This window comes from Musa acuminata, chromosome BXJ2-2 (assembly GCF_036884655.1).
Source record: "Musa acuminata AAA Group cultivar baxijiao chromosome BXJ2-2, Cavendish_Baxijiao_AAA, whole genome shotgun sequence".
Taxonomy (NCBI): domain Eukaryota; kingdom Viridiplantae; phylum Streptophyta; class Magnoliopsida; order Zingiberales; family Musaceae; genus Musa; species Musa acuminata.
The window spans coordinates 17,588,454-17,660,542 of NC_088339.1; the positions used below are offsets into that span (position 1 = coordinate 17,588,454).

The 72,089-nt window shown below is 40.7% G+C and overlaps 3 protein-coding genes across 3 annotated transcripts; all 3 read right to left on the reverse strand.

The window, feature by feature from the left end:
• Positions 1-6,412: 6,412 nt before the first annotated feature.
• On the reverse strand, positions 6,413-7,354 carry LOC135605176 (cysteine proteinase inhibitor 1-like). Its single transcript, XM_065094955.1, has 2 exons — positions 6,967-7,354; positions 6,413-6,849 (listed from the first exon to the last, which is right to left on the reverse strand). Exons 1-2 carry the CDS (start codon positions 7,300-7,302, stop codon positions 6,577-6,579), a joined length of 609 nt encoding a protein of 202 aa, XP_064951027.1. The 5' UTR covers positions 7,303-7,354; the 3' UTR covers positions 6,413-6,576.
• Positions 7,355-35,116: 27,762 nt separating this feature from the next.
• Positions 35,117-36,047, reverse strand: LOC135604909 (cysteine proteinase inhibitor 1-like). Its single transcript, XM_065094557.1, has 2 exons — positions 35,671-36,047; positions 35,117-35,553 (listed from the first exon to the last, which is right to left on the reverse strand). The coding sequence occupies exons 1-2, from the start codon at positions 36,004-36,006 to the stop codon at positions 35,281-35,283; spliced, it is 609 nt and encodes a 202-aa protein (XP_064950629.1). The 5' UTR covers positions 36,007-36,047; the 3' UTR covers positions 35,117-35,280.
• A 26,376-nt stretch (positions 36,048-62,423) lies between these two features.
• Positions 62,424-62,975, reverse strand: LOC103973966 (uncharacterized). Its single transcript, XM_009388671.2, has one exon. It carries the CDS (start codon positions 62,973-62,975, stop codon positions 62,424-62,426), a length of 552 nt encoding a protein of 183 aa, XP_009386946.2.
• Between the last annotated feature and the right edge of the window lie 9,114 nt (positions 62,976-72,089).

The following is a 72,089-nucleotide window of genomic DNA, read 5'->3' on the forward strand; positions in this document are numbered from 1 at the left end:
ATAACACGTAATGGTTTTCTTGAGACCATTGATAATATTTTTTTAGAAAAGTACCATAAATTCTACTCGAAGTTTCAACACCTACTTACTATATAATATATATATATACGACATGAAAGATCACACACTATGCCAACCCACACCGATTTGGAGCAGTCGACGTACCCACCGTTTAATTCGGGATGGGCTATACCACTCTGTCAGGCTAATTGATTTGGTGCATGTCATACTGGCGGGTATGAATTGTAATGATTATCCGTGGGAAAGGGTTTAGCTTATTTGCAACTTACGCTTACAACACATGCAAGCCAAATTAGGAAAGGAAAAACATGATCCTCATAACTATTCTTTTGATTGGCAGAATGATAAGTATTTTTATGGAAGAACTATTCTTCCATGCCTCATAACTATTATCTAAACCAACTTCTCTAGCAGCACTGGTTGCAATTTTTTTATCCGAACCCTGATTTGTTTCTTCTTTTTTTTTTCAAAAATTTGTCATATTTCTCTTTTATATAATATGGCACGTAAATCAAATAATTAAAATGGAAGTTAAGTACGCAACGTTTCTTACATCATCGCCTCTCTCGTGTTAAATTTGGGAAACGTGAACACTACCGAGTTACCGTTGCAGCTCATCCATTGGACCGCCAGCATTATAAATAGCTCATCCCCCTCCTCCCCTTTCTTTGCCACTCACTCAACAACTCCAAGCGACCCCATCAACCTACCTCACCATGAGTCGCCTTCTCGCTATGCTTCTCCTCCTCCTCCGTCTCGACCTCTCATGCTCAATCGGTGTTGGGTCCAGCCCATATGTGGGTTTGGACAAATTGGGTCTATTGAGCCCAAATCATGGGTCCAGCCCATATGTGGGTTTGGACAAATTGGGTCTATTGAGCCCAAATCACTAATTAAGGTGAAGTAAGGCAAATTAGGGTATGCACAGTGAACAGCGACGGCGTACAGAGAGAAATAGAGAAATAGAGAGAGAAAGTAAGGTTTTTGAGTTTTTCTGCTTGACGATCGGTGGCCAAACGTTGTCAGTTTCGGCCCAAATTTTATGTGGAGAATCCTTGCAGCAAACTCTACAATCCTAACGGTGTTGATCTGCAGTTTACCCTCTCTAAGGTACTTTCCTGCGATATCCACTCTGTGAGACCTAGAATTCTCTTTGGAGGAGATCCACCTATGTGATGAAGATATGGTATTCTTGAGCCAAGATCTATGTTCTTGATGTTATTCTAATCCTCTAGTTATTCTAGAGAAGACCTATTGTAAACCTGTTATCATCATTATTGATAGTGGAAGTTTGAGGTGGACTACGGTCCCGTGGTTTTTCCCACATTGGGTTTTCCACGTTAAAAAGATTTGGTCTCACTGTGTGATTGATTTATTGCTCTATTGTTTATGCTGTACTGATTGATATTAGCATTTCAATATCAAGTTGATATTTTGATGAGGAACCTATTTTGATACATAAAGAGGGAAAGAATTATTCCGCATTAACAGGTTTCTTCCCAACCATCGGTGGGCGGCTGGCAACCAATCCGGGACCTCGACGACCCCCATGTGCGTGAGATCGCCGTGTTCGCAGTCTCCCAGTATAACGTTCATGAGAACAAGGATCTCGAACTCTCTCCGGTGCTGGCCGGTCAACAGCAGGTAGTGAGCGGGATGAACTATAACCTCACGCTGCAGGTGAAGGATGGATTATCCACGGCTAAGTACGTGGCAGTTGTGTACGAGTCCCATGAAGGGAGAGAAGTTGCTCGAGTCCTTCGTGCTGATTCAGGTGAGTGACCAAGAATATAAACTTTTTCTTATTTTGCAATACGAAGAATATAAATGGGAAGAAATTGCCCAAAAAAAAATGAATAGGCTACCACTAGAGAGGAAAACAACTCAGGAAAGAGCACTTGATGAACTTGAATATAATTGAGTGACGATGTATTCGATGCAGATGGGGGGTGAGCCAAGGCATTTGAATGCATCGGCCAACCATGGAATAAGTACAATGGCAAGGAAGAAGAGGTCAATAACGTACATCCTCCCTTGTTCTTGTGGGCAGACGACGAAATTTTAGTGTTGGTGGGCACATAGAGCCAACAGAGGTACGTGACATCGTCCATGTCTTATATACAGTAGCTGTTGAAACGTCAAATTTTCCCTCCCTTCTTTGGTGACACATTCAGTTCCACGTTAAATATCAGTCTCTTCATTTAACTTACTCCTCTAACATCACCAAGTGCTTGGAAAGGAGAGTTGGTTGGTTCAATATTGATCTCCACTCTCATGTGGTGGTTTTGATCGACTACTTCGACAGTAGGATGATCATAACTCTCATAGAGATATTACTTTTCTTACATAAAGTAAACAGCGAAGACGAAATTTGATTCCAAAATCTTGTTTCTCTTTAACTAGTTGATATCTTCGGTAATCCGAAAGTTTATCTCTCTATATCGAATGATACACCTAATCCTAATAGAATCCAAGAAAGGAAAAACGTGTAGGAATAGATAACCCATGACACTCTCTATCATTATTTGGTAGGCCTAATTCCTTTACGAGCTACGTAAAAAAATGTGCACGAATCGCCTACACGGAGCAGTGATCAGTGATAGGACTACCTACATTATCTCATTAGCTTAACCCTACTTGTAGGTTTTTTTGTCCTTATGGCCTGAGCGATTTAGAGATGTGAGATAACAAAAAAATATCTTAAGCCATTATATATTATGAATATGATTGAATTTTAATTATGATTATTAATAAATAAAAAAATTAATTATAACAAAATTTTTTAGGAGATATCTTGATAGGAGGAACTCTTCTAATTACTTATCCTAGACCTTTTGCTCTCGTCTATAAATATACGTGACCTCTTAGAGATTAAATACCATATATTATATGAATATACGGATACGCGGATACACAAATAAAAGAAGATAAGGATACGTGATATTATTAAGAGATTATAAATCTTCTCTTATCTCTCCTTAGTCACGTGAATCATTCAATAAGAGATTATAGATCTTCTCTCATCTCTCCTTTGTCCCTAATCTATTGATCAGAGTAATCATGTGAAGGATAGGAAGAGAGGAGAAGGCAAGTCTAATTCTTCTTATATATCAACATCGCTAAAGTTTTCAAATCCAATGATGGTATATCTGTAGATCAGTTAAAAGCTCTCTGAGTAGCATCGAAAGGCACATATCATAAATTTAGATATATTGTTATTTAATTTCAAATTTTGATATTAAAGTTTTTGTATAATAATAATATAAGGATGATTTTTATGCTTACAATTGGTATTAAACGCAATGATTGTGAAATTAAATACTTTCACCACCTTGTCCCACGTCAGATGCTCATACATCTCTTGGTTGTGCTCGAAGATAGCGAACACAACAATATCATGGATGTGGGGTTCGTCGAGGTCCCAAATGGGCTTCCACCCTCCCAACATTTGAGCATGATGTTAGAGTAATAATAATTAACAAGATCGATAATAAAAAGTTTAACGAGTAAACCCGTAAGCGTCTTGTAGCCATTGTGCTGGTTGTAATAAGAGATCCACCTCACCGACGTGCATGAACATACGGATGATTCGACCACCAACCATTATAAAATTTTAATATTAAAGGAAAAAAATACAAATGTCAAATTCTGTTTGACTTTTTAAAAAATTCTATATGATTTTAGTATATGCATGAAAGGCTAGAGGGAGAAAGTTGTCCTTTAGCTATGCGAGATTAAGAGTCCTTTCATCTTCATGTTATTAGTTCAGATTTTGATTATTCGAGTTAGATATTGAGTAAGAGCTAATTAAAGTTTTTTTCCAAGTTAGTCTCATTCAATTTGAGTGAAGACATGGTTTGTCCGGCTCTTGAGGTGCCAAATCTATAAAACTATGTCGAGGGCATTCTCGTCGAGTTCCCCTTTGATGCTTAAGTTAGTTTGAGATTGGATGGAATTTTTAAAGTATGTATTAATGTTTATGGGGAACGCACCTAAGGATCCACTCTTTTTTATAGTGGATTCTAAGGGTCGTTACTCTCGTGAATGATGATGGTTATGGGGTAAATTATATGTTGCTCTTGAGCTTAATTATGATTGTAGTGATGTGGCATGTGGAATCCAACATATGATAATGATTGGTCTAAGTTGGTCACACGATATAGAGATGTCATCCACATGAAATGTTGACCTCTTGTTGACTACAAGGCATTGAGGAGTGTGGCTCATAGCGCTTACATGTCAATCTCATGTTGTTCATGTGTTATTGAGGTGTCAATCAGGTCATCACTTCCACATCACATGTTAATAATCATGCATCAATATGTTAATTACTAATGAGAGATTTTAAGGATTGACCTGATTCTTCTTATTAGAAGAACCTAAATGGTTAAAGACCACCGATATAGGCATTGATGAGAATGGATGGGCTCAGGTCTACTACCATCTTTCATCATTAAATCTCTTTATATGGCTTGCCATTAACTCATTATCCTATTGGCTTTTTGCTAGAAGAGAAATCATAAGCTTCTTTGGTAGTTTGTAACTGATGAAGTTTAGCTCAAATTTCTTAACTAGCTGCCCAAGTGTGAAAATTGAGTCAGGACACAACTTAGAGAACCAGTCCCTCATCAACCCTCATAGAGTGATCAAGAAAGACTAACACATGTGGGAATCGATTGTCTCATATATTGTCATATGTTAGGTGAATGCCATTAGATGCTATGAAGGATCGAAGTTTTTGTCATAGAGATCCAACGTAGTAGTTGGAAACCTTATGGTGTGATCCTTCTATGATGCTTTTGATGAAAGTGGATTGTAGATAGATGTTGGTCTCTCTTTGCTTCCCTTGTCTAATTTCTTTCTTGATGTCCTCCCATTGTTGGTCCATCTCAAAAAGCTAGACTCGAAAATATGGGAGTTTAGATTAATTACCCTTTATGCCTTAGGCTCTTGTAGTAGATTTTGATGTGGTTCATAAGGGACTCTAGGGATAATTAACTTCTCATGATATGTCTATCGGGCGAGGTCAAGACTCTACCACTAGGCTTAGAGCTAGAGCAGGTGGAGGGACAAGAGTAGAGAATAATGGAGTGAATGAAGCATGTGGCCCTTGTTGTGTCATTTGGAAAAGTAAGATATAATAACGATTGGTCCAACGCAATCACACGATACTGAGATACCATCCACGTAACGTGTTAGCCATAAGACATTGGGGTGTAGAATGCGTAGCGCTTATGTGTCCACTATTACAGAGGTGGTAATTAGGTCATCACTTCTATATCACATATTAATAGTTCATGTATTAGTATATTGTTTATTAATGAGAGATTCTAAAGATTATCTAGATCCTTGATTGTCTATAGATTCTCTCTATAAGAGTACTTATACTAGTGTATTGAGTCACATATTATAAAAAGTATTATGCTGGGGTCTTTGTGAGCTATGCCCTTCTTGTACATCCATAAAATGTACTAATTATTATAGAGATGGATTTAAAGTCATAGTTCTTCCATATAATGAAATCATTTATTATGTGATATCATTGTGCTCATTGGACAATCAATGTTATCACATTGAACATTGTTCAAGGGGTCTTCAAGATTGGGTTCCTATAGTTAAAAAGATTTGTTATGATCTAAATTTATTCCTCTCGATGACATTAAGATAATAGTCATATTTACAAACTTTATTGAAAGAAAATGAAGTATGATTGTTGCTAGTGATAATATTATCTCATATAATATGTTAGTATTTTGTTCATAGTCATGCAAGGAATCATTCAAATATTTCAAAATATTAAAAAAATTATTATATGGATGTATCGCTTATGTTGGTTGTATTTATGGACATAGACAACCCAACATTGAGTGTTGTCATGTATCTGATTCAATATAACAAACAAAGGGTTAATTGTTATCTTAAAATATTCTATTTTGTTAAGATCTACTAATAATCAAAGTCTTTATCAGCTAGGTTAATTGACCTATTATTAAAAATCTCATACTATTTTATTTAATTTTGTAAATCAGTTAATTTTTATAATAATGTCTTGTAGAACAATTTAATTTATTTATGCAACACAAATTCTACAATTTTACCAGTTCACTCTGATCAGAGTAAAATATTCTTAATCCATGTATGACATATAATCAGTTTAAGATTTGCATCGGAAAAGTGATAATACAATCTCAATGAGATTGAATAATAATACAATCTAAAAGCTTCAACTATTTTTGTTGAGCAGAAACCGAACGAATATATAATATTATTCATTTACATCTACAACTATTATTCATGTATAAGTTAATTATCAGTTACCAAAATAAATCTTAAATATATATTAGATTTATTAAATCATGATCATGACGAGAATAGAATGACACGACGTGCATTGTGATAACACAGGATTTATTCGTCACCACATAAGCAAAGGAACAACGCATCGCCTCTCAGCGTTGTAGGCCGATGACTTATTCGACACACGTACGAATACTGCTGACACAACATCAAGCTTTCAGCTTCCTTTATTCGACACGGATACCGCTAAGGCATTAATTAGTTCCGCTTGAAGGAGGTGAGCTTCCGGAAGTTCTCCCATTCCTTCTCCCACACCACCGCCTCGTACCCGGCGGACGCGCCCTTCTCGTTTTTGGCCACCAGCAGCAGTTTGTAGTTGACCCCGGCCACCACCTGGCTCTGAGCTTGCACCACGTTCACCAAGGTCAGAGGCTCCTTCGCCTCTTTGTTGTGCTCGGAGACAGCGAATACAGCGATATCATGGACGTGGGGGTTGTTAACGTCTACCGGAGTCCAACTACCGAGTTTTTCCTATCCAAAGCGAGATGGAGCATGAGCAGCAAAAAAAGAGAAGAGTATAGATCAGGAGGAAGAAGATGATGATGATGAAATGGTGAAAGGCGGCTCGATGTAATATTGGCCACTCACCTGAATCAGCACGAAGGACTCGAGCTTCTTCTCGCCCTTCAAGGACTCGTACACAACTGCCACGTACTTAGCCGTGGATAATCCATCCTTCACCTTCAGCGTGAGGTTATAGTTCATCCCGCTCACTAACTGCTTCTGACCGGCCAGCACCTGAGAGAGTTCGAGACCCTTGTTCTCCTGAACGTTATACTGGGAGACTGCGAACACGGCGATCTCACGCACATGGGGGTCGTTGAGGTCCCGGATGGGCTGCAAGCCGCCCGGAAACTGAGCATGAGAGGTCGAGACGGAGGAGGAGACGAGGAGGAGGAGAAGCATAGCGAGAAGGCGACTCATGGTGAGGTAGGTTGATGGGTTCGCTTGGAGTAGGTGAGTGAATGGCAAAGAAAGGGGAGAGGGGATGAGCTTCTTATAGCGCTGGCGGTGCAATGGATGAGCTGTGAACAGTAATTCAGTTGTGTTCACCTTCGCCCGGACCCCGTTTGCATCTTCGCCCTGTTGGGCTGATGGCCCATATTCAGCCCATGTGGGCTTTATCAGCCCACAGCTCACACCCCCTCTTAACCTAACCCTAATTAAGATTAGGGGGGTGTGGTGGCTGCGTTTTAGAGGCAGATTAAAGCTATAAAAAGGCAGCAACGAGGCAGATCTTTGCAGCGACGAGATTCCAAAGAGAAGAAAGAGAACAAGGCAGAAGAGGAAGAGAAAGAAAGGGAAGAAGACAAGGACAACGCAGAGAGACTGTTCACAATCATCTAGCAGTGTTCTCATCTCAGGTTAGATCAAATCTACAGTAGGCTCTTGCTGTGATTACTTGGGAGGTTTTAGATATTGTGGGCAGTAACGTGATCCTTGTATTCCAGTTATTCTCTTGTGGTTGTTGCTTGGGTTTTGGGCAAGAGATTGAGATTTGTATATTCATTATTCTCATAGTGGATTATCTCTAGTTTGCCCCGTGGTTTTTACCCTTCACATTGAAGGGGTTTTCCACGTATATCTTGGTGTTCTGTTTGATTGTGTTTCCATTTTATTCCGCTGCGTATTTTGGTCTTCTAGTATTTGTTCCTATACAAAGGTTATTCCTGTTTATATCCCCATCAACTGGTATCAGAGCGGGGTTTTGGTGATTTAATTTTTGTATTTGAACATGGAGGCCAGTAATATTTCTCGCATGATTAGTTTGAATGGAAATAATTGGATGATATGGAAACCAAGAATGGAAGATCTCTTGTATTGCAAAGATTTGTATGGACTTTTGCAAGGGGATAGTGCAAAACCTACAACTATGATAGATGATGAGTGGAAGAGGTTAGATCGAAAAACAATTGGATTTATTAGACAGTGGCTTGATGATAGTGTATTTCACCATGTTTCTACTGAAATTTCTGCATATTCTCTTTGGAAAAAATTGGAAAGTCTCTATGAAAGAAAAACAGCTGGCAACAAAGCTTTTTTGATCAGAAAACTTGTGAACCTAAAATATAGAGAGGGTGCTTCTATTGCTGAGCATTTGAATGAAATGCAGAGTATTACTAACCAGTTATCCTCTATGAGAATGTCTCTTGATGATGAGTTGCAGGCATTGTTACTTCTCAGTTCATTACCAGAAAGTTTGGAGACACTGGTGGTTTCCCTAAGTAATTCTGCGCCAGATGGTATTGTCACTATGAGTCAAGTAACAAGCAGTTTGTTGAATGAGGAGTTGAGAAGAAAGAGTTCGGCAACATCTCAGAATGATTCACAGGCACTTATCTCAGAGAACAGAGGAAGGTCAAAGTCTAGAAGCAGTTCACGTATGGGTAGGAGCAAGTCAAGATCAAGAAAAGATATTGTTTGCTATAACTGTGGTGAGAAAGGACATTACAAGAACCAATGTAAGCAACCTAAGAAGAACAAGAAAAAGGGAAAAGAAGTGGAGTCTACAGAGTCAAAGGATAATACTACAGCTACAGTGCAGGGTGGTGATTATTTGATTTTGTCTCCTTCTGATGATATTTTTTCTTGTGTGTGTCAGGATCTTGAGTGGGTGATTGACACAGGTGCTTCTTATCATGCTACACCACGGAGGGAGTTTTTTGCTACATACAGGTCTGGAAACTTTGGTGTTGTCAAGATGGGCAACTATGGCACAGCAGACATCATTGGCATGGGTGATATCCATTTAAAGACCAACCTTGGCTGTAAGTTGGTACTTAAGGACGTGAGGCATGTGGTTGACTTGAGGCTAAATTTAATTTCAGTTGGAAGACTAGATGATGAAGAGTATGAAAGCAGATTTCACAGAGGGCAATGGAAGCTCAGTAAGGGTTCTCTTGTTATAGCTAATGGAAAGAAATGTCATACTTTGTACAGGTTGCAGGCTAAAGCTTATGGTGAGCAGTTAAATGCTACAGAGAAAGACTTCAGTATGGAGTTGTGGCATAGGCGATTGGGACACATGAGCGAGAAGGGGCTGCAAGCTCTTTCCAAGAGAGAGGTATTACCAGATCTCAGAGGTATACATCTGAACCCTTGTATTGATTGTTTGGCTGGTAAACAATATAGAGTTTCATTTGCTAGTGCTGCTTTGTCTAGAAAAATGCATGCCTTAGACCGTGTTTATACAGATGTATGTGGTCCTTTGAGGACAAAAACTCCTGGTGGATCTGTTGATGTTCTTGGTATAAGTGGTGCACTTTATTTTGTCACTTTTATAGATGATTTTTCCAGGAAAGTTTGGGCTTATGCTTTGAAGACCAAAGATCAGGTTATTAATGTCTTCAAAGAGTTTCATGCCAGGGTTGAAAGGGAGACAGAAAGGAAATTGAAATGCATAAGATCAGATAATGGTGGTGAGTATATGGGATTGTTTAATGACTATTGCAGGTCGCATGGGATCCAACATGAGATGACAGTTCCTGGTACACCTCAGCATAATGCAATTGCAAAGAGGATGAACCGCACCATCATGGAAAAGATCAGATGTATGCTTTCGCAGGCCAAGCTACCCAAAAGGTTTTGGGATGAGGCTTTGAGGACTGCAGTTGATGTGATCAACTTATCACCATGTACAGCCCTAGATGGTGATGTTGCAGAGCATGTATGGTCAGGGAAAGATGTTTCCTACAGGCATTTGAGAGTGTTTGGTTGTCGTGCATTTGCACATGTTCCAGATAATGAGAGGTCCAAGCTAGATGGTAAGTCTAAAGAATGTATTTTTCTTGGTTACTCACATGATCAGTTTGGTTACAGGCTTTGGGATCCAGAAAAGCAGAAGGTGTTCAGGAGTAGAGATGTGGTCTTCTTTGAGGATCAAACCTTTGAGGATTTGAAGAAGAAGGCACCAGCCAAGACTTCTGTAGAAGGATTAGCAGATTGTGACCCAGTTATTCCTCCAGTATATCAGGGTGATGGGAGAGATGTGCAGGAAAATAGTGTAGAGCCTGATATTGATTTACCTGCAGGACATGTTGAGCAAGAAGAAGTAGGAGAGCAAGTTCCCGCAGAACCTCAATTGAGAAGATCTTCTAGACAACGTCAACCTTCCAGAAGATACTCTACAGATGAGTATGTGATGCTTACTAATGCAGGTGAACCAAAGAGTTACCAGGAACCAGTTGAGAGTGAGCAGAAAGAGAAGTGGTTAGTTGCTATGCAGGAAGAGATGGATGCTCTTCAGAAGAACCACACTTATGATTTGGTGCTGCTACCAAATGGAATGAAGGCCTTGAAGAACAAGTGGGTTTTTAGGTTGAAGACTCAAGAATATTGTTCTCAACCAAAGTACAAAGCTAGATTGGTTGTGAAAGGCTTTGGTCAAAAGAAAGGTATTGACTTTGAAGAGATATTTTCTCCTGTTGTTAAAATGTCTTCTATTCGTGTTGCTCTTGGTATTGCTGCTAGCCAGGACTTGGAGGTTGAGCAGTTAGATGTGAAGACAGCTTTCCTTCATGGTGATTTGGAGGAGGAAATTTATATGGAGCAACCAGAAGGCTTCAAAGTCAAAGGTAAAGATAATTTTGTCTGCAAGTTGAAGAAGAGCTTGTATGGGCTAAAGCAAGCTCCAAGACAGTGGTACAGAAAGTTTGATTCATTTATGACAGAAAATGGATACAAAAGAACGGCTTCAGATCATTTTGTGTACATCAAATGGTTTGGTGAGAATTTTATTATTCTCTTACTTTATGTTGATGACATACTTATTCTTGGAAAAGATATGTCTAAAATTGACAGGTTGAAGAAGGAACTGAGTGAGTCTTTTGCAATGAAGGATATGGGGCCAGCAAAGCAAATACTAGGCATGCAGATTTCTCATGACAGGAAAAACAAGAAGATTTGGTTGTCACAGGAGAAATACATCGAGAAGGTATTGGAAAGATTTAGTATGAGCAATGCTAAGCCAGTTGGTTCTCCTCTTGCAGGTCACTTCAAGTTGTGCTCAGAACAGAGTCCGTCAAGTGATGAGGAGAAGGAGAAAATGCAAAAGGTTCCTTATGCTTCAGCAGTTGGAAGTTTAATGTATGCAATGGTATGTACGAGGCCGGACATCGCATATGCAGTGGGTGTTACTAGCAGATTTCTTGCAAATCCAAGCAAAGAGCACTGGGCAGTAGTGAAGTGGATTTTTAGATATCTCAGAGGGAGCTCTAAGGTTTGTTTAAGCTTTGGAGGTGGACCACCTGCGTTAACAGGTTACACAGATGCAGATATGGCAAGAGATATAGATACGAGGAAGTCTACTTCAGGTTATGTACTTACTTTTGCAGGGGGAGCTGTGTCATGGCAATCCAGGTTACAAAGGTGTATTGCTCTCTCCACCATAGAAGCAGAATATATTGCTGCTACAGAGGTATGCAAAGAAATGTTATGGATGAAAGAATTCTTACAAGAATTGGGGCTGAAATAGAAAAATTATGTGATGCATTGTGACAGCCAGAGTGCCATCCATTTGTGTAAGAACCCAATGTTTCATTCCAAGTCAAAGCATATAGATGTCAGATACCACTGGATTCGAAATGTATTTGAAGAGAAGCAGTTGCAGCTTCAGAAAATTCATACAGATGACAACGGAGCAGACATGTTGACGAAGACCTTAACAAAAGAAAGACAGGAGATATGCCGACAGTTGGTCGGTATGGCTTCACATTGAGGAGTCATGGGACAGCCTCCCTTATGGGCTGAAGGGGGAGGTTGTTGGGCTGATGGCCCATATTCAGCCCATGTGGGCTTTATCAGCCCACAGCTCACACCCCCTCTTAACCTAACCCTAATTAAGATTAGGAGGGTGTGGTGGCTGCGTTTTAGAGGCAGATTAAAGCTATAAAAAGGCAGCAACGAGGCAGATCTTTGCAGCGACGAGATTCCAAAGAGAAGAAGGAGAACAAGGCAGAAGAGGAAGAGAAAGAAAGGGAAGAAGACAAGGACAACGCAGAGAGACTGTTCACAATCATCTAGCAGTGTTCTCATCTCAGGTTAGATCAAATCTACAGTAGGCTCTTGCTGTGATTACTTGGGAGGTTTTAGATATTGTGGGCAGTAACGTGATCCTTGTATTCCAGTTATTCTCTTGTGGTTGTTGCTTGGGTTTTGGGCAAGAGATTGAGATTTGTATATTCATTATTCTCATAGTGGATTATCTCTAGTTTGCCCCGTGGTTTTTACCCTTCACATTGAAGGGGTTTTCCACGTATATCTTGGTGTTCTGTTTGATTGTGTTTCCATTTTATTCCGCTGCGTATTTTGGTCTTCTAGTATTTGTTCCTATACAAAGGTTATTCCTGTTTATATCCCCATCACGCCCTTGGTCATCGCCTCCTTCATGTGTTTCCCCGGTTATTTTCTCCACGTGTTTCCTTGTTGGCTAAAAATTGTAACCCCCGCTGGCCATTGATTGTGATGGTGAGACAAATCTGGTCGCTTGTGCCTCGACCCATGCCCATATAAGCATATGCCGCCAATGTTGGTTGTCTGTGCAATGGGTGAGGACGAGAAGGATTAGGCACACGGTTGTTAGCCGATGGGCTCATCGTTGGCTCCATCCTATCCCTACATGCACCTTTGCCCTTGGTCACCTTGTCCTTTGTACATTTCTCCACTGCTTCACGATGCTGAGGATGAGGCACCATTGGTTGCCTATGCCTCTGCACGCACATAGGTCCTTGGTCGCTTGTGTCTCCATTGTTGGCCGCTTGTGTCACGAGCGAAGATGGTGAGGGTGAGGCACAAGGTCATCGACCAATAATGAAATTAGGCTTCATCTTCAGCACTCACGTGCATGCGTAGATGAGAGCATGATGTTCACGTGGATAACAGTGTTGGAGGACAATAATGAAAGGCCAGGAGAGACACCAAATGTCGTATAGAGGGTGAGAGTTTGATGTTCACGTGGATAACAGTGTTGGAGGACAATAATGAAAGGCCAGGAGAGACACCAAATGTCGTATAGAGGGTGAGAGTTTGATGTTCACGTGGATAACAGTGTTGGAGGACAATAATGAAAGGCCAGGAGAGACACCAAATGTCGTATAGAGGGTGAGAGTTTGATGGTCGCATAGTTGATTTAGTTGGATTGTTTGAGAATAAAAAACTATCTTTAGATGAGGATTCTAGTATTAGATCTTGATGTCACATGGATAATGCTCTGAGTCTTACTATGTTAATATATCGATAATTCAATCGAATTAACTTAGTTGATGGAAGGTTTCAGATCTTTGTTAAACAATACTTACCAAGCTAGGTTCAAGATTTATCTTTAATAAATTTTTTTTTTTTGTAATGAGAACAAAAGTCTAATATCTTAGGATAAGCCATCCAAAGTATAAATGTTTGAGATATTTGTTAAACTATACTTTAACCAAGTATAATTATGAAGATCTTTTGACGAAGATTTTTTAAAATATATAGCTCATTTAATTAAACAAATCAAAAGTTATGAGGTTGGAAAATTGATATGGGATTTTACTATCGACAATTAAAGTCTTTACTAATTAAACTTATTTATATCTTCGAAAATTTGTTTGGATAAGATCATATCTCTCAAACTTTTATAAATGAATCTAAAACACACCATTCGATATTATATGAACCAAGTTTATCTTTAAAGCACCTTTGGAACATCCGATTTAATTTCATTGGCTTAATCATCCTAAGCGACAAGGGTTTCTGTTCTTCAGTAACTTTTTCTTATTTTGCAATATGAAGAATATAAATGGGAAGAAATTGCCAAAAAAAAAAAAAGAATAGGCTACCACTAGAGAGGAAAACAACTCAGGAAAGAGCACTTGACGAACTTAAATAGAATTGAGTGACAATGTATTCGATGCAGATGAGGGGTGAGCCAAGGCATTTGAATGCATCGACCAACCATGGAATAAGTAAAATGGCAAGGAAGAAGAGGACAATAACGTCCATCCTCACTTGTTCTTGTGGGCAGAAGACGATATAATAGCTGCTGAAATTTTAGTCTTGGTGGGCACATAGAGCCAACAGACGTACGTGACTATCGTCCATGTCTTGTATACAGTAGCTGTTGAAACGTCAATTTTTCCCTCTAACATCACTAGGTGCTTAGAAAGGAGAGTTGATTGGTTCAATATTGATCTCCATTTTGATAGACTACTTGGACAGTGGGATGTGAAGAAATGAGAGAACGAAGAAAAGCACATTTCAATTAGTATCATATGAAGTCTATTTATATATAGTGAAAGATAAGATTTCTTTAACTGAGCAGAGAGAAAAGCTCATACAGTTGAGGAAATCTAATCAGCTATGCAGTTGAGGAAATCTCTCTGTTATCAGAGAAAATCTCTTTGTTATCATGCCCCCGCAAGATCGAGCTCCTATCAAGGATACCGATCTAGTTTGCGGGCTAGAGGCTTCGTGAGTGAGTCTGCTAGTTGATCAGTCATATGGACATGAGAGACACGAAGTTGATGTCTGATAACTTGATCTCGTACGAAGTGAAAGTCGATGGCAATGTGTTTCATGCATGAGTGGAACACTGGATTGACACATAAGTAGGTAGCTCCAACATTGTCACAATATATTGTAGGAGTATGGGTAGAGATGACTTTGAGTTCCTTGAGGAGATTTGTGACCCAATTGAGTTCAGCAGCAGCGGTAGCAATAGCACGATATTCAACTTCAATTGTAGATCGGGCCACTGTCTTTTGCTTCTTAGAACACTAACTGATTGGATTAGACCCAAAAAAAATAACACACCCTGACGTGGAGATTCTATCATCAAAGTTTCTCGCCCAATCAGCATCAGCAAAGGCATGAAGATGAAGTTGAGTGGTTTTGCGGAGAAAGAGACCATGATTAAGGGTCCCTTTAAGAAACCGCAAAATCCGTTTAACTGCAGACCAATGCATAGTAGAAGACTGGTGCATGCATTGAGATAATTTATTGACTGCAAATAAGATAACTGGACGGGTGAGAGCTTGATATTCACCCCCACCATCAGAGTAGACTGTTTTAATTGTAGATTGAAAGAAGTTTTCGACCAACTTTTTAAAGTTGGTAAAAATTGTTGAAACTTCTGACTTATGACGGAGAGGATAAATCCATGTGTACTTAGTAAAATAGTCTACAAAAACGATATAAAATCTAAACTTGTCAAAGGAAGTGATAGGAGCAGGACCCCAAACATCAGTATAAATAATTTCAAATGGTATAAAACATGATATGGAAGAAGAACCAAAAGGAAGTCTATGACTTTTATTATTGAGACAAGCATCACAATAAAAGCTATTATTTATAGGAGTAGAAAGAGAACAACGAGAAAGCAATTTATTTTAGATAGAGAGAGAGGGATGACCGAGACGACAATGCCACACATCGATTGGAGTTGCCACTGAGGAGTAAACATTGGGTTGTTTGAGTTGTGGAATGGACGACCATTCATAAACATTGTCCTTACTCTGACCTTGGAGAAAGAATTCAATAGAGGTATTATTTTATTTTTAAAATTAAGAAACAGAAATAAGATTTCGTTTAATGTGAGGTGCACACAAAACATCATCGAGTGTAAAAGTTATGGTAGGTGAATTAAGCATTGTGGAACTAGTATGAGTAATAGGAAGTCCTTTACCATCACCGATGATGATGTCGTCATGTCCACTATAGTTGTTGTGGATCGATAAGTTCTGTAGATCAGAGGTAATGTGGTGTGACGCACCAGAGTCCACGATCCAATTATGATCAGTAGTGTTTGGAGTAGTTGCGAGATTTGCTTGAGGCTAATATGATTGTGTAGGAAGTCGGGGTCGAGATCGATAGACCTTTGCAGAGTGACCGAGTTTATCACATAATTGGTAGACAACTCTTCGTTGATTTGTGTGTCGAGGGTGCCAGGACTGCTGATGATTGAAGTAGCCACCTTGGTTGTCATGATTGAAATGTTGATGATGTGGAGGAGGGGTTTGGTTGGAGCTCAAAGGTTCAGAAGACATCTTGGTCGAACCTTTGTTGATAGTCTTGTTATACTAATAGCCCCTCCTCATGGATTTTTGATTGACTTGAGCCATGATGGATGGTCCTAACAATTTATCCTCACGTTTGAGATATATCTCAAAATCAGTCAGCTTGTCGTAGAGTTCTTCGAACGACACTAGTGAATCACGTGCCCGTATTGCTGTTGCCAGTTCCTTGTACTCGTCTCCTAGGCCGTTGAGGATATGGACAATAACTTTTCATCACTGAGGGAATGACCTATCAAGGCCAAGTTATCGATAATAATCTTTATGTTGTGCAGATAATTAGTAACAGTACTTCCCTCTTGTTTTATTTTCATAAGTCCGGATAGGAGACTAAGCATACGAGTTCGTGAACGATTTACCAGGTGATTTACAACTTGCACCAGGCTTCGGCAGTAGTGTCACACGAAGATATGAGTGGGGCGAGGGATCCAACGACTGAAGCTTGAATTGCTTGAAGAATGAGACGATCCTGGCGTAACCATAGTTTGTGGTCCATATTTGATATTGGACTGGATGCTCCTAGGATGTCGATCATCGTTGGTGGATAAGGAAGAGAGCCATCGACATAGCCTAGAAGGTCATAGCCAAATAGAAGATTAGAAAATTGAGCACGCCATGATACATAGTTGCCACCTTTGGATAATTTGAAGGAGATGAGGGTTGCTGCATTTATGGAGATAAGATTTGTATGTGGGAAAGTACTATGATTCCCTGTTGGAACAGTAAGTGGAGTAACAGAGATAGATGATGAAGACATGGAAGATATGGACTACTATGTGGGAGCAAGTAGAAATATGTAGCAATGATAAGGATCAAAAGAAAAATAAAAAAGAAGAAGTGTTGGTACTTCTGCAGTAAGAAGCCAGGAAGAATGAACAAGTTCTAAGAAGTGTTGGTACATTTTTGCGGTAAGGAGGGAGGAAGAATAAAAAAAGAAATTTCTACAGTAAGGAGGAACCAAGAGTGCGTGCTCCCTGTGATGCAAAGTCACCAAATGCGTTGACTGGACCCAACAAATGCTTAGCGCTGCACCGTAGGCTTGGAACTTGGTGCGGTAGCAGTGGTCGAGACTGGAAGCAGGGAAGTTGCTGTCGAACGATCGATTGTGGGCGGCGAGTGGGGGGGCAGCTCCACCTAGGATCTGGAGAGGGGCGACTGCTGCATATGAGGAGAAATTTGGCAGCGGTGTGTGATAGAACCCTTGCAGATTCTAAACTTGGAGTTGATCTCTTTAGGGGATCGGCCCCCTTAGAACTCTATAGGGGTTCCTCCCTCCAAGTTGCTGCTCAAAGGCTGCAGAAAAGATTCATCTATTGCTTATGAAAAGAGAAGGAATACATGGCTATTTATAGGGCTTCTAAACCCTAACTCCTAATAGGACTTCTACTTAAGACTCTTACTTCTAACCAACTCCTAATAGGACTCCTACTCAAGACTCCTATTCCCTTACAACTCCTAATTCTTCTCTAAGAAAAAACCTCCTACATGAATGCCCCTCACAATTAGGACTCTCCTAGCTAGAGTCCTAACAGAATGTCCCTCTCAATTAGGACTCTCCTAGCTAGAGTTCTAACATTTTTACATGAATGTCCCTCTCAATTAGGACTCTCCAAGCTAGAGTCCTAACAGACCCGCCCTCTTCAAATCAGCCTTGTCCTCGAGGCTGATGATTCATGAATTCTGGGAATTTGATCTTCAAGTCGTCATAGTTCTCCCAAGTGGCATCTTCTTTTGGTAGGTTCGCCCACTGTATTAGCACTTCATTAGTGGGTCGTCGTCGTTGAGTCACGATCCGTCGATCAATAATGGCACTTGGCTGGGTTTGGAGTTCTCTTTGGGTAGTCATATTTGGTGGGTGGCTTTGGGCTGTCTCCAAGCACCTGTTTAAAACTTCCGGTTGGCTGTTGGTTTGTGGGTGATATGTCGTACTCCTTTTCAATTTAGTACCCTGCATATAGAATAACTTTGTCCAAAATCTGCTATTGAAGATGCAAGTAGAATTTGTCACAAGCACAATGCGTCCCTTATAGTGTAATTCTTTTGAGTCCCAATTGTAATGAGCCATGGGGCTTGGTGCTTCCTCCAATTTTTTTATAATCTTACTAGTATCTGAATCTTCCTGCCATTCCATCTTAATATCCTCAAGGAAGTCCCTGGTCAGAAGTGAAACAGTCGAAACTTCAACTTGCTCGGGTAGCTGCGAAAGCGCATCTACAAGAACATTCTCTTTCCCCTTTTTGTAAGTTATTTCAAAATCAAATCCAAGAAGTTTTGTTACCCATTTTTGCTGCTCGGAGGAAGATATCTTCTACTCCAAGAGATATTTTAGGCTTTTATGGTCGGTCTTGATTTGAAAGTATCGCCTGATCAAGTACAATCTCCACCTCGTTGCTGCACGCACAATGGCGAGCATCTCCTTATCATATGTTGACATATTTTGATCGGAGGGAGATAATGCCTTGCTAGTGTATGCGAGTGGTCGACCATCTTGCATGAGAATGGCTCCAATTCTGACTCCAGATGTGTCGGCCTCAATAATGAAGGGTCGGTTGAAATCTGGTAGTGTTAGCACCGGCGTCGTCGTCATGGCTGCCTTAAGTTTGTCGAAGGCAGCTGAGGCTCTGTCCAACCATTGGAAGACATCTTTTTCTAGTAAGGAAGTAAGTGGTGCACTGATCTTTCCATAGTTTTTCATGAACTTGCGGTAGTAGTCTGTTAAACCCAAAAAGCCATGTAGCAATTTTATGTTTCTCGAGGTCGGCCAGTTTTGCATTGCTCCAATTTTGAAGGGGTCCACTGCCACACCTTCCTCTGATATGATATGCCCAAGATATTCCACCTTTTGTTGAAGAAAGCAAAAATTCGTGGTTGTTGTGTGTTCAAAAGGTGGTTTTCCGTATGTCTTCTTCGCATGCTCGTATTTGATGATACCCGGATCAAAGGTCCAGCTTTGTAAAGATTTGTGCTCCCTTTCATCTAGCAATTCATCTACTATTGGAATAAAGTATTTGTCCTTGATGATTATGCCATTGAGAGCTCGGTAATCAACACATATTCGCCTTGTTCCGTCCTTCTTGCGTACAAGTAGCACCGGCGAAGAGTAGAGGTTGCAACTTGGCCGAATAACTCTTGTTTCGAGCATCTCTTTTATAATCCTTTCTATTTCAAACTTCTGAAGATATGGATACTGATATGGCTGAGTATTTGCTGAAGATTTGCCTGGAAGAATCATTATACAATGATCATGCCGACAGGTAAGAGGTAGGTTGCGCGGTTCGTCAAATATATTTGAAAATTCAGCAAGCAAAGGAAGTAGATTTGGATCTTCAAATTCTGTTGGCTCTCCCTTAGTTTGCTGCTCAAGTTGTACCAAAAAGCCGCTGCATGCTTTATGCAAAACATTCTCCATTTGTTGTGTGCAAATCGTTGTTATGTCGCCCCCACGTTTCCCATGCAATGTCACCTGTTTCTCCTTACTGTAAAATTTCATAATTAGTTTCATAAAATTCTAAGAAATATCACCTAATGTCGTCAACCATTTAATTCTGAGCATGGCCTCATGATTGTTAAGAGGGAGAAGGTGTTGAATCTCGGATTTTGATGATGAAGTCAATTGTCATTTGTTGTCTAATCTATGTGTTGAGATAAGTGTGCAGGATTAACTACGATGAAAGTTAGACAAGCAGCAGGAGTTGCGCCGGAGTCAAGTTCATGATCACGTTGGGAGTTCGAGAGTTCGACGGAAGTTCGGACGGTCGTCGGAGGTTCTGCGAGAACAGATCCGAGAAGTCCAGAAGCTTGCCAAGCGAAGCTCGTCGGAACTTGCCAAGTAGATCGTCGCAAAGTCCAGGAGTTTGCCGGAAGTCCGCAGAAGCATCACCGAGGGTTCATCGGATGATCGACGGAAGTTCGCCGGAAACTCGCCGGAAGAAGCGATTGACGCACCGAAGTAAAGCTGCAGAAATTGTCTTAGATCTAATCGTAGTTAGCACATTGATTAAGTTGGAAAATGGGAGGTGATCCCATTAGCTTAATCTTGGGGCAATTGGGCCCCTGAAAGACTGAAATTGGGCCGAATGGAGCTAACCATTCGAACCCTGATTGCACCAGGAGGTGCAACCGCCTAGGCCAGGAGGTGGCACCGCCTAGGCTAAGCCTCCCAGCGAGACTAGGCGGTGCAACCTCCCCAGCCAGGAGGTGGCACCGCCTGAGCTCAGTCTTCGAGCAAGACTGGGCGGTGCAACCTCCATGACAGAGAGGTGGCACCGCCTGAGCTCAGTCTTCGAGCAAGACTGGGCGGTGCAACCTCCCTGACAGAGAGGTGGCACCGCCTGAGCTCGGTCTTCGAGCTCTGGCAGAGACGTGCAACCACCTCAGTCAAGAGGTGGCACCGCCTGGGCTCAGTCTTCGAGCTCTGCCAGGCGGTGCAACCTCTCCAGTCAGGAGGTACAACCACCTGATCCCGGAATTCCGGGATTTGATCGTTTTAAGCTCCAAATTTGAATTAGGTTGGGGCCTATAAATACCCCACCCATTCAGCACTGAAAAGATACAGACCTACACCGAATTCTTGATCTTTTCTGTGATTCTAAGAGCTCAAATTTGTGTAAAGTCCTAAAGCTCTCCTCTTTCTGTTCTTCAAGTCTTGAGTTGTAAAGAGAGGAGAGAAAGGTCCTGTAAGGGTTGTCTCCTGAGCCCATCAAAAAGAGTGAATCTGTAAAAGGGCAGTTGGCCTTCGCCTATTGAAGGAAGGCCTCTAGTTGACGTCGGTGACCTCGTCGGTGGAGGAAGCCAAAAGTGGAGTAGGTCAAGACTGACCGAACCACTCTAAATCTCTGGTTTGCGTTTATTTTGAGCACTTTATCATTACTGCAAACCTCCTACATAGCTACTGCTCTCTGCGCCTTTACGAACAAGTTTCTAAGTGCTGATCTTTCCGAATCTGCATTCAGACGTAAATCGTATTTTCATACATTACAGTTTACGATTACGTTTTGTAACTGCAAACTGTCTTCTGCGCTTTTACGAACGAGTTTCTTTGAAGTTTACATTTACGTTTTGATTCTATTTATAACTGCAAACTGTCTTCTGCAATTTTACGAACGAGTTTCAAGGTTTAGACGAAAATATGCATTCAGACGTAAAACTGCATTTAGACGTAAATCGGCTTTCCTCGTATAATCATCAGATTTCAGTTTACGTTTACGTCTTGAACTGCATATTGCCTTCTGCGAGTCTACAAACGAGTTTCAAAGTTCAGACGTAAATCTGCGTTTAGACGTAAATCTGCGTTTAGACGTAAATCTGCGTTTAGACGTAAATCTGCTTTTTGCAGATTACTTTTTGGGCTGTACAATAGCAGCACACTATCTTTATACTTCTGCTTAAACTGCTTTTGATCTAAATAAGTGATTTACGCAATCTGAGTTTAGACGTAAACTACGCTTAGACGCAAACTGTGTTTAAACGCAAACTGCGTTTAGACGCAAACTGTGTTTAGACGTAAACTGCACTTAATCATAAGTAATCTTAGAATCGGCTTTTGCATCAAAATAGTTTTTATCGAACGAACGCAGCTTTCGTTTTTAATCGCTGAAAGATTTCCGCTGCACTAATTCACCCCCCCCCTCTTAGTGCTCTCGATCCTAACAATTGGTATCAGAGCCCGGTTATCTCTCACACGGATTAAAATCCAAGAGAGATGGCTTACGCCGAAAACCAAGAGGGCTATTCCATTACACGTCCACCCATGTTTAATGGGACGGACTACACCTATTGGAAGACCCGAATGAGGATCTTCCTTATTTCTATGGACATAGAACTCTGGAATCTTGTTGAGAATGGTTTTTCAAAGTCTTCTCTTCCAATGATCGATTGGAACGATTCGGATAAGAAGGCTTTCGCTCTTAATGCAAAGGCTATGAATGCCTTATTTTGTACACTTGATAAAAACGAGTTTAACCGTGTTTCAACTTGTGAGACTGCATTTGATATTTGGCACACACTCGAAGTGACCCATGAAGGCACAAGTAGAGTAAAAGAGTCAAAAATCAATTTGCTGTTGCATTCTTTCGAACTTTTCCAGATGAAACCGAGTGAAACCATTGGCGACATGTTTACCCGTTTCACGGATGTCGTCAACGGTCTAAAAGGACTCGGAAAGAGCTTTTCGGATTTTGAGCTTGTTAATAAGATACTAAGATCCCTTCCTAAGAGTTGGGATCCTAAAGTCACGGCTATTCAAGAGGCAAAAGATCTGCGAAATTTCCCTCTTGAAGAACTAATTCGGTCATTAATGACCTACGAAATGACTTGCAAAGCTCATGAAGAGCAAGAAGACATCCTTCCAAAGAACAGGAAGGATATGACACTTAGAACTTTGGAAGATCACTTGAGAGAAAACTCAAGTGATGAGGACTGTGATGATGACTTGGCACTTCTAACTAGAAAATTTAAAAAATTCATTAAAAGAAACAAGTTTAAGAATGATATTAAAAATAAACTTGAACCCAAGAAGGATCAAGTTATTTGCTATGAGTGCAAAAACCCGGGACACTACAAGAGTGATTGTCCCCAAGCCAAAAAGAGAACAACAAAGAAGAAGGCGCTTAAAGCAACATGGGATGATTCGAGCGCATCTGAGGAAGAGGAGTCTAACACCGAGCAAGTTGCTCATTACGCCTTAATGGCCATCGGAGAGGAGGTAACGAATTCATTAAATGCTGATTTATCCTTCGATGAATTATTAAATGCTTTCAATGACTTATTTGATGAATGCAAGAGTATCAGTAGAAAATACAAATTGCTGAAAAAGGTGCATAATAGTCTTACCTGTGATTTTGACAAGTTAAAAATTGAACATCATGATAGTTTAAATTCATGTATCAAATGTCATGATTTAGAAACTTTCCAAAAAGAAAACCTGCTACTCAAGGACACCTTGAAGAAATTCGAGGTTGGTAGCAAGTCATTGAACATGATCCTTGCAAACAAGGGTCACGTTCCAAAAAGAAGTGGAATTGGATTTGTGAGAAGTCCTCACCTAAATCCAACCACTTTTATAAAAGGCTCCATCTTACATGTTCAACACCAAGCAAAATGCAACTTTTGTTGCAAAATTGGGCACAGGACACATTATTGTCCATTCAAGAAAATTAGTCCAAACAAATTGATTTGGGTTCCTAAAGGAACCATGATAAACTCTATGCAACATGATAAACAATGTAGATCTATCTTTGAGGCACCCAAAAGCAAATGGGTACCTAAAAATTATCCTTTCTTGTAGAAACCCACACCATCCCAAGCTAGGAGCAAGAGATGGTACCTTGATAGTGGATGCTCAAGGCATATGACCGGAGATCCATCTCAATTCTCTAAGCTCACTAGCATAGATGAAGGCTATGTTACCTTCGGAGACAACAACAAGGGTAAAATCATTGGCAAAGGAACCATAGGTAACAAATCCAACTTCTTTATTGAAGATGTTTTGTTAGTTGATGGTTTAAAACATAACCTCTTGAGCATTAGTCAATTATGTGATAAAGGATACATTGTCAAATTCGAATCCAATGCTTGTATCATTGAAAAACCCCATAAAAACATGTCTATGATTGCATTAAAACAAAATAACGTATACACTATTGACATCAATGATTTGTGTAATGAAATGTGTTTTTCAGTTTTAAATGAGGATGCTTGGCTATGGCATAGAAGATTAGGTCATGCTAGCATGAAACTAATCACTCAAATATCATCTAAAGAACTTGTAAGAGGAATTCCTCATATCAAGTTCATCAAAGATAATGTATGTGATGCTTGCCAATTAGGTAAACAGATTAAGGGTAGTTTCAAAACTAAAAATCAAATAAGCACCTCTAGGCCCTTACAATTGATCCATATGGACTTGTTCGGACCAATCTCTTCATCAAGTCTAGGAGGTAGCAAATATGCCTTTGTCATTGTTGATGACTATAGCAGATATACATGGACCTACTCCTTAAAACAAAAAAATGAATGCTTTAGATATTTTACCAAGTTCTATAAACTTGTTCAAAATGAGAAGGGTTCTATGATTTCGTCAATAAGAAGCGATCATGGTGGAGAATTTCAAAACCACGATTTCCAAGAATTCTGTGAACTCAATGGATATAACCATAATTTCTCTACTCTAAGAAATCCTCAACAAAATGGGGTAGTAGAAAGAAAAAATCGAAATCTACAAGAAATGGCAAGAACCATGTTGAATGAACACAACCTACCCAAATACTTTTGGGCCAAAGCCATAAACACTGCATGCTATATTTTGAATAGAGTACTAGTAAGACCCTTACTCACCAAAACTCCTTATGGGTTATGGAATAACAAAAAACCCAATGTTTCATATTTTAAAGTCTTTGGGTGTAAGTGTTTTATCTTAAATGAAAAGGATAACTTAGGAAAATTTGATGCTAAATCCGATGAAGGAATCTTTCTTGGTTATTCTTCGGTTTCTAAAGCTTTTCGTATCTTCAATAAAAGAACTTTAATTATTGAAGAATCCATTCATGTTGTTTTTAATGAGATTTCTGAAATTAAGAAAAATGATCTTGATGATGATGTTAATTTTGATTCCTTAAATTTAAATGAAACCCCTTCTCCATCTAGCAACTTGGATGCATCCACTTCCGAAACATCCTTACCCAAGGATTGGAAGTATGTAGATGCTCATCCTAAGGAGCTAATATTAGGAGACACATCAAAGGGGGTTCAAACACGATCTTCTTTTAAAAATTTTTGTGCCAACACCGCCTTTCTCTCCCAAATTGAACCCAAATGTGTTGATGAAGCCATGAAAGATGATTCATGGATTATCGCAATGCAAGATGAATTGAATCAATTTGAGAGAAATGAGGTATGGACGCTTGTTCCTAGGCCAAATGACCATTTAGTAATTGGTACTAAATGGGTTTTCAGAAACAAGCAAGATGAAAATGGTATCGTGGTTAGAAACAAGGCTAGATTAGTGGCCAAAGGTTTCAACCAAGAAGAAGGTATCGATTACGAAGAAACCTTCGCACCTGTGGCTCGATTGGAAGCCATAAGGATGCTCCTTGCCTACGCTAGTAGTAATAATTTTAAGTTATTTCAAATGGATGTTAAAAGCGCTTTTTTAAATGGCTTTATTTCCGAAGAAGTTTATGTTGAACAACCTCCTGGATTTGAAAATAATAGCCTCCCTAATCATGTGTTTAGATTAACTAAAGCTCTCTATGGTTTAAAACAAGCCCTAAGGGCTTGGTATGAGAGACTTAGTTCTTTTCTTATCAAAAATAACTTTACAAAAGGCAAGGTTGATACTACATTATTTATCAAGAATTTTGAAAATAATTTTCTCATTGTTCAGATTTATGTTGATGATATCATCTTTGGCTCTACAAATGAATCTCTTTGTGAATCTTTTGCTAAAACTATGAGTCTTGAATTCGAAATGAGCTTAATGGGAGAATTAACATTCTTCTTAGGGTTACAAATCAAACAACTAAGCAATGACATCTTTATTAGTCAAACTAAATATGCCATGAATTTATTAAAAAGGTTTAATATGAACAACTCAAAGGCTAGTAACACTCCTATGAGCACCTCCACTAAGTTAGAAATTGATGAAAGTGGAGAAAGCTTTGATCAAAAAACTTATAGGGGGATGATAGGAAGTTTACTTTACCTCACTGCCATCAGACCAGACATCATGTTCAGTGTAGGACTTTGTACTAGATTTCAATCTAACCCTAAGATATCTCATCTCAAAGCAGTTAAAAGAATACTTAGATATCTTAATGGAACCACAAATCTAGGATTATGGTACCCAAAATCAGAAAATTTTGAGTTAACAGCTTATGCTGATGCGGACTTCGCTGGCTGTAGACTAGATAGAAAAAGCACATCAGGATCATGTCAATTTTTAGGACATGCCCTTGTTTCCTAGTCATCTAAGAAACAAAGCTCGGTTGCTCTATCAACAACCGAAGCTGAATATATTGCAGCAAGTGCATGCTGTGCACAAGTTGTATGGATGAAAAACACTTTAGAAGATTACAAAGTTAATCTTAAAGATATTCCCATTAAATGTGATAACACGAGTGCAATATGCTTAACTAAGAATCCTATACAACACTCAAGAACAAAACATATTGATATTAGACATCACTTTATACGAGATCATGTCACTAATCATGACGTAACCATAGAGTTCATTGATACTAAACATCAACTAGCTGACATTTTTACAAAACCTCTAAGTGAAGAACAATTTGATTTCATTCGAAGAGAATTAGGAATGTTGATGTGTCCGAATAGATAAATTTGTTAAAATTATTTTTCGGACTATATTGACAGATCGAATCACTTGATTGCCATGTTTCTATGATTATATGTGAAAATCTGCAACAAAATCTTGTCCGAATGCATCTTATTTATTCGAATGCTATAAAACAGATTTTCTCGTACACTTTCATGAAAAATAAGTTTCTCAAATAGATTTGATGAAGTGATTCATGTGTATGTATTCCATTCTGCAAAATCTTTACATAGACAATGGATTATAACAAAAAGGGGAAGAAGTATTTAAAGCAATCTGTGTAAAATTCCTCTATAAGCTTGCTATTATTATTTTCCTGGCATCATAATTATTATGCTTTTTGTTGATGACAAAGGGGGAGATATATGAATTGATAAACACTGCTATGATTATGCTATCCTTGCATCACCAAGAGATATATGAACATGTGCTAAAGTTTGCATTATGTTTGCATTATGCCTTGAGTTGATATCTTATCATATGAAGAAAATGCAAAACTTGCTAGAATATTTCAAATGTGTGCATAATGTAATAGTGCTTCACAGCTTTATATGATAATACATGATGAATTGTTACAATCACAATCATACAAACTTGATGATGTATGTCAAGCCTTGACATCATCTTTGAAGAGATACCTCATGATGAGTATCATGATGGGAGTATTGATAAGTTTAACTGATCTAACTTATCAATACGTCACTTGAATTCTTAGGTCTTGAATTCAAGGTTGACTTATCTCAACTATGGCATATAGACAGGGGGAGTTAAGGATAACTCCATTATCAATTGATTGTCATCATCAAAAAGGGGGAGATTGTTGAATCTCGGATTTTGATGATGAAGTCAATTGTCATTTGTTGTCTAATCTATATGTTGAGATAAGTGTGCAGGATTAACTACGATGAAAGTTAGACAAGCAGCAGGAGTTGCGCCGGAGTCAAGTTCATGATCACGTTGGGAGTTCGAGAGTTCGACGGAAGTTCGGACGGTCGTCGGAGGTTCTGCGAGAACAGATCCGAGAAGTCCAGAAGCTTGCCAAGCGAAGCTCATCGGAACTCGCCAAGTGGATTGTCGCAAAGTCCAGGAGTTTGCCGGAAGTCCGCAGAAGCATCACCGAGGGTTCATCGGATGATCGACGGAAGTTCGCCGGAAGAAGCGATTGACGCACCGAAGCAAAGCTGCAGAAATTGTCTTAGATCTAATCGTAGTTAGCACATTGATTAAGTTGGAAAATGGGAGGTGATCCCATTAGCTTAATCTTGGGGCAATTGGGCCCCTGAAAGACTGAAATTGGGCCGAATGGAGCTAACCATTCGGACCCTGATTGCACCAGGAGGTGCAACCGCCTAGGCCAGGAGGTGGCATCGCCTGGGCTAAGCCTCCTAGCGAGACTGGGCGGTGCAACCTCCCCAGCCAGGAGGTGGCACCGCCTGAGCTCAGTCTTCGAGCAAGACTAGGCGGTGCAACCTCCATGACAGAGAGGTGGCACCGCCTGAGCTCAGTCTTCGAGCAAGACTGGGCGGTGCAACCTCCCTGACAGAGAGGTGGCACCGCTTGAGCTCGGTCTTCGAGCTCTGGCAAAGAGGTGCAACCGCCTCCGTCAAGAGGTGGCACCGCCTGGGCTCAGTCTTCGAGCTCTGCCAGGCGGTGCAACCTCTCTAGTCAGGAGGTACAACCGCCTGATCTCGGAATTCTGGGATTTGATCGTTTTGAGCTCCAAATTTGAATTGGGTTGGGGCCTATAAATACCCCACCCATTCAGCACTGAAAAGATACAGACCTACACCGAATTCTTGATCTTTTCTGTGATTCTAAGAGCTCAAATTTGTGTAAAGTCCTAAAGCTCTCCTCTTTCTGTTCTTCAAGTCTTGAGTTGTAAAGAGAGGAGAGAAAGGTCCTGTAAGGGTTGTCTCCTGAGCCCATCAAAAAGAGTGAATCTGTAAAAGGGCAGTTGGCCTTCGCCTATTGAAGGAAGGCCTCTAGTTGACGTCAGTGACCTCGTCGGTGGAGGAAGCCAAAAGTGGAGTAGGTCAAGACTGACCGAACCACTCTAAATCTCTGGTTTGCGTTTATTTTGAGCACTTTATCATTACTGCAAACCTCCTACATAGCTACTACTCTCTGCGGCTTTACGAACAAGTTTCTAAGTGCTGATCTTTCCGAATCTGCATTCAGACGTAAATCGTATTTTCATACATTACAGTTTACGATTACGTTTTGTAACTGCAAACTGTCTTCTGCGCTTTTACGAACGAGTTTCTTTGAAGTTTACATTTACGTTTTGATTCTATTTATAACTGCAAACTGTCTTCTGCAATTTTACGAACGAGTTTCAAGGTTTAGACGAAAATCTGCATTCAAACGTAAAACTGCATTTAGACGTAAATCGGCTTTCCTCGTATAATCATCAGATTTTAGTTTACGTTTACGTCTTGAACTGCATATTGCCTTCTGCGAGTCTATAAACGAGTTTCAAAGTTCAGACGTAAATCTGCGTTTAGACGTAAATCTACTTTTTGCAGATTACTTTTTGGGCTGTACAATAGCAGCACACTGTCTTTATACTTCTGCTTAAACTGCTTTTGATCTAAACAAGTGATTTACGCAATCTGAGCTTAGACGTAAACTGCGCTTAGACGCAAACTGTGTTTAAACGCAAACTGCGTTTAGACGCAAACTGTGTTTAGACGTAAACTGCACTTAATCATAAGTAATCGTAGAATCGGCTTTTGTATCAAAATAGTTTTTATCGAACGAACGCAGCTTTCGTTTTTAATCGCTGAAAGATTTCCGCTGCACTAATTCACCCCCCCCCCCCCCCCTCTTAGTGCTCTCGATCCTAACAGAAGGAAGAAATATGCAATTATCTCTTAGTCCTGCAGCAATAGTTTCTCCTGCAAGCGCCTATGATCACAATTCAAAATCCGTCCGTCGGTGACCTTAACATCAAACCTGCAGCGATTCTCGATAGGTAATGATATCCGAACAGCAAGCTTACTATTTAGGAAGTTAGTAGTACTGCCCGTGTTGATGAGAACAGTGATTGGTTGTTGTTTGAGAAGGCCTCCAATTTTCATCGTTTGCCGGTTTGAGTAGCTAGATAGTGTATGTACCGTAACTTCGGTCGGTTGTGGCTCTTCTTCTGCATCTTCTTCTTCATGTTCAAGGCTCTCTTTTGGATGTTCAATGACCTCTTCTTCTATCGGTTCAATCATAAGAAGTCCCCCTTTACTACAGCGATGCTCACGGCTCCATGGCTCGTCACAATGCCAACATAACCCCTTCGCATATCGCTCCCGAAGCTCTTCTCTTGTTAACCTCTTTAGTGTAGGGACTTGGTCGACAGTAGGGGGGGCTAAGGGCTTCAATATTACTGGTTGAGGAGAGACCCTAGTCCTCCGAGCTTCATGGTTCAATTGCTCCTCTTGATGTCGTGCGAAAGAGATGGCTGCCATAAGCGTATACGGTTGTCGCGCTTTAACTTCTCCTCGGATCTCCGGCTTCAAGCCCTCAATGAAGGTCCACAATAGCTGTTTTTAAGACCAATCATGAGTTTGATTAGATAACCTTTCAAACCTGGTTTGGTACTCCTGAATGGTGGAGGTTTGTTGGATCTTTGCTAGTTGTTCGTCAATATTCTCGTAATCGGTTGGTCTGAAGCGAATCAGCAGTCCTTCTTTGAATTGTCGCCATGAAAGGACTCCATAAGTATGTTCAAACCAGTTAAACCACTGTATAGCATCCCCTTCAAGATGTATAGCTGCAATTTTTCCCATAGATACATTCGCGGTTTTGTGGTACCGAAAATATCGCTCCGCGCGCGAGATCCAACCAATCGGGTCTCCTTCTTCCCATCTAGGGAAGTCCACTCTCATGCATGGATAGTTGGGGTTGGTCATAGAGCTTCCCCTCTCTTGGAAGTCATATCTTTGGGGTTGGTGTGATTGGGCAAAGCTCTCTCCTTGATGTGATTTCTTCGGGCTTAATGGTCGGCCCAATCTGAGTTCGGTAAAGAGCATCCAAAACTTATCCTCCATTCGCGCCTCCAAGGCTTCGAATTTAGCATTGATTACCTCCTTAGATGCCATAATATATGCCTCCAAATCTATGATGTTAAGATCTCTCTTTTGTTGTTAGGTTAAAGGCATGTATAGGTTGAGAGAAGTGATGGTCAAAAGGGTTGGTGGATTGGTGGATGTAGGCTACGATTTAGGCTTGTTTTGTGGCAGTTTTGGGTGCAGTTTGAGGGTGTGGTTTAGTAGAGTTTTAGGGTTGTGGTTGAAAGTTTTGGATCTATGGTAGATGGTAGCAAAGGTTTGACAGAAATCCGTGGAAGTTGCAGCAAGTATGTGCTGTCTTGTAAGAGTAGAATTGTCGTCGAAGAAACAACGGTTTCTCGACGTAATTTCCACCAAAAACTTGTGAGAATTGAGGAGGGAATTGATAGTAAAATCACAGTTTATATGACAGCAAGGATATCTAATTTAATCAAAAAAATTTCGGTAGTATAACAGCAAGGAAATTGGTGCAAGTTGCAATTGCAGAATCATCGTTGAAAATTTTCAGCGGGTTACGATGAAAATTTGCAGCAACATAAAATCGTTTTTAGAGATGAATTTCTTAATAGATCAATCTTAAATGGAAGCCAAGATGATCTATGAAGTGTATAAGAAATTTCATTCAAAAAAGATTGCAAATAGATGGGTTAAGGCAACGATATGCAGCTGAAATTTTCTGCAGCATAGATTTTCAAGTGCAGCAGATTGGACATAAAAGATTAGTAGTTTATATTAAGAATTTTTCGATGAAACCAAAGGGAAATCTACTGTTAGGAAGTGTCAAAGATGTCATAAAAATTTCGTAGAAATTTGGATAGAAAAAGCACAGTAGCAAGATCAAACAGATGGTGCTATGCGGCTTGAATTCTGCAATTCAAGTGCAGCAGATTGGACATAAAAGATCAGTAGTTTATATTGAGAATTTTTTGATGAAACCAAAGGGAAATCCACTGTTAAGAAGTGTCAAAGATGTCATAAAAATTTCGTAGAAATTTGGATAGAAAAAGCACAATAGCAAGATCAAATAGATGGTGCTATGCGGCTGGAATTCTGCAATGTATCTTTCGTCGTAGAGATGAAAACTTTGTGACGAAAAGTTTATGCAGCAATATAGGAACGATTTTTTTTTTTTTTGGATTTTCGAATAAGGATAACTAAATTGCAGCAACAGTAAGGTAGGAAACCAGAACCTGTTGCAATTCACGGGGAGATCAAAGGATGATCCGTGGTGGTGGAGATGATGACGAAATTCGGTGATGATCTTTTAAGCAATTGTGGGAATTACTTTGGATGGTTGTAGAGGGTTGATGGATGGCTGTGGAAGGGCAGAGAGACACCAAGAACGCTGCTCTGATACCAGGTGTTAGAACCCTTGTAGATTCTAAACTTGGGGTTGATCTCTTTAGGGGATCTACCTCCTTGGAACTCTATAGGGGTTCCTCCCTCCAAGTTGCTGCTCAAAGGCTGCAGAAAAGATTCATCTATTGCTTAAGAAAAGAGAAGGAATACATGGCTATTTATAGGGCTTCTAAACCCTAACTCCTAATAGGACTCCTACTTAAGACTCTTACTTCTAACCAACTCCTAATAGGACTCCTACTCAAGACTCATATTCCCTTACAACTCCTAATTCTTCTCTAAGAAAAAACCTCCTACATGAATGCCCCTCACAATTAGGACTCTCCTAGCTAGAGTCCTAACAGAATGTCCCTCTCAATTAGGACTCTCCTAGCTAGAGTCCTAACATTTTTATATGAATGTCCCTCTCAATTAGGACTCTCCAAGCTAGAGTCCTAACAGTGTGATGTCGGACAGCAAGAATTTTAATCTCATCTGCTATGAAATCTCTCTGTTATTAGGATGATCATAACTCTTAGTTATTAGAGGAAATCTCTCTGTTATCAGGATTATCATAACTCTCATAGAGATATTACTTTTCTTACATAAAGTAAACAGCGAAGACGAAATTTTATCCCAAAATCTTGTTTCTCTTTAACTAGTTGATATCTTCGGTAATCCAAAACTTTATCTCTCTATATCAAATGATACACCTAATCCTAATAGAATCCAAGAAAGGAAAAACGTGTAGGAATAGATAACCCATGACACTCTCTAACAGTATTTGGTAGGCCTAATTCCTTTACGAGCAATGAAAAAATATGTGCATGAATCGCCTACACGTGCATGAATGTGCATGAATCACCTAATTTCTTTACGAGCAATGAAAAAAAATGTGCATGAATTACCTACATTATCTCATTTGCTTAACCCTACTTGTAGGTTTTTTTGTCGTTAGTGGCATGATTGATTTAGAGATGTGAGATGACAAAAAATATCTTGAGCCATAATATATTATGAATATTATTGAATTTTAATTATAATTATTAATAAATAAAATTTTTAATTATGATAAGATTTTTTAGGATATATCTTGATAGGAGAGACTTTTCTAATTATTTATCCTAGACACTTTCCTCTCATCTATAAATAGACGAGACCTCCTAAGGATTAAATATAATATATTATGCGAATATACGAATATGCGGATACACAAATAAAAGAAGATGAGGATACGTGACACTATTGAGAGATTATAGATCTTCTCTCATCTCTCTTTAGTCACATGAACCAGTCAATAAGAAATTATAGATTTTCTGTCATCTCTCCTTTGTCCCTAATCTATCGATCAACGTAATCCAGTGAAGGATAGGAAGGGAAGAGAAGATAAGTCTAGTTCTCCTTATATATCAACATCACTAAAGCTTTTAAATTCAATGATGGTATATCTGTAGATCAGATAAAAGCTCTCTTAGTAGCATCAAAAGGTATGTATCATAAATTTAAATATATTGTTATTTAATTTTAAATTTTGACATTAAAATTTTTATATAAAAATAACATAAGGATGATTTTTATGCTTACAATTAGTATTAGAGCCATGATTGTGAAATTAAATACTTTCACCACCTTGTCCCACGTCAGATGCTCATTCGTCTTTTAGTTGTGCTTGGAGATTGCAAACACAACAATATCATGGATGTGGAGTTCCTCGAGGTCCCAAATGGGCTTCTACCCTCCCAACTTCTGAGCATGATATTAGAGCAATAACAATTAACAAGATCGATAATAAAAAGTTTAACGAGTAAACCCGTGTCTTGTAGCCATTGTGCAGGTGGTAATAAGAGATCCACCTCGGCGATGTGCACAAATGTACGGATGATTCGACCACCAACCATTATCAAATTTTAATTTAAAGGAAAAAAAAGAGACAAATTTTGATTTCTCTTTGACTTTTAAAAAAATTCTGTATGATTATCATATATGCAGGAAAGGCTAGAGGGAGAAAGCTGTCCTTTAGTTATGCAGGAATAAGAGTCCTTATGTCTTCGTGTTATTAGTTCAGATCTCAATTGTTCGAGTTAGATATTGAGTAAGAGATAATTAAAGTTTTTTTACAAGTCTATCTCATACAATTTGAGTGAAGACATGGTTTGTCCAAGGTACCAAATCTATAAAACTATGTTAAGGGCATTCTCGTCGAGTGCCTCTTTGATGCTTAAATTAGTTTGAGATTCAGAGGATTTGGATGGAATTTTTAGAGTATGTATTAATGTTTATGGGGAACGCACCTAAGGATCCCCTTTTTTTATAGTGGATTCTAAGGATCATTACTCTCATAGATGATGATGGTTATGGGGTAAATTATATGTTGCTCTTGAGCTTAATTGTGATCGTGGTGATGTGGTATGTCGAACCCAAAATATGATAATGGTTGGTCTGAGTTGGTCACACGATGTTGGGATGTCATCCACATGAAATGTCGACCTCTTGTTGACCACGTGGCATTCAGGAGTGCAGCATTGGGGTGTAGGACGTGTAGCGCTTATCATCCACGTCCTACACCCTAAACCCTAAACCCTAAACCCTAAAAAAATAACTATTTTTATAATAATGTCTTGTAGAACAATTTAATTTATTTATGCAACACAAATTCTACAATTTTACCAGTTCACTCTGATCAGAGTAAAATATTCTTAATCCATGTATGACATATAATCAGTTTAAGATTTGCATCGGAAAAGTGATAATACAATCTCAATGAGATTGAATAATAATACAATCTAAAAGCTTCAACTATTTTTGTTGAGCAGAAACCGAACGAATATATAATATTATTCATTTACATCTACAACTATTATTCATGTATAAGTTAATTATCAGTTACCAAAATAAATCTTAAATATATATTAGATTTATTAAATCATGATCATGACGAGAATAGAATGACACGACGTGCATTGTGATAACACAGGATTTATTCGTCACCACATAAGCAAAGGAACAACGCATCGCCTCTCAGCGTTGTAGGCCGATGACTTATTCGACACACGTACGAATACTGCTGACACAACATCAAGCTTTCAGCTTCCTTTATTCGACACGGATACCGCTAAGGCATTAATTAGTTCCGCTTGAAGGAGATGAGCTTCCGGAAGTTCTCCCATTCCTTCTCCCACACCACCGCCTCGTACCCGGCGGACGCGCCCTTCTCGTTTTTGGCTACCAGCAGCAGTTTGTAGTTGACCCCGGCCACCACCTGGCTCTGACCTTTCACCACGTTCACCAAGGTCAGAGGCTCCTTCGCCTCTTTGTTGTGCTCGGAGACAGCGAATACAGCGATATCATGGACGTGGGGGTTGTTAACGTCTACCGGAGTCCAACTACCGAGTTTTTCCTATCCAAAGCGAGATGGAGCATGAGCAGCAAAAAAAGAGAAGAGTATAGATCAGGAGGAAGAAGATGATGATGATGAAATGGTGAGAGGCGGTTCGATGTAATATTGGCCACTCACCTGAATCAGCACGAAGGACTCGAGCACCTTCTCGCCCTTCAAGGACTCGTACACAACTGCCACGTACTTAGCCGTGGATAATCCATCTTTCACCTTCAGCGTGAGGTTATAGTTCATCCTGCTCACTAACTGCTTCTGACCGACCAGCACCTGAGAGAGTTCGAGACCCTTGTTCTCCTGAACGTTATACTGGGAGACTGCGAACACGGCGATCTCACGCACATGGGGGTCGTTGAGGTCCCGGATGGGCTGCCAGCCGCCCAGAAACTGAGCATGAGAGGTCAAGACGGAGGAGGAGACGAGGAGGAGGAGAAGCATAGGGAGAAGGCGACTCATGGTGAGGCAGGTTGATGGGCTCGCTGGGAGTAGGTGAGTGAGGGGCAAAGAAAGGGGAGGGGGGATGAGCTACTTATAGTGCTGGCAGTAGCAATAGCACGATATTCAATTTCAATTGTAGATCGGGCCACTGTCTTTTGCTTCATAGAACTCTAATTGATTGGATTAGACCCAAAAAAAATCACATATCCTGATATGGAGTTTCTATCATCAAAGTTTCTCGCCCAATCAGTATCAGCAAAGGCATGAAGATGAAGTTGAGTGGTTTTGTCGAGAAAGAGATCATGATTAAGGGTCCCTTTAAGATACCGTAAAATCCGTTTAACCGCAGACCAATGCATAGCAGAAGACTGGTGCATGTATTGAGATAATTTATTGACTGCAAATAAGATATCTGGACGGGTGAGAGCTTGATATTCACCCCCACCATCAGAGTAGACTGTTTTAATTGTAGACTGAAAGATGTTTTCGACCAACTTTTTAAAGTTGGTAAAAATTGAGTAAAATAGTATACAAAAACGACATAAAATCTAAACTTGTCAAAGGAAGTGACGGGAGCAGAACCCCAAACATCAGTATAAATAATTTCAAATGGTGTAAAACATGATATGGAAGAAGAACCAAAAGGGAGTCTATGACTTTTATTATTGAGACAAGCATCACAATAAACGCTATTATTTGTAGGAGTAGAAAGAGAACAACGAGAAAGTAATTTATTTTGGATAGAGATGGAGGGATGACCGAGACGACGATGCCACACATCGATTGAAGCTGCCACTGAGGAGTAAACATTGGGTTGTTTGAGTTGTGGAATGGTCGACCATTCATAAACATTATCCTTACTCTGACCTTGGAGCAAGGATACCCCCGTGTTCAAATTCTTGACAAGAAAAGAGTTAGGAAAGAATTCAATAGAGGTATTATTTTATTTTTAAAATTAAAAAATAGAAATAAGATTGCGTTTAATGTGAGGCGCACACAAAATATCATCGAGTGTAAAAGTTATGGTAGGTGAATTAAGCATTATAGAACCAATATGAGTAATAGGAAGTCCTATACCATCACCGATGATGATGTCGTCATGTCCACTATAGTTGTTGTGGATCGATAAGTTCTGTAGATCAGAGGTAATGTGGTGTGACGCGCCAGAGTCCACGATCCAAATATGATCAGTAGTGTTTGGAGTAGTTGCGAGATTTGCTTGAGGCCAATGTGATTGTGTAGGAAGTCGGGGTCGAGATCGATAGACCTTTGCAGAGTGACCGAGTTTATCACATAATTGGTAGACAACTCTTCGTTGATTTGTGTGTCGAGGGTGCCAGGACTGCTGATGATTGAAGTAGCCACCTTGGTTGTCATGATTGAAATGTTGATGATGTGGAGGAGGGGTTTGGTTGGAGCTCAAAGGTTTAGAAGACATCTTGGTCGAACCTTTGTTGATAGTCTTGTTATACTGATAGCCCCTCCTCATGAATTTTTGATTGACTTGAGCCATGATGGATGGTCCTAACAATTTATCCTCACGTTTGAGATATATCTCAAAATCAGTCAGCTTGTCGTAGAGTTCTTCGAACGACACTAGTGAATCACGTGCCCGTATTGCTGCTGCCAGTTCCTTGTACTCGTCTCCTAGGCCGTTGAGGATATGGACAATAACTTCTTCATCACTAAGGGAATGACCTATCAAGGCCAAGTTATCGATAATAATCTTTATGTTGTGCAGATAATCAGTAACAGTACAGATAATATTTATCGTTAATTTATGTTGTGCAGATAATCAGCAAATTAAATACTTTCACCACCTTGTCCCACGTCAGATGCTCATTCGTCTTTTAGTTGTGCTCGGAGATAGCAAACACAACAATATCATGGATGTGGAGTTCCTCGAGGCCCCAAATGGGCTTCTACCCTCCCAACTTCTGAGCATGATATTAGAGCAATAACAATTAACAAGATCGATAATAAAAAGTTTAACGAGTAAACCCGTGTCTTGTAGCCATTGTGCAGGTGGTAATAAGAGATCCACCTCGGCGATGTGCACAAATGTACGGATGATTCGACCACCAACCATTATCAAATTTTAATTTAAAGGAAAAAAAAGAGACAAATTTTGATTTCTCTTTGACTTTTAAAAAAATTCTGTATGATTATCATATATGCAGGAAAGGCTAGAGGGAGAAAGCTGTCCTTTAGTTATGCAGGAATAAGAGTCCTTATGTCTTCGTGTTATTAGTTCAGATCTCAATTGTTCGAGTTAGATATTGAGTAAGAGATAATTAAAGTTTTTTTACAAGTCTATCTCATACAATTTGAGTGAAGACATGGTTTGTCCAAGGTACCAAATCTATAAAACTATGTCAAGGGCATTCTCGTCGAGTGCCTCTTTGATGCTTAAATTAGTTTGAGATTTAGAGGATTTGGATGGAATTTTTAGAGTATGTATTAATGTTTATGGGGAACGCACCTAAGGATCCCCTTTTTTTATAGTGGATTCTAAGGATCATTACTCTCATAGATGATGATGGTTATGGGGTAAATTATATGTTGCTCTTGAGCTTAATTGTGATCGTGGTGATGTGGTATGTTGAACCCAAAATATGATAATGGTTGGTCTGAGTTGGTCACACGATGTTGGGATGTCATCCACATGAAATGTCGACCTCTTGTTGACCACGTGGCATTCAGGAGTGCAGCATTGGGGTGTAGGACGTGTAGCGCTTATCATCCACGTCCTACACCTTAGCCACAAGGCATTGGGGTGTAGGACACGTAGTGCTTATGTGTCCACCACATATTACTGAGGTGGTAGTCAGGTCAATATTTTCATATCACATATTAAGAGTCATGTATAGGTATGTTGTTTATTAATGAGATATTCTAAAGATTATCTAGATCCTTAGCTATGATTGTCTATAGATTCTCACATATAAGAGAATATGTAGACACACCATGAGTATACATGACCATTACACCCTAAACCGTAAACCCTAAACCCTTAGGGTATATGGTTAAGGTTTAGGGTTTAGTGTTAGGGTTTAGGGTTTAAGGTTTAGGATTCAGGGTTCAGGGTTTAGGGTTTTAGGGTTTAGGGGTTTATGATTTAGGGTTTAGGGCTTAGGGTTTAGGGTTCAGGGTTCAGGGTTCAGGGTTTAGGGTTTATGGTTTATGGTTTTAGGGTTAGGGTTTTAGAGTTTTAAGGTTTAGGGTTTGAGGTTTAGTGTTTAGGGTTTAGGGTTTAAGATTTAGGGGTCAACTCCCCTTCAAAAGAAAGTCTCTCAACTAGCCCCTGCTAGTCATAGGTGCCCAGCAAGCCAATCACATGAGTGATAGCACGTGTGACTTGACACGAAATCTTTTTTGCTTATTATATATTTTAGCATTTATCATTTTATATTAACTATTGCATATATGCATGTATATATTGTGATGTCCTTGGATCTGTGCAATGGGAATCGGATTGTGATGAGATCACGATAATGAGATTGATTCACCTTTAAACACAGATCATAAATAATCTCGGTCATAGGTTACTCGAGAGGGACATCGTGATAACCAGACAGACTAGTGTGCTGTATACTCGTCTATATGATGGACGTAGTTGGTCTCATAGCTGCTCATGTGGGGACACTAGGGATACATTACAGGTGCTCATTGGAGAATAAGTTCACTGATTGATCCGCTTACGGAATGTTGGATGGTTGATGATACCTTATTGTTAGACAGCAATTCTGTAGTCCTAGTGATGTATCTGGTCCTTTGACTTGAGATATCAAGGATGTTCTGTATGAGTGCTCCACTCTTTGATACCAGACTTATAGGTTTGGCTGTCTCAAATCTAGTACAGTTGGTCATTGGGAGTGGCAATCGACCTTACGAGGGCTGTTGAGTGTCGATAGAGGATCATCCACTCTCGGCGTCATGAGAGGAATATCCCATATGTCCTTGTTTAGACAAATCCCTGGCTAGAGTCATTCGGGTTGAGAGAGAAAGAGTTCTCTAGGAGAATCTGATTAGAGTGAGACTCGAGTAGAAACCGTATGAGTTTGACAGCACCATGCTCGATATACGGTCTCTGTGATATTAGATGAATAAGGGACTATAGGTACATGGTAATTGAGGACAGACAGGTCCAATAGATTGGATTTCCCTGTATCGTCTAGGGACTACGGCGTAGTGGCCTAGTACGTCCGTAGTCGACGAGTCGAGTGAATGATTATAGAGATAATAATTCACTAAATTAAAAGGAGTTCTGACAGGTATGACTCACGGTCAGCTCGATATTAGGCTTAGAGGGTTCAGATATGAGATATCCGCTAGAGCCCTTGGCTTATTGTATATCCAATAAGCCCTTGAATTATTGGATCCCATGGACGAGATCCAATAAGAGCCTATGAGAGATTATTAGATAGAGATCCACTAATCTAAAAGGCTTGAGTAATTGGATGTAGATCCAATACCCATTAGGAGAGGATCCATTAGGTTTTGACAAGGGGCCTCTATAAATAGGAGGGATTCAGAGCCTCATAGGCTAGAGCCTTTGCTTACCTCTCATATTCTCCTCCCTCTCTCCACCTCAGAGAAGGCCCGGAGTTTTGAGGAGCATCATCGCAACCCTACTGTGTGGATCACCGTTAGAGAGGAGGACGCTTGACCTCTTTAACCCTCTCCTAAAGATCTGCAAGGAAATAGGGATATACGATCTCCCTAAGTAATCTACTCTATACACAGTTTTAAGTTTTATGGATTTTGCGCACCAATCTTTGCACGACGACGAACATCTCTTTGGGAATAGGGGATTTTGTTTTCTTGTTCTTCTACTGTGTATGTGATGTCGCCCCCAGATTTTCCAACAACCCCTTCTTAAGAAAGTGTCTCAACTAGATTCTCATTGAACCTCTCTCGTACTTTGAGTTAGTATTCTCATTGAACCTCTCTCGTACTTTGAGTTAGTAGGTGTGTATAGTATTATGTATCAGTGGGTAGTTGGATGGAGATCTAATACCCAATATAACATGATCCATTATGGTTAAGTTGACATGGAGTCTCTATAAATAGGAGATTCCCAAAGGGCCATGGGCTAGGTTTTTTTGCTACCACCTCCTATTCTCCTCTCTCCCTCTCCTCCTCAACTTGGAGCCCCTATTTGGGGCGTGTGGATAATAAGAAGGGCTAGCCCCTTCTTGATTATGTGGTGCACACAACGAGGAGGATCATGTAGCGATTTGAGGAGCATCTTCGCAGTGGCTACCATTTGGATCATCGCTGGACAGGATAGTTGACCTCTTTAATCCTCTCCCACGGATCTGTAGATATTCATGGATATACGATTTTCCTAGGTAACACAATCTTCCTTGTATGCATAGTTTTTCAATTACGCACTAATCTTTTTATTTTTGATCTTGTTAATCGTTACTGCTCCAACGTCATGCTCAGCAGTCGAAGCCCATCTTGGACATCAACGACCCCCACATCCATGGTATTACTGTAGCACAACAAAGAGACGAAGAAGCATCTGACGTTGTTTGCTATTTTATTATAATTCCCACGTGTGTTAGTCTTTCTCGATCACTCTATGAGGGTTGATGAGGGACTGATTCTCTAAGTTGTATCCTGACTCAATTTTCACACTTGGGCAGCTAGTTAAGAAATTTGAGCTTAACTTCATCAGTTACAAACTACCAAAGAAGCTTATGATTTCTCTTCTAGCAATACGCCAATAGAATAATGAGTTAATGACAAGCCATATAAAGAGATTTAATGATGAAAGATGGTGGTAGACTTGAGCCCATCCATTCTCATCAATGCCTATATTGGTGGTCTTTAACCATTTAGGTTCTTCTAGTAAGAAGAATCAGGTCAATCCTTAAAATATCTCATTAGTAAGTAACATATTGATGCATGACTATTACCATGTGATATGGAAGTGATGACCTAATTGACACCTCAATAATACATGAACCACATGAGACCGACATGTAAGCGTTGTGGGCTGCACTCCTCAATGCCTCGTGGTCAACAAGAGGTCGACATTTCATGTGGATGACATCTCGACATCATGTGACCAACTCAGACCAACCATTATCATAATTTGGATTCAACATGCCACATTACTACGATCACAATTAAGCTTAAGAGTAACATATAATTTACCCCATAACCATCATCATTCACGAGAGTAACGATCCTTAGAATCCACTATAAAAAAAAAGGGATCCTTAGGTGCGTTTCTTACAAACATTAATATATACTCTAAAAAATTCATCCAAATCATCTGAATCTCAAACTAACTTAAGCATCAAAGAGGCACTCAAATTGAATGAGACTAACTTGGCAAAAAAAGAACTAATAACACGAAGACGTAAGGACTCTTAGTCCCACATAGCTAGAGGACAACTTTCTCCCTCTAGCCTTTCCTGCATATACTAAAATCATACAGTATTTTTTTAAAAGTCGAAAAGAATTCAACATTTATTTATTTTTTCCCTTTAATATTAAAATTTTATAATGGTCGGTGGTCGAATCATCCGTACGTTCATGCACGCCGGCGAGGTGGATCTCTCGTTACAACCTGCACAATGGCTACAAGACGCTTACAGGTTTACTCGTTAAACTTTTTATTATCTATCTTGTTAATTATTACTGCTCTAACATCATGCTCAAACGTTGGGAGGGTGGAAGCCCATTTGGGACCTCGACAAACCCCACATCCATGATATTGTTGTGTTCGCTATCTACGAGCACAACCAAGAGACGAACGAGCATCTGACATGGGACAAGGTGGTGAAAGGCAAGACCCACCTGGTGTCCGGGCTCCAATACCTTGCTGGTGATGACCAAAAATGAGATGGACGCATCCGCTAGGTACGAGGCGGTGGTGTGGGAGAAGAAATGGATGAACTTCCGAAAGCTTGTCTCCTTCAACCTAGTAATCACCAGCTGAATGCCTTAGCAGTATGCATGGCGAATAAAGGAAGCTGAAAGTTTGATGTGTTGTCACTTATGTCAGCAGTAGTATGCATGTGTGGCTAATAAGTCATCGACCTACGTTGGCGAGAGTCGATGCATTGTTCCCTCATTAATGTAGTGTAGTTTGTGGTCGAAAAAGTTTAATAATTTGTTATCAAACAGTCCATCTTATATTTCATTTGTTTTTCTATTCTTTTCATGATCATGATTTCGTAGCTCTTGTTTTACAATAGACACTTAATCCAAAAAAAAAAAAAATTGTCATCAAGAAACGGACCAATTTATTTTATTTTACGTACCTTGACAAACATGAAATAAGTTATCTCCATTCAAAATTAGGATATGTGAGTCGAGCTCTCTCTAAATAGCTGAATTGCAAAATGTCACAACACAGTACTTCAAGCTTTCAGATTCCTTTATTCGCCATGCATATTGCTGAGACATTTAGCTTGTGATTACCAGCTTGAAGGAGATAAGCTTTCGGAAGTTCTTCTCCTCCCACACCACCGGCGTCTCATACCTGGCGGGCGTGCCCATCTCATATTCGGCCACCAATAGCAGCTTGCATGTCATCTCGGCCACCACCTTGGCTAACGTCAGATGCTTCTTCTCTTTGTTGTGCTACAGTAATATCATGAATGTGGGGGTCGTTGATGTCCAAGATGGTTTTCGACTGCACGTTGGAGCAGTAACGATTAACAAGATCAAAAATAAAAAGATGAGCGTGCGGGTTGTTGATGTCCAAGATGGGCTTCGACTGCTGAGCATGATGTTGGAGCAGTAACGATTAACAAGATCAAAAATAAAAAGATGAGCGTGGGGGTCGTTGATGTCGAAGATGGGCTTCGACTGCTGAGCATGACGTTGGAGTAGTAACGACTAACAAGGTAAAAAATAAAAAGATGAGCGTTGGGGTCGTCGATGTCCAAGATGGGCTTCGGCTGCTGAGCATGACGTTGGAGCAGTAACGATTAACAAGATCAAAAATAAAAAGATGAGCGTCTCGTAGCCATTGTGACGGTTGTAATGAATGTCTTATCAAAGAAAAAACGCATAATTTGAAGCTTTCCACTTGAAGTTTCAACACCAACTTACACTATAATATATATACGACATGAAAGATCACACACTATGGTGTGACGATACAGAAGGAGAAATTAGCTAAGATCGGGAAGAAGGATCAGGTCGAATAAAGACGTTTGTAGAACTTGTACTGTCTTGTTCTTAAAAATTAATTTATATCTATTAATTAAAAATAATATTTTTGATAATAAAAAGAATAAAATAACCTACATCTAATATAATAATAGCTTTATCAAGTAGATGTAGGGTGACCTCGTCAATAGTCATTATAGTAACTTTTGCTCCATTGCCCATCTTAAGTTTCATCTCGTCTTTCGCCAATCTCCTAGGTCTTGTCAGAATTTGCAACGAATTACAAATGTGATAAGCACTATCGGTATCCAATACCCATATATTATCATAAGAATCTAACAAATGGAGACTGATCATGAATGTACATAAAGTTTCTCTAAGTTTCTATTTTACCTTTTCTGCAAGGTACTCATTGCAGTTCATCTTCCAATGCCTGTCTTTGCCGTAGTGGAAGCACTGGCTTTTATTTTTTACTAGGTCCTTCTTTGCAACCTTTGTTTTAACCAGTTTGCTCTTGCCTATGCCCTTCTTAAGGGACTTCTCGGCCTTCCTTTTCCTTTTTATCAAATACAGAGGTGATTGGATTTAGGTCAAACTATGTTAGCACCCGACCTTATATCTACTGTTTTCTTTACTTCTCGCTCCATCGGCTATCTGAACTCCCTTCTTGACCCGAACTCAACTTACCTTGCCAACCTCTCCTCTAGTAACTAGAACTATGACTACAGCCAAGAAACTACTAGAAAAGAATACTAATATCTACTAATATATAATAAGAATTAATAGCCTAAGGGGAATGCTGTTAGGACCAAGTCGACACTAAGAGGGGGGGGGGTGTGAAAGGGTGAATTAGTGTTGTCATAAAATCATGTCGATTTTAAACTTCTACGATGAAAACTAATCGAAAAGATGTTAACTTGAAAATACCTTCATAAGCATAGTGGAAGTAAGAAAATAAAGCATTTTGCAATGAAAATAAAGAGTTTAAAGTAAATGCAAACTGAGTTTTATAGTGGTTCGATCGTCGTGACCTACATCCACTCATGATTTCTCTTTACTCGAGGCTATTGACTTACAGTACCGATCTTCCTTCAATGAGCGATGATCAACTACCCTTTTATACTCTTTTCTCCTTTTTACCGGCTCAAGAGAGAACCTTTACACTTCTCTTTTAGACCTCATTTCTCCCTTAAAAACCTTCTAACTCTAGGAGAAAGAGACTCACTAATCTAGAGAGATTATAATTTTTACTCAAGTATTCTTTCCCCCCTTTTTGCTTAGATTCATGCTTTATCATGCAGGAATATCTGGGGTATTTATAGATCTCAAATGACTTCAAAATTGGAGCAAAAAAAGGTCTCATCCCGGGTTTTCCGGGTCTTGATGGCACACAACCTGTGCTATGCAGTACTACCGCCTGCAACACTAACAGTGGGTGATACCACTGTCCAGTTTGGTGGTACCACTACTTGACATAGTCTGGGAGATTGTGTTTGGGCGATACCACCGCTTAGACAAGTGATATCATTGCCTGATACTAGGCGGTAGCACCGCCCAGTCTGGTGGTACTACCGCCTAATACAATCTCGGAGACTATGTCTTAGAGACCAAGCCTCTAGCGATGCTATCGCCTGGACCGGCAGTTTCACCACTTGACCCAACTTTTGGGTCACTGAATGAACCATTCTTTTGACCCAAAACAGCCCCAACATAGGCTCAATTGGCCCCTGATTGAAATAGCTTAATTATATTCTAAACCAACTTAATTATAACTAAGTCTACTTCGATCTAGATAATTATTACAAAGTATTAATCACATATTGTTCGGCATGTCATTGGTTCATCGACGCTTCATCCAATCCTTCGGCGCATCGTCCTCTTTTGTAACCTTTTGCCCAATTAGCATGTTGACCTCTACAACGCATATCTCCTTGGCGCAATGTCTGCTCTTCTAGGCCTGATGCCCAAACTCATGGCACGAAGTCTCTTGCCGACATGACGGTCGATCTTTCGGCTCGACGTCCAGTCTTTTGACATATTTTATTCCAGCCCAACATTAATTCTTCCTGCTTTAATTATCTCTTCATGATCGAAGCTAATCCAGTATCACTAAAAATACAGATTAGATCATAACATTATCAATTGGTTTCATAATCACAATTCGATATTCAATAATCTCCCCCCTTTTTGATACTGATAATCAATTGATGATGGAGTTAACCTTAACTCTCTCTATCAATATGCCATATTGATAGAACCTTTAAATTCAAAAAATCATGCAATGTTTCAAAATATAAAATCATCATTACATGCATGATTCCAAATCATCATTCATAATTTCAAAATATTATATTATACCATGCATGATCATCATACCTTCTCCCCCTTTGTCATCAATAAAAAGAAGTGCAACTATCAAGTTTTAGAGATATGAAAGCTTACCTATTTAGCAAATTTTTCGTCACTTTAGAACATGCAAGCTAGTGAATTCTTTCTTCTCTTTTGAGAAGTGCAAGCTAGTAATTTTTGCTCCCTTTGCAATGTTCGAGCTAGCAATTTTTGAGAATCTTTTTGTGATGTGCAAGCTTGCAAGACTTTCTCCTTTGAGATGTGCAAGCTTACGAGTTTTGCCTTTCTTTGTAAGCTAGCAATTTGCTTTTCTTGAGATAGCAAGATAGCAATTTTCCTCCCCCTTTGTTATTGTCAAAAGGAAGGGAATGATACAATAATGTAAAATATTTTAATCATTACAAGGCATATAAGCTATAAATACAAAGGAATCATGTCATTAAAGATATAATATCAAAGATCATGAAGAATTAAGTCATGAATACCAAAAGACATGATTTATTTTGACAAATCTTCCTTTTAGTAAATAATAAAAAGAAACCTTAGGAGATCAAAGATCTTAATTCATGAAAAATCTCAAGTATTGAATATTGAGAATTCAAGATCATGATATAGATAAAGATATTCTTATAGCAAAAAGAGTTATGAGAGAATACATAAAGGATCTCGATTCATGTATAATATTTCTCAATTCATTATGAATCATAAAAAATTATAATTTCAAAAAATTATGATTTTTTTGGAAATTTCTCCTCTTTAGTAAACGACAAGAAGAAAGGAGAACTTGGTTCATGCATAAGAAATAACGAGTCATCAAGTGAAGAAATCATGATTGAAATGTCAAAAAGATTATCGGATTCATGCATTTGAATAAATATATATTTTTAAAACCATCATTATTTTAACTTATTCAATTTGTTAAATCATCAAAATCACTTTCAAGAGATTCTAGATTTATCAATCTCTTATTGAAAAATCGATAAGATAGAGATAGAGAAATTTTCAAAATGCATTCCCTTTTAGTTGTTTCAATTTAAGTGATTTGATTTCATACAAGCATGTCTAAATTTTTTATGCCAAATCAAAATAGGCATCATAGTTTAAAATCGAAAGAGCAAATATACTTTGATTTTGAACTATGATTCCCCCCCTTGAATCAAACTCCTGATGAAAACCCTGAGGAAGTTAATTCAAGCGAAATGGAGCGACAGTGCTTCCTGCATCCATGCTACAAGAAGAAAGCGCGTGATAAAGCAAAAGTTGTAACAAACAACAGAAATGCTACAAAATAAATCAATCGCAAAGGAGCTTCCAACCATCGTTGACGGATCAGATGATTTATTTAGCTTCGACGAACGCGGTGCGGAACTATAAAAAGCCGCAGAACTCGGCTAGGTCGAGGGAGCCCACGTCGCCCCTCAAATTGTCGAAGAGCGGGGCGACCCGCTATGCGAGGTCGCAGCACTTCCTCCTTAGCGCTCGACAGCCCTCGAGCAGCAAGGACACCTCGGCCACTGTAAATTAATTATCACAAATTATTATTTTTTTCTTTCTTAACGAAAATTTATTATCACAAACAATATATTTATTTTATTTAAATTATTAACTTTCTTATTTAGTATGGTTAAGAAAATAATTAAAATTTACTCTTTACTGCTTACACTATTTTTTTTTCCTTTTTAGTCGACTACATGAAACTAGCCTTAAAATATTAATGGGAACGAAACTACTGCATCGTCCAAATCATATTGATATTGAATTGGTCTAACAATTAATCATCATGTGAATAGGATTTTGGGATAATGTGTCGGATTAGATCATTACCTAATCCATATCACATGGGTGCTTAGTATAGGGATTTTGCTTAGACCCCATGTTGTATGATTGTTCTGATGGAGATATAAAGAGAAATGACTTTTGTATATAAACAAATACTAGTAGGCTATAACATACAGCGGAATTAAATGGAACCACAATCAAATAGAACACCAAGATATACGTGGAAAACCCCTTCAATGTGAAGGAAAAAAACCACGGGGTAAACTAGAGATAATCCATTATGAGAATAATGAATATACAAATCTCAATCTCTTACCCTAAACTCTAGCAACAATTACAAGAGAATAACTAGGATACAAGGATCATGTCACTGTCCACAAAATCTACAACCTTCCCAAGTAATCATAGTCAGAGTCTACTATAGATTTGATCTAACCTGAGATGAGAACACTGCTAGATGATTGAGAACAGTCTCTCTACGTTGTCCTTGTTTTCTTCCCTTTCTTTCTCTTGTTTTTCTACCTTTTTCTTCTGTAAAGATCACCACGTTGCTGTAGTTTTTCTCCCAAAAACATAGCCACCTGTCTACCAAAACGTAGCCACCTATCTACCAAAACGTAGCCACCACACCCCCCTTTTATTGATCTAGGGTTAGGTCAAAGGGGTGTGGGCTGATAAAGCTCACAATGGGCTGAACATGGGCTGTCAGCCCAACAACCTCCCTCTTCAGCCCATAAGAGAGGCTGTCCCATGACTCCTTAATGTGAAGCCATGTCGACCAGCTGTCGGCATATCTCCTGTCTTTCTTTTGGTAAGGTCTTAATTCCATTTGGTAGTAGTACTAAATCATAAGTGTAGTTCTTCTGAGGAGCATCCATCTCTTCCTGCATAGCAACTAACCACTTCTTTTTCTGCTCACTTTCAACTGCTTCCTGGTAACTCTCTGGTTCACCTACATCAGTAAGCATCACATACTCATCTGTAGAGTATCTTCTGGAATGTTGACGTTGTCTAGAAGATCTTCTCAACTGAGATTCTGCTGGAACTTGCTCTCCTACTTCTTCTTGCTCAGTATGTCCTACAAGTAGATCAACATAAGGTTCTACACCATCTTCCTGCACATCTCCCCCATCACCCTGATATACTGGAGGAATAATTGGGTTACAATCTGCTAATCCTTCTGCAGAAGTCTTGGCTGGTGCCTTCTTCTTCAAATCCTCAAAGGTTTGATCCTCAAAGAAGACCACATCTCTGCTCCTAAACACATCTCTGCTCCTAAACACCTTCTGCTTTTCTGGATCCCAAAGCCTATAACCAAAATGATCATGTGAGTAACCAAGAAAAATACATTCTTCAGTCTTACCATCCAGCTTGGACCTCTCATTATCTGAAACATGTGCAAAGACACGATAACTAAACACTCTCAAATGCTTGTAGGAAACATCTTTCCCTGACTGCTATGCAATATCACTATCTAGGACTGTGCATGGTGACAAGTTGATCACATCAACTGTAGTCCTCAAAGCCTCATCCCAAAACCTTTTGGGTAGTTTGGCCTATGAAAGCATACATTTGATCTTTTCCATGATGGTGCGGTTTATCCTCTCTACAATTGCATTATGCTGAGGTGTACCAGGAACTGTCATCTCATGTTGGATCACATGTGACCTCCAATAATTATTAAATAATCCTGTGTACTCACCACCATTATATGATCTTATGCATTTCAATTGCCTTTCTATCTCCCTTTCAACCCTAGCATGAAACTCTTTGAAGACATTAATCACCTGATCTTTAGTCTTCAAAGCATAGGCCCAAACTTTCCTGAAAAAATCATCTATAAAAGTGACAAAATAAAGTGCACCACTTATACCAGAAACATCAATAGATCCACCAGGAGTTTTTGTCCTCAAAAGACCATATGCATCTATATAAACACGATCTAAGACATGCATTTTTCTAGACATAGCAGAACTAGCAAATGAAACTCTGTGTTGTTTACTAGCCAAACAATCAATACAAGGGTTCAAATGTATATCTCTGAGATCTGGTAATACCTCTCTCTTGGAAAGAGCTTGCAGCCCCTTCTCGCTTATGTGTCCCAGTCGCCTATGCCACAACTCCATGCTGAAGTCTTTTTCTGTAGCATTTAACTGCTCACCATAAGCTTTGGTCTGCAACCTGTACAAAGTATGACATTTCTTTCCACTAACCACAATAAGAGAACCCTTACTGAGCTTTTATTGCCCTTTGTGAAATTTGTTTTCATAGTCTTCATCATCCAGTCTTCCAATTGAAATTAAATTCAGCCTTAAGTCAACCACATGCCTCACATCCTTAAGTACCAACTTGCAGCCAAGGTTGGTCTTTATGTGGATATCACTCATGCCAATGATGTCTGCTATGCCATAGTTGCCCATCTTGACAACACCAAAGTTTCCAGACCTATATGTAGCAAAAAACTCCCTCCATAGTGTAGCATGATAAGAAGCACCTGTGTCAATCACCCACTCAAGATCTTGGCACACACAAGAAAAAATACCATCAGAATGAGACAAAATCAAATAATCACCACCATACACTGTAGTTGTGATATTATCTTTTGACTCTATAAACTCCACTTCTTTCCCCTTTTTCTTGCTCTTCTTAGGTTGCTTACATTGGTTCTTGTAATGTCCTTTCTCACCACAGTTATAGCAAACAATATCTTTTCTTGATCTTGACTTACTTCTACCCATGCGTGAACTGCTTCTAGACTTTGACCTTCCTCTATTATCTGAGATAAGTGCTTGTGAATCATTCTGAGATGTTGCTGAACTCTTTCTTCTCAACTCCTCATTCAACAAACTGCTTATTACTTGACTCATGGTGACAACACCATCAGACGTAGAATTACTGAGGAAAACCACTAGTGTCTCTCAACTTTCTAGTAATGAACTAAGAAGTAACAATGCCTGCAACTCATCATCAAGAGACATTTTTATAGAAGATAATTGGTTAGTAATACTCTACATTTCATTCAAATGCTTAGCAATAGAAGCATTCTCTCTATATTTTATGTTCATAACTTTTATGATCAAAAAAGCTTTGTTGCCAGCTGTTTTTCTTTCATAGAGACTTTCTAACTTTTTTCAAAGAGAATATACAGAAATTTCAGTAGAAACATGGTGAAAGAAACTATCATCAAGCCATTGTCTAATAAACTCAATTGTTTTTTGATCTAACCTCTTCCACTCATCATCTGTCATAGTTGTGGGTTTTGCACTATCCCCTTACAAAGGTCCATACAAATCTTTGCAATACAAGGGATCTTCCATTCTTGGTTTCCATATCATCCAATTGTTTCCATTTAAACTAATCATGCGAGAAACATTACTGGCCTCCATGTTCAAATACAAAAATTAAATCACCAAAACCCCGCTTTGATACCAGTTGATGGGGATATAAAGAGAAATGACTTTTGTATATGAACAAATACTAGCAGGCCATAACATGCAGTGAAATTAAATGGAACCACAATCAAATAGAACACCAAGATATACGTGGAAAACCCCTTCAATGTGAAGGGAAAAAACCACGGGGCAAACTAGAGATAATCCACTATGAGAATAATGAATATTCAAATCTCAATCTCTTGCCCTAAACCCTAGTAATAAGCACAAGAGAATAACTGGGATACAAGGATCACGTCACTGTCCACAATATCTAAAACCTCCCCAAGTAATCACAGCAAGAGTCTACTGTAGATTTGATCTAACCTGAGATGAGAACACTGCTAGATGATTGAGAACAGTCTCTCTGTATTGTCCTTGTTTTCTTCCCTTTCTTTCTCTTATTTTTCTGCCTTTTTCTTCTGCAAAGATCACCACGTTGCTACAGTTTTTCTCCCAAAAACGCAACCACCTGTCTACCAAAACGTAGCCACCACACCCCCCTTTTATTGATCTAGGGTTAGGTCAAAGAGGTGTGGGCTGAACATGGGCTGTCAGCCCAACATGTTCAAGATGAGCAAATTATATCTTAGTTGCGGATGAAGTATTTTGTTGAGTTATGCTTGTGGGATCCAAAATTATGCTTTAGACAAATGACAATAAAAGAAATCCTCATATATCACAGCAACATAATCCATCACGATTGAAACTTAATGATGAAGTCTGACTTACATTATCACGTTGTAGAGGAGCTTTACCATAAACCCTAAAAGATCGATTTAGGGGAAGAAACGAGTTATAAGGCTGCTTAAGTCAATGACCTCCTTTTTCTTTTTTACTTTTTAATTAACATCTAAAATGATTATTTAGCTATTGATAAAATTGATAATTTCTTAGTGATGTTGCAGTGCTATGTCTTCCATTAGTGAAGCTGACAATATTAGGATAAATAATGTTAAATATCTTACTTTCAAAAGACTATAAAAATATTAATATAATTTTTTTAATATAAAAATTAAAATACTAAATGTTGGTGAATTGATGTGCCGTGGCTGGTGAGTCAGCACGGCCTGGTTCACAGGTCAATGTCGGGAGTCAAAGATCGGCTTGACGGGTCATCGAAGTTGATCGATAGTAGGCCGGGGTACTGATGTCGGGATGATGGTCATTGTCTCCTGGTAGGGACGGTAGCGGCTCAAGATATTCACTCTCTTGGTCGAAAGTCATTGGGCACCAGTCGGATTGTCGGAGTCGCTTTGGGGAGGACGCCTTCTTGATCTGGACAATCTAGTCTCGGGAATGGCCGCTCTCCTGCACAGAAGGCCCTCGTCGGGTGGTGCCCGACTTTGGCCCCTCAACGAGTAAGTTAGTGTTTTGCTCTCTGTTTTTTTGCCTCCTCCTGGCCAGATGCTGGCCAGGGGATTTTATACCACCGCCCGAGGGTAGGCCGTACGTGGATTTGGCGTGGCGGCTGATTCTCGAGGGGGGAGTTATTACCTTTGTGCGGTCATTGTCTTGGAACGCTTGGAACGATGAGGTAGTGCCTCTGTGCGGCTACCATCCTGGGATGCGCGACCACCGTCCTAGGATGCACGGGACGGCGAGACAGCACGTCTGTGCGATCACCGTCCTATGGCGCGCGGGACGGTGTCAGATGAAACTGTTCTGGACTTTCCGAGGCGTATTGGGGGACGTCTTGGTACGAACTCTGGGTCGGTGTACGGGAGCTTTCCTTTTGTTGACCTGGTGATGGTGTGGCATAGCGTTGACTGTGGCATGACCAGGATCTAAGATTTACCTTATCACTTCTCTCCCCCCCCCCCCCCCCCCCCCCCCCCCCCCCACCGGGCCACCGGGGCGTGCCATTGGGTCCTTGCAAGAGGGCGAAAGGCATGCCTAGGTTGGAGTGCTGTAGATGTATTGATTGCTCGTGAGGGGGAGTCAGGCTAGCTCGTCGCGAAGCTGCTCGGTGGGTGGCACCTTGTGCTTTGTGGAGGGTTTGAACCGAGGTCTGCCATACCAAAGTGTACCGCCCGATATGTACCAGTTCGATAGGTTACCGGTACGCGGACCACCCGCTACCGGGCGGTACGCCCCAAAAACCCTCGTATCGGGCGATACGGGGCAAAATTGGGCTGTAACGATCGAAATTTTGACCATTACCGCCCGGCACCACTCGGTACCGCCCGGTACCACTCGGTAACGGTCGATTTCGACTGTTACCGCACTATAGCACTGTTACAGTGTTCCAACGGTCAATTTGACCGTTGGAGCTTTTTCTCCTCCTATTTAAACCATTCTTCTCTCCCATATTTCATTATACTCTCTTAAACTCTCTCTCAAACTTTCTTTTTCTCTCCTAAACTCTATAAAACAACAATTTGTGAATTCAATCGAGGCTAATTTGGGAAGATTAAGAGGAAGAACTTTCTAATCAAGAGGTATGTATTCGTTTTCTTTAATTAGAGAGTAATTAAGATATTTATTATTTAAGATTATGATTAGTGTGTTTCATCATGAATAATATTTATGAATAATATTTATGATAGTAAAATAAGTTTTATTAAAGTTATTTAATGCTGTGATTAGTCATTTTAATGATGATTTAATCGAAATTTGTTTGATTTTATGTCAATCCAATATCTTTAATACCTATTAGGGTGTTTGTCATGTTTCTAGTGTTGAAAGAGAAGTAATTAGTAAAAAATTAACTATATTAATCATGTAATTAGTGTATCTAATAATTTTAATACTTCTTTTATGCATGTAACATATTTATAATGATAAAATATGATTAGTTATGATTTAATAAAATTACTTAATATTATGATTAGTAATTTATGATCGATATTTAGTTAATTTAATATGTTTATACTTTATAGTTTATTTGATTTAAATTTGGTATGATCATGGCACTAAAGGAAGAATGAAAGCTAGATGGAAACCGTCATAATTGGCAATGTATTTATTGTGACTATATTAACAAGGGTGGAGGAATAACTCGAGTGAAAATGCATTTGGCTGGTTGGTATCCTGATGTTGCAAAATGCAAGAATGTTCCAACGGAGATCCGTAAATTATTTCAAAGCAAGCTTAAGCAAGCAAAGGAAGATACATTAAAAAAGAAGGCAAGAGTTGAGGAAGAATATCATAGGGCTACACAGGAACCGGTTTATGATCAGTATGAGGGTTGCGGCGATGAAGTCGACCTGGATCTCACAGCTTGGATTCGTGCATCATTGGAGTATCAGTATACGGTCGATGAAGCAATGAGGCATCGACGACCTAACTCACAATTGGAGCATGGTAGTGGTAGTGGAATCCAGAGGTCAACCAACATGAGGCAACCAACTGCTCCTTCTCAATTAGGTCGAACTAGTAGCATGAGGTATGGTGGACTCCATGGTTTTATGAGAGGTCTTGGCAGGAGGTCCGCACCAGATATTGTTGATATTGATCCGCAAGCCTATCCCCCACAAATAGCGAAACAAACACGGATTGACGATGCATACACAAAAGAAAAAAAATAGGATATTGGGAAGGCAATCTCAAAATGGTTCAACTTTCATAGGATTCCAGCCAACACAGCCCAAGGTCCATATTTTCAGAGCATGATCTCTTCTATTCAAAAGTCTGGCACGGGGATCCAACCTCCAACACCGAAGGAGATTTACGACGTATACTTAGATGAGGAGGTGACAGAACTAAAGGATTGGATCAAATTCTTCAAGAGGCAATGGAACGAATATGGGGTGATATTGATGTGTGACAGTTGGGCAGGACCAACAAGAATGAGTATCATCAACTTTCTTGTTTATTGCAATAGAAGAGTGGTATTTCATAAGTCCGTTAATGCTACTGAAAAGATCCAAGATGTAAACTACATTGAGAGCTTGATGGATACTATGGTAGAGGAGATTGGACCACAGTATGTTGTCCAAATAATAACCGACAATGGAGCGAATTTCAAAAAGGCTGATTTGCAATTGATGGAAAAAAGAAAAACTTTGTTTTGGACTCCATGTGCAGCTCATTGCATAGATCTAATACTGAAGGATAGTGGTGAGTTGAATTCGATTAAGTATTGCGTAGCTCAAGCACAATCAATTACAAAGTTTATATATAATCATCATTGGGTCCACGTATTAATGCAAAAGTATGTAAACGGTGAGATACTTCGACCTGGAATTACTCGGTTTGCTATCAATTTTATTGCATTAAAGTCATTACAGCAAAAAATGCATGGCTTGAAGGCAATGGCTAGCTCACAAGAGTGGTCTGAATCAAGATATTCGAAATTGAGCGATGGAAAAAAGATAGAAAAAGCCATTCTTTCCTCTAGATTTCGAGAGACTATAGCAGAAATCATAAAAGGTGTGGAACCACTTTATATTGTCCTCCGTAAGGTCGATATGGACAAGTGTCCACAGATGCTGTATCTTAAATATATGCTGATTTTAGCAAGAGAGGAGGTTAGGAAAGCATTCAAAGATGATTTTAAGGCCGACCAATACGTACGAATCATTGATCGTCAAACCGAATTTCATATGGATCAAGATATCCATAATGTAGGTAAATTTATTTTCAGAATAATTTAATTTATTATTATTTAGATAATAAAAAATCATACTAACAAAATTATATTTTGCAGCATATTATCTAAACCCGGCAATTCAATATTGATATGCTCTTGGAACGCAAAATAATTTCCTAGCGACACTACAAAATGTTATATATCGGCTCTTGCTAAACACTACCGAGGCAGCCGATGCTCTTATGGAGGGTCGATTATTTCGAGAAATAGTTGGTTCATTCTCCGACGTTGTAGTAGTATCGTGTTATTACACTATGCATCGTAGTAAGGAAAAGTTATGCATATTGATTATCAATTATATTTAATATTAATTATTTGTTATGCTAATAAAATCTTATTTATATCTTTTTACAATCGAGTGGTGGCTACAATTTGGAGGCAATGCACCACATTTAAGAAAGGTTGTCGTTCATGTACTTTCACAGACAACAACATCTAGTGGTTGCAAACGTAATTGGTCAACGTTTGCATTGATTCATACGAAGGTCCGCAACAAACTCTCCTACAGACGGTTAGAGAAATTAGTATATGTCCATTATAACATGAGGTTAAAATTGTGATGTGCTGAGTTGGATAAGGAGCCAGAGGAATTAGATATTGATCCCATTGACCTCCAATTCTACAACGAAGATTCAGAGCCAATGTTAGATTGGATTGAAGCAACAGAGAACCAAGAGGATCCTCTACTTGATGAGGTGGGAGATCTTTAGCATCCTTCACGTTTTATCACCGAGGCAATAGAAGAAGAAGAAGCACAACCCCAACAGGTGGAAAATCCCCCTCGATTACAACATGGTAGGAGTCAAACTGCTCGAGGAACTACCGACACCCAATGGTCACACTAGTCTGCCCAACGTGTAAAGGCAAAGGGGAAGGCAGTAGCATCAGTTGTATCATTGGAAAGAATCGGATCAAACGACGAGACACCTTCACAATCACATTCTCTTTCTCGCTCGGTCCAGAGATATGACAGCAACACGGACAGTAGTGCCTCGACAGATGATGGCGGTGATGCCAGGCATTCGTTGGTCTCGTCTACACAACTTGAGAGTAGTGAATGGACTGAGGAGCAATATTTTACACATGGCACTCAAGATTCAGATCATGGAACTCGACAAGGTACTGGTCAAGTTTATACACAGAAGGGGAAGGGGAAGGGGAAGGCGAAGGCACTGGATGAATATGAACAAATACGATAGAGCATACATGATATAGACACAGAAAGAGACTCATTATATTATGGAGAATCATACGGGCAACAACAATATGGTGATAGTTGGGCATCCTTCTCTGAGCAACAGTATGATACAGAACAACACCAATATATACCTCAAGAGCTGCCTCGGACAAATATGATTCATGACGATCAGTCTACGATCAGCACTACAATGATGCATCAATGACACACAGTGTATCAATACACTATGTCATAGGATAAATTTCATAATTGGGTCCAACAAACGTATCATATTGATATATATCGGATCGAGGACCCTGATCCACTACCCGTGGAAGCCCATCGTTCGATTTGGTGGTAGAATCAACAATCAGGTATATCTAGATATGTGATAATTTAATTTATTTGAATTTTAGAGTTTATATTGTAACAAAATAGTCTAACAATTCAACTAATTTTTTTGTAGATATTTCAATCTATAACGGGCTGAAATGCGAACCTCGAACAAGACTACCTCAAAGCCTGAAAAAGATATGTGATACTATTTTTACCTAATTTACATTGATTTTGCTAAACTTATACTATTACTATATTTATTTGTAACTTGAAAACCCTATCCTAACTTTTTTTTCTAATTTTCAAGTATTTTTGGAGGGTTAAATCGGTAAAATCAGGTGTACCGCTCGGTACACCTCGGTATACCGCTCGGTACACCGTACCGTACCATATCGAGCCCCGGTCGAAACTCTGGTATAGTATGGTATGGCAGACCTTGGTTTGAACTATTAGCATGGGCGGCTAAGCCCAAGCAGAATGAGACCGGTGAGTCGCTGGTCGAGGAACCAAGCTGTGAGACTCAAGTGAAGATTGGACCTGTATGCCGAGTGATTGGTCTCGGGCTCAGGTTTAAGACTGGTGAGTCACAAGTCGAAGGTCGAGCTGCGTGACTTGGGTAAAGACTGGACCTGTTGGCCGAGTGACTGGTCTCGGGCTTAGGTTTAGGACTGGCGAGTCGTAAGTCGGAGGTCGAGTTGCATGACTCGGGTAAAGACTGGACTTGTTGACCGAGTGACTGGTCTCGGGCTCAGGTTTAAGACTGGCGAGTCCCAAGTCGGAGGTTGAGCTACGCGACTCGGGTAAAGACTGGACCTATTGGCCGAGTGATTAGTCTTAGGCTCAGGTTTAATACTGGCGAGTCGTAAGTCGGAGGTCGAGCTGCCCGACTCGGGTAAAGACTAGACCTGTTGGCCGAGTGACTGGTCTCGAGCTCAGGTTGAGGTTTGGCGAGTCATAAGTCGGAGGTCGAGCTGCACGACTTGGGTAAAGACTGGACCTATTGGCCGAGTCACTGATCTCGGGCTCAGGTTTAAGACTGGCGAGTCGCAAGTCGAAGGTCGAGCGGCACGACTTAGGTAAAGACTAGACCTATTGGCCGAGTGACTGGTCTTGGGCTTAGGTTTAGGACTGACGAGTCACAAGTCGGAGATCGAGCTGCACGACTTGGGTAAAGACTGGACCTGTTGGCCAAGTGACTGGTCTTAGGCTAAGGTTTAGGACTGGCGAGTTGCAAGTCGGAGGTCAAGCTACATGACTCGAGTAAAGACTGGACCTGTTGGCCAAGTGACTGGTCTCGGGCTCAAGTTTAAAATTGGTGAGTCACAAATCGAAGGTCGAGCTGTGCGACTTGGGTAAAGACTAGATCTATTGGTCCAGTGACTGGTCTAGGGGTTAGGTTTAGGACTGGAAAGTCGCAAGTTGAAGGTCGAGCTGCGCGACTCGGGTAAAGACTGGACTCGTTGGCCGAGTGACTAGTCTCAGGCACAGGTTTAAGACTGGCGAGTCGCAAGTCGGAGGTCGAGCTACGTGACTCTAGTAAAGACTGGACCTGTTGGACGAGTGGTTGGTCTCAGGCTCAGGTTTAAGATTGGTGAGTCGTAAGTCAGAGGTCGAGCTGCGCGACTTGGGTAAAGACTAGACCTGTTAGCTGAGTGACTGGTCTCGGGCTCAGGTTTAGGACTGGCGAATCGCAAGTCGAAGGTCTAGTTGCATGACTTGAGTAAAGACTAGACCTATTAGCCGAGTGACTGCTCTCGGGCTCAGGTTTAAGACTGGTGAGTCACAAGTTGGAGGTTGAGCTGCGCGACTCGAGTAAAGACTAGACCTGTTGGCCGAGTGACTGGTCTCGGGCTTAGGTTTAATACTGGCGAGTCACAGGGTGACACGCCCGGGGGCGCGCACGTGCCATCGTGCCACGTGGCATGCCGAGCGGGGCGATGCAGGTTCTGGCGGGAAGTTACCTATCACGAGCGGTCCCTAGTAGGAGTCCTTTCATCATGAGCTGCTTCTGGTGGGAGGCTCGTTGTTACGCGCGATCTTTTGGCGGGAGCATCGAAACTAGAGAATATGGGGAAATCCTAGGAGTTATGATGGGCTTTGAATGCTGTGATCATCTCTTTCCTCGAGGAGCCAAAATGTCGCTTCGTGATGGGTTTGCTTCCCCTTTATAAGCTCCTTCCAGAACAATGGTTGCTACTTTGCTCAGCCTTTCGTTCCGTGCCCCGGCTCCCTCCAACCTTGAGGTCGGGATGTCTCCGTCTTCCTCTTCGTCTTCTTCTTCCTCGTCTTCTTCTTCTTTGTCTTCTTCTTCAAGTCAATCTTCTTCTTCTGGGGGTCCAGGAGTTGAGGTTGTTAGCTCGTCTTCAGGTGGCATGTCCTTGGGGGCCACTGGGGGTTCTGCCGTGCTCGAAACCCTCAAGTCGTGGCACGATGTAGACTCGGTGGTGACCGAGGAACTTTTGGGGGTGATTTAGGATCGCTATTGTATCCCGAGGCATTATGGTATGTACGCCCCTCGGTCCTGCCAGCGGCCGTATGATTTGTTTCCCAACGAATTTGGGCTGACAGTGGGTGCCCTTGAGGCGGGGCTACGGTTCTCGTTGCATCTCGTTATCGAGGAGTGCCTCCGTAAGTGGAGCATATCGCCGCCCCAGATGGCACCGAACTCCTGGCGCTATATGGCGGCGTTCCTCGGGGAATGTTGGGGAGCGGGGATTGAGCCGTCCCGGATGCCCTTCCTGGCTTGCTTCCCTCTATGTAAAGGGCGAGGTGGGTATTACCTGACCGCCCATAGTGGTTTCAAGATTAGCGGCACTCCTTACAATAACAAAGGTTGGAAGAGTCGCTATTTCTTTATCAGTTACGGTCGGGGGTGGGGCTTAAGTACCGGATGAACTTCTCGAACTATCAACAACATACCACCGTTTCTTTCTAATGGAGAAACCACGGACGTGAGTCAATTAAGGGGCGTCCTATCCTCTTCTCGGGCAATTAGGGAGATAACCGAGGAGTGGCTGGTCGAGGCGGGACTGAGTCCAGCCACTGGGGGTATGGTTATTTGCGTGTTTTGGGTCATTTGTCTCATCCCGGGCTAACTGACCGATCGATCTTTTGTTTGCAGAGATGGTGAACCTTCAGTCGGTGAAGGGTGTATCCCATGCCAAGGCCACCGTGCCACCGTCTTGGGGCGGCGAGGGTTTCGGTGCAGGGGGTGCCTCGCAGAGGGGCACACCCAGGAGGGTGTCGGGGTCTCCGGAGGCAGGTCGCCCATAGAAGAGGGCGAAAATCGAGACCCGAAAGACATACGAAAGCTCGACCACTCACAAGAGTTCTGCCCCGGGGTTGTTGGGGGCTGCTCCCCAAGGTGAGGGCTCGGGGAGCGTGAAAGGAAAGGGGGTGGCCGGGCCGTCTGGCAATGATCCCTCGAGGAGGCCATTGGCACGCCTGAAGTCGATGAGAGACTTGTGTCGCGTCCATTCTCATGCCAAAGGTGAATAGTTTCAGGCCTTGAGTATGGCCAATCTCCCTACAGGAGAGCCGAGGACCCCCTACGCTTCTCGGTGGGCGAACCTCAAGGTCGACAGTCAGATCTGGGCCAATGGGTCGACCACCCAAGAATTCATCCGAGGGGCGCTTCACTCGACCCTAGCAAAGGAGCTCTACTACTCCTCCTCAGAGGCGCTGGTGGATTGGGCAGCCAAGTCATTTGTCTAGGTAAGTAGTGGCGCTCTTTCCTTGTTTGATTATTCCTTCTTTGTGTGGGTTCTAACGTCAATCTTTGTGCAAGGCTAGCACTATACCATGGCGCTGATCGACTGGGTCCATGACGCCGGGCGGGTGGTCGAGCATCTGTCGGATGCCAATTCTGCTCTTCGCCTGGAGATCTTGGAGCTGAAGAGCGGAGTTGGCCAGGAGGCCGTTGCCGTGGCCGAACAGTGTGCCTCGGTCATAGACGAAGAGGTGAATCGTTTGAAGGCCAAGCTGGAGGAAAGCCAAGCCCGTGCTCGGACGCTCGATGATGAGCTGCAAACCCTCTCCTGAGATGTCAAATCTGCCAGATCTTCTGCTTGGGCCACCGAGGAAATTCTAAAGGAGGAGTGCCTAGTGCTGCCCAAAAAGATCAAGGGGGCGATCGCCGAATACAAGTCATCCCCCCGGGGTTCGAGTGTGACCTAGTGAGATCGGGGCGGGTGACATATGAGTTCGAGGACCGGGAGGCTTATGCTTGCTTTCGAGCGAGGTACCCAGACCTGGACCTAGAGTCGGACCCATTCGCCAACCAGCCGGAGGATCAGAGCGTCGACATGCCGGCGAACGTCTCTTTCGACGACGGGCCCGAGACTCCTCCTCCACACTAAGGGCTATACTTTTTTTCTTTTTTACTTTGGTCTAGTCGAATTTTGAGATTGTATTGCCTGATCGCAACATGTATCTTCTTCTTGATTAATGAAAATCAACTTTTTGCCATCTTGACTTCCTCCCTTCATGGATAGAATTTTCTTAAATTTGCTGCATTCCATGTTCTCGATAGGGGATTTCCCTCTATAGTCTTGAGGCGGTAGGTCCCTTCTCAGACCACGTTGTAGACCCAGTAGGGGCCCTCCCAATTTGGCACGAGCTTACCCCTTGTTCAGGTCGGATCGCTTACTTCAGCTTTTCGAAGGACGAGGTCCCTGACCTTGATTGGTCGTGGCTGAACTTTGCGATTGTAGATCCGAGCCATGGCCTTTTTGTATGCTAGGATGCGTAGGTGTGCCTCGGCTCTTTTCTCTTCAATGAGATCCAAGTTTGCCCATAGGCCTTCCTCAGAGTCATCCTGCTTGTAGACGATGGTGCGTAAGGTCGGGAACTCCATTTCGGGTGAAAGTACTGCATCGGTTCCGAATGCTAAGCTAAACAGAGACTCTCCCGAGGTAGTTTTGGGGGTCGTCTGCATCGCCCATAAGACGCTGGGGAGCTCATCCACCCAGGCCCCGCGTGCACCCGAGATTATCTTCTTGAGGCCTTCCATGATTGCTTGATTCATCACTTTGGCCTGGCCGTTGGTTTGGGGGTGTGCGACTAAGCTGAACTTCAATTGTATCCCATATGACTGACAATAGACCGAGCGAAGGGTTAGGCCGCATCCATCAGGGCGAGAGGCACCACTAGCTGGTGTTGCAACCGGGCATGCCTTTGACATTGTTGGCACCACCGTACGTATGATATGGCGTCTTGGCGCATGGTTGGCCAGTAGTATCCCTACCTGAGGATTTTGAAGGCCAAGGTTTGGCCCCCGATGTGCTCCCTGCAGATCCCCTAGTGGAGCTCGGTGAGGATCGTTTTGGCCTCTAACATCACAAGATAGCCCAGGAGGGGTTGAGAGAAGGCTCTCTGGTACAGCCTTCCACCGACCTCGTAGTACCAGGCTTGGGTCCGCCTTAATCGTTGCGCGACTGTTGGGTCGTTGGGGTGCGTCCTGTCCTTCTTGAAATGGAGGATTTCTTCCATCCAGTTTTACGAGACCTTCATTTCAACAACGTCGTGGGTTGGTATGGTTGGTGCCGTTATGGATTTAGTTGTCGCGATTGCCTCTAGGTTGCAAGCAGAGGCTAACCTGGCCAAAGCGTCGACTTGTGTGTTTTGCACTCGAGGTACCCTCGTGATCGAGAGGCGGTTGAAGTGATGGGTGAGCCGTCTTACTTCCATCAGGTATAGCACCATCATCGGATCTCGGGCTTCATAGCTCCTGTTGATGTGTCCCATCACTAGCTGGGAATCGTTGAAAACTTTGAGGTCACCCACGTGCATCTCCAGGGTGAGGCATAGTCCATGGAGTAGTGCCTCGTACTTGGCTTCATTGTTGGTGGCCCGGAATTGTAACCAGAGTGATCTTTCATAGGTTTCTCTAGTCGGGCTTTTGAGGATAAGTCCAATCCCGATTGCCTCGGCGGTGGCCGAGCCGTCCACATGTAAGGTCCACGCACCCTTGTTGTGCTCCTGTTCAATAGCATGATCTTCAGGGGTTAGTTCAGAGATGAAGTCGGCCAATACTTGAGCTTTGATGGCCGTTCTGGGTGCGTATTGAATATCAAACTCGCTGAGCTCGATCGACCATTTTCATTTGACCCGACGCATTGAACTTGGAGAGGATTTGTCACGATGGTTGGTCGGTTATCACTCTGATCGTGTGGGCTTGGAAGTATGGTCACAACTTTCAGGCCATTTTCATCAGCGTGAGGGTTAGCTTCTCGATCAGGGAGTACCATACCTTGGGCCCGACGAGGACGTGGCTGACATAATAGACAAGTTGCTATGTCGGTGGCACTTCTCGAGTTAGCACCGAGCTGACCGCATGTACCGAAGCTACAAGGTAGGGACCGAGGACCTCGCCCGGCTCGGGTGAGGTGAGTCAAGGCAATCGAGTGAGGTACATCTTTAGCTTCTCGAAGGCCTCCTGACATACCAGGGTCCATGCAAAGTTATCGACCTACCGAAGAGCCTAGAAGAAGGGGAGGCACTTGTCGCCTGATCGTGACACGAACCGGCTGAGCGCCGCCAATTTTCCTGCGAGACGCTGCACCTCCTTGATCAAGCAGGGAGGCTATATTTCTGTTATGGCCCGAATCTTCTCCAAGTTGGCATCTATCCCCCTCTGGTGGATGACAAACCCGAGAATTTTTCCTGAGCTGATCCCGAAGATGCACTTCGAGGGATTTAGTCGCATGTTGAATCACCTGAGCGTTCGGAATGTCTCTGCCATGTCGGCCAAATGTGTGTTGGCTATCTTGCTCTTCATGATCATGTCATCTATGTACACCTCCATGTTCCTCCCGAGCTGCTGCTTGAATAGCTTGTTGTCTATTCTCAGGAGTGGATAGCAATCCTTGGGGCATGCTCGGTTGAGATCGATGTAGTCAATACACATCCTCTAGCTTCCATTGGGTTTCTTAACGAGGACTACATTCGACAGCCACCGAGGATATTTTACCTCAGTTATAAGTCTTGCTTCTTTGAGCCGGTCTATCTCGTCGTTGATCACCTTCTATCGGTCGGGAGCATACTTTCTCAGTTTTTGTTTCACCGGCCTGGCTTCGGGGTGGATGTTGAGGTGGTGCTGGGTTACTCCTAAGTTGATTCTGGGCATCTCCTTGGAGGATCACGCAAACATATCGGTATTTTCCTTCAGGAAATCGATGAGCTGGAGCTGGTTGTCCTCGGGGAGTGTCATCTTGATTTTCACAGTCGAATCAGGTCGGTTCCTCTTCAAAGATACCTTGGCGAGTCGCTCAAGGGGCTCCAGGTGTGTTGGGGTCATGCCTTCACAGGGATTTGGGGTTTTTTGAGGGTGTGACTTCCCCTGGAGAGTGACTGCCATAAGGTAGCACCATCTTGATTCTCCCGGATCGCTTCTATTAGGATCAAGAGCACTAAGAGGGGGGGGGGGGGTTTGAATTAGTGCAACGGAAAACTTTCGACGATTAAAACTGCGTTCGTACGTTGAAATTCGATTCCGACGTAAAAGTTGTTTCGTGCAGATAATAACTTTGAAAGCTTATGGAAATGTATTTGAAGGAAAGTAAGGAAGGCAATTTGCAGTTAAGATAGAAATCAGAATGTAAGCGCAAACTGAAATATGATGTTCGTACGATAAAACCGATTTCCGTCTTAATGCCGATTCAGAAAATACTTAACTATGAAACACGTTCGTAAATGAGTAGAAAGCAGTAAGCTACTGAGAAGGTTTGCAGTAAAGATAAGATGCTCAAAGTAAATGTAAACCGAGATTTAGAGTGGTTCGGTCAATCTTGACCTACATCCACTTTTGGCTTCCTCCACCAACGAGGTCACCAATGTCCACTAGAGGCCTTCTTTCATTAGGCGAAGGCCAACCACCCTTTTATAGTTTCACTCCTTTTGACGGGCTTAGGAGACAACCCTTATAAACTTTTCTCTCCTCTCTTGAAAGATCAAAACTTGGAAAAAGAGGGAGGAGAACTTCTAGCCTTTACAACACTTTTGAGCTCTAAAATTCACAGAGTAAGATTAGATTTTCGGTGCCCTTTCATGCACGAAAGGGTGGGGTATATATAGGCCCCAAACTAGTTTGAATTTGGAGCTCAAAAATATCTCTTCCCAGATTTCCGGGGTCCTGGCTGTACTACCTCCTGACTGGGGTGGTACAACCGCCTAGCAGCTCAGAGGTTGAGCCTTTGGGCGGTGCCACCGCCTGACAGGGGCGGTTGCACCGCTCAGTCTCGCTCGAAGACTGAGCCTAGGCGGTGGCACCGCCTAACTAGGGCGGTTGCACTACCTAGTCTTCCTGGGAGACTGTTAGAACCCTTGCAGATTCTAAACTTGGGGTTGATCTCTTTAGGGGATCGGCCTCCTTGGAACTCTATAGGGGTTCCTCCCTCCAAGTTGCTGCTCAAAGGCTGCAGAAAATATTCATCTATTGCTTATCAAAAGAGGAGGAATACATGACTATTTATAGGGCTTCTAAACCCTAACTCCTAATAGGACTCCTACTCAAGACTCCTACTTCTAACCAACTCCTAATAGGACTTCTACTCAAGACTCCTATTCCTTTACAACTCTTTATTCTTCTCTAAGAAACAACCTCCTAACCCTAGCTAGCCTCTTCATCTCTTTAATAGGGGTCTGCTTAGGTAGGTTTTACATGAATGTTCCTCTCAATTAGGACTCTCCAAGCTAGAGTCCTAATAGACCCGTCCTCTTCAAATCAGCCTTGTCCTCGAGGCTGACGATTCATGAATTTTGGGAATTTGATCTTCAAGTCATCATAGTTCTCCCAAGTGGCATCTTCTGTTGGTAGGTTCACCCACTGTATTAGAACTTTAGTAGTGGGTCATCGTCGTCGAGTCATGATCCGTCGATCAATAATGGTACTTGGCTGGGTCTGGAGTTCTCCTTGGATAGTTATATTTGGCGGGTGGCTTTTGGCTATCTCTAAGCACCTATTTACAACTTCTGTCTCGCCGTCGATTTGTGGGTGATATGACATACTTCTTTTCAATTTAGTACCCTACATATAGAATAACTTTGTCCAAAATCTGCTTGTGAAGATGCAAGTAGAATTTATCATCAGCACAATGCGTCCCTTATAGTGTAATTTTTTTGAGTCCCAATTGTAATGAGCCATGGGGCTTGGTGCTTCCTCCAATTTTTTTATAATCTTACTAGTCTCTGAATCTTCTTGCCATTCCATCTTAATATCCTTAAGAAAGTCGCTGGTCGGAAGTGAAACGACCGAAACTTCAACTTGCTCGGGTAGTTACGAAAGCGCATCTGCAAGAATATTCTCTTTCTCCTTTTTGTAAGTTATTTTATAATCAAATCTAAGAAGTTTTGTTACCCATTTTTGCTATTCAGGGGATGATATCTTTCGCTCCAAAAAGTACTTGAGGCTTTTATGGTCGGTTTTAATTTGAAATCGTCGACCAATCAAGTAGGGTCTCCACCTCGTTGCTGCGCGCACAATGGCGAGCATCTCCTTATCATATGTTGACTTATTTTGATGGGAGGGAGATAATGCCTTGCTAGTGTATGCGAGTGGTCAACCATCTTGCATGAGAATGGCTCCAATTCCGACTCCAGATGCATCAGCCTCAATAATAAAGGGTCAGTTGAAATCTGATAGTGTTAGCACCGGCGTCGTTGTCATGGCTGCCTTAAGTTTGCCGAAGGCAGCGGAGGCTCTGTCCAACCATTGGAAGACATCTCTTTCTAGTAAGGAAGTAAGTGGTGCACTGATCTTTCCATAATTTTTCATGAACTTGCAATAGTAGCCTGTTAAACCCAGAAAGCCATGTAGCAAATTTATATTTCTAGGGGTCGGCCAGTTTTGCATTGCTCCAATTTTGAAGGGGTCCACTGCCACACCTTCCTCTGATATGATATGCCCAAGATATTCCACCTTCTGTTGAAGAAAGCAAAAATTCGTAGTGGTTGTTGTGTGTTCAAAAGATGGTTTTCGGTATGTCTTCTTCGCACACTCGTATTTGATGATACCCAGATCAAAGGTCCAGCTTTGTGAAGATTTATGCTCCCTTTCATCTAGCAATTCATCTACTATTAGAATAAGGTATTTGTCCTTGATGGTTATGCTATTGAGAGCTCGGTAATCAACGCATATTCGCCATGTTCCGTCCTTCTTGCGTACAAGTAGCACCGGTGAAGAGTAGAGGTTGCAACTTGGCCGAATAACTCCTGTTTCGAGCATCTCTTTTATAATCATTTCTATTTCATCCTTCTGGAGATGTAAATACTGATATGATCGAGTATTTGCTGGAGGTTTGCCTGAAAGAATCGTTATATAATGATCATACCGACGGGTAAGAGATAGGTTGTGCGGTTCGTCAAATATATCTAAAAATTCAGCAAGCAAAGGAAGTAGGTTTGGATCTTCAAATTCTATTGGCTCTCCCTTAGTTTGCTACTCAAGTTATACCAAAAAGCCGCTGCATGCTTTATGCAAAACCTTCTTCATTTGTTGTGTGCAAACCGTCGTTACGTCGCCCCCACGTTTCCCATTCAGTATCACCTGTTTCTCCTTACTGTAAAATTTCATAATTAGTTGCATAAAATTTCAAGAATTATCACCTAATATTGTCAACCATTTAATTTTGAGCATAGCCTTATGATCATCAAGAGGGAGAAGGAAGAAATATGTAATTATCTCTTGGTAAGGCCTCATGATCAGCAATAGTTTTACTTGCGGGCGCCTACGATCATACTTCAAAATCCATCCATCGGCAACCTTAACGTCAAACCTGCTGCAATTCTCGATAGGTAAAGCCATCTGGACAGCAACCTTACTATTTAGAAAGTTATTAGTATTGCCCGTGTCGATGAGAACAGTGATCGGTTGTTGTTTGAAAAGGCCTCCAACTTTCATCGTTTGCGGGTTTGAGTAGCTGGCTAATGCATGTACCGTAACTTCAGTCGGTTGTGGCTCTTCTTCTGCATCTTCTTCTTCATGTTCAAGGCTCTCTTCTGGATGTTCAATGACCTCTTCTTCTATTGGTTCAATCATAAGAAGTCTCCCTTTACTACAGTGATGCTCACGGCTCCACGGCTCGTCGCAATGCCAACATAACCCCTTCGCATATCGCTCCCGAAGCTCTTCTCTTGTTAACCTCTTTGGTGTAGAGACTCGGTCGACAATAGGGGGGGCTGAGGGCTTCAATATTGCTGGTTAAGGAGTGACCCTAGTCCTCCAAGCTTCATAGTTCAATTGCTCATCTTGATGTCGTGTGAAAGAGATGGCTGCCATAAGCGTGTATGGTTGTCGTGCTTTAACTTCTCCTCGGATCTCCGGCTTCAAGCTCTCAATGAAGGTCCTCAATAGCTGTTTTTGAGACCAATCACAAGTTTGATTAGATAACCTTTCAAACCAGGTTTGGCACTCCTGAATGGTGGAGGTTTGTCGGATCTTTGCTAGATGTCTGTCAATATTCTCATAATCGGTTGGTTTGAAGCGTATCAGCAGTCCTTCTTTGAATTGTTGCCATGAAAGGACTCCATAAGTATGTTCAAACTAGTCAAACCACTGTATAGCATCCCCTTCAAGATGTATAGCTGCAATTTTCACCATAGATGCATCTGCGGTTTTGTGGTACCGAAAATATCGCTCCGTGCGTGAGATCCAACCAATCGGGTCTCCTTCTTCCCATCTAGGGAAGTCCACTCTCATGCATGGATAGTTGGGGTTGGTCATAGAGCTTCCCCTCTCTTAGAAGTCATATCTTCGGGCTTGGTGCGATTGGGCAAAGCTCTCTCCTTGATGTGATTTCTTCGGGCTTAGTGGTCGGCCCAATCTGAGTTCGGTAAAGAGCGTCCGAATCTTATCCTCCATTCACGCCTCTAAGGCTTCAAATTTAGCATTGATTACCTCCTCAAATTTAGCTTCAAATTTCAAATGTGAATGATGGTAATGGTAGCAATTCATCATATGGTAAGATATCAACATTTAAAATTTTGAAGTAAGATTTTGATATCTTAACATGATGCAAACATTTCAAGTGTTTTAGCAATCATAGCATTTCATCACTTGGTAAGATATCAACACGTAAAATTACGATGTAAGTTCTTGATATCTTAACATGATGCAAACATGGCATAATGCAAATATGACAATCATAGTTATCATCAATTCATATATTTTCGATGATGCAAGCATGGCATAATCATAGCATTAATTCATATATCTCTCCCCCTTTATCATCAACAAAAAGGAGAATGATATAAGCAAATTTTTAGCATAAGTGCGGTAATTATTCATGCCATAACTAGGTTCATGTCATTTTCCAACAGTGAGTGATAGGATACCAATTATGTAAACATCTCAAGGAAAACTTGACATGGAGATAGCTTTGAATACTTCTTCCTTTTTATTTGTTATTATCTTTTTGCATGAAGGAGGAAGGCTATTTGTGATACCAGCTATTTGTAAGCTTACTTTGAATGAAGTTAAAATCGATGAGAGATTAAATCATACTTCATTTTTACAAGGATCAAGATATGTATGTGAAACAAATCCTTGCAAGTAAAAACACTAACATCCATATTTCAAGAAGGAATTTACAATCAGGAATCATTTTATCAAATCCATTTCTCAAAAAAGTATTTTTCACATGATAAGTGTATGAGAGATGTATTTGCTAGTTGATTCCATATGTCAAAAATCAATGATGAGAAACAAACTCGATATGACATATGCTTATTAAGTTCGGAAGAGGATAATGTATCGAGAAAATCTAATTGTTAGAATACCACTAGTTAAGAGAACCCAAAAATGAAATTAACACTTTCATGCGTTCGGACAAGACTATACTATAGATTTTCAAATACAAAACATGCTTATTGTTATGAAAATTTTTGTATTAATTTCCAACATGTTATTTTAGACATGTAATGGCAATCAAGTGATTTGATTATTCAATCAATAAAGTCTGAAAAATAATTTTAACAAGTTTATGCATTTGGACACATCAAATTCCTAATTCTCTTCTTATGAAATCAAATTGTTCTTCACTTAGAGGTTTTATAAAAATATTAGCTAGTTGATGCTTAGTATCTATGAACTCTATGATTATATTATGATTAGTAACATGATCTCGTATAAAGTGATGTCTAATATCAATATGTTTTGTTCTTGAGTGTTGAATGGGATTCTTTGTTAAACATATTGTACTTGTGTTATCACATTTAATGGGAATGTTTTTAAGATGGACTTTATAATCTTCTAAGGTGTTTTTCATCCACACAACTTGTGCACAGCATGCACTAGCTGCAATATACTCAGCTTCGGTTGTTGATAGTGCAACCGAGTTTTGTTTCTTAGATGACCAGGAAACAAGGGAATGTCCCAAAAATTGACATGTTCTTGATGTGCTTTTTCTATCTAGTCTACACCTAGCAAAATCCGCATCAGCGTAAGAAATTAACTCAAAATTCTCAGATTTTGGATACCATAATCCTAGATTTGTGGTACCTTTAAGATATCTAAGTATTCTTTTAACTGCTTTGAGATGAGATATCTCAGGGTTCGATTGAAACCTAGCACAAAGTCCTACAGTGAACATAATATCTGGTCTAGTTGCAGTGAGGTAAAGTAAACTTCCTATCATACCCCTATAAGTTTTTTGATCGAAGCTTTCTCCACTCTCATCAACTTCTAACTTAGTGGAGGTGCTCATAGGGTTGTTAATAGCTTTTGAGCTATCCATATTAAATCTTTTCAGTAGATCTAAAGCATATTTAGTTTGACTAATAAAGATGTCATTGCTTAGTTGCTTAATTTGTAAGCCTAAGAAAAAGGTTAATTCTCCCATCAAACTCATTTCAAATTCGAGACTCATAGTTTTAGCAAAAGATTCATAAAGAGATTCATTCATAGAACCGAAGATAATATCATCAACATAAATATGAACAATGAGAAAATTATTTTCAAAATTCTTGATAAACAATGTAGTATCGACCTTGCCTTTTGTGAAATTATTTTCAATAAGAAAAGTACTTAGTCTATCATACCAAGCCCTTAGGGCTTGTTTTAAACCATAGAGAGCTTTGGTTAATTTAAATACATGATTAGGGAGGCTATTATTTTCAAATCCGAGAGGTTGTTCAACATAAACTTCTTCATAAATAAAGCCATTAAGAAAAACGCTTTTAACATCCATTTGAAACAACTTAAAATTATTATTACTAGCATAGGCAAGGAGCATCCTTATGGCTTCTAATCTACCCATAGGAGCGAAGGTTTCTTCGTAATCGATACTTTCTTCTTAGTTGA

Bases quoted from the DNA above. Each gene is read 5' to 3' on its own strand.
- LOC135605176 (XM_065094955.1), bottom strand. From the start codon at position 7,302: ATGAGTCGCCTTCTCGCTATGCTTCTCCTCCTCCTCGTCTCCTCCTCC. The intron at 6,850-6,966 runs GTGAGTGGCCAA...CGCTTTGGATAG, and splicing joins AGTCCTTCGTGCTGATTCAG to GAAAAACTCGGTAGTTGGAC.
- LOC135604909 (XM_065094557.1), bottom strand. From the start codon at position 36,006: ATGAGTCGCCTTCTCCCTATGCTTCTCCTCCTCCTCGTCTCCTCCTCC. The intron at 35,554-35,670 runs GTGAGTGGCCAA...CGCTTTGGATAG, and splicing joins AGTCCTTCGTGCTGATTCAG to GAAAAACTCGGTAGTTGGAC.
- LOC103973966 (XM_009388671.2), bottom strand. From the start codon at position 62,975: ATGTCAAAGGCATGCCCGGTTGCAACACCAGCTAGTGGTGCCTCTCGC.